General features: G+C 53.0%; 3 protein-coding genes and 1 pseudogene across 6 annotated transcripts; 2 read left to right on the top strand and 2 right to left on the bottom strand.

Moving 5' to 3' along the window:
• Positions 1 to 417: 417 nt before the first annotated feature.
• BCL6B (BCL6B transcription repressor) lies at positions 418 to 9,567 on the bottom strand. 2 transcript variants are annotated; one of them, XM_054995154.1, is made up of 9 exons: positions 9,530 to 9,567; positions 8,246 to 8,424; positions 7,388 to 7,609; positions 6,699 to 7,076; positions 6,262 to 6,374; positions 5,445 to 5,624; positions 5,217 to 5,347; positions 4,086 to 4,223; positions 418 to 2,426 (listed from the first exon to the last, which is right to left on the bottom strand). In XM_054995154.1, the coding sequence occupies exons 2-9, from the start codon at positions 8,410 to 8,412 to the stop codon at positions 2,295 to 2,297; spliced, it is 1,461 nt and encodes a 486-aa protein (XP_054851129.1). In that variant the 5' UTR covers positions 8,413 to 8,424; positions 9,530 to 9,567; the 3' UTR covers positions 418 to 2,294. The 2 variants fall into 2 exon arrangements, with proteins under 2 accessions (XP_054851129.1, XP_054851130.1); XM_054995155.1 differs by having other exon boundaries at positions 5,445 to 5,588.
• A 4,508-nt stretch (positions 9,568 to 14,075) lies between these two features.
• Positions 14,076 to 28,033, top strand: TRIP6 (thyroid hormone receptor interactor 6). 2 transcript variants are annotated; one of them, XM_054995138.1, is made up of 10 exons: positions 14,076 to 14,295; positions 18,650 to 18,821; positions 22,149 to 22,261; positions 22,791 to 22,907; positions 22,993 to 23,688; positions 24,240 to 24,330; positions 25,074 to 25,243; positions 26,077 to 26,255; positions 26,506 to 26,626; positions 27,299 to 28,033. In XM_054995138.1, exons 2-10 carry the CDS (start codon positions 18,776 to 18,778, stop codon positions 27,428 to 27,430), a joined length of 1,665 nt encoding a protein of 554 aa, XP_054851113.1. In that variant the 5' UTR covers positions 14,076 to 14,295; positions 18,650 to 18,775; the 3' UTR covers positions 27,431 to 28,033. The 2 variants fall into 2 exon arrangements, with proteins under 2 accessions (XP_054851113.1, XP_054851112.1); XM_054995137.1 differs by having other exon boundaries at positions 18,606 to 18,821.
• A 6,560-nt stretch (positions 28,034 to 34,593) lies between these two features.
• LOC129340006 (thialysine N-epsilon-acetyltransferase-like) lies at positions 34,594 to 39,089 on the bottom strand (annotated as a pseudogene).
• A 4,364-nt stretch (positions 39,090 to 43,453) lies between these two features.
• Positions 43,454 to 56,574, top strand: TP53 (tumor protein p53). 2 transcript variants are annotated; one of them, XM_054995173.1, is made up of 11 exons: positions 43,495 to 43,510; positions 47,323 to 47,506; positions 48,828 to 48,940; positions 49,840 to 50,082; positions 52,794 to 52,980; positions 53,556 to 53,668; positions 53,918 to 54,027; positions 54,479 to 54,600; positions 55,097 to 55,176; positions 55,767 to 55,858; positions 56,132 to 56,574. In XM_054995173.1, the coding sequence occupies exons 3-11, from the start codon at positions 48,836 to 48,838 to the stop codon at positions 56,220 to 56,222; spliced, it is 1,143 nt and encodes a 380-aa protein (XP_054851148.1). In that variant the 5' UTR covers positions 43,495 to 43,510; positions 47,323 to 47,506; positions 48,828 to 48,835; the 3' UTR covers positions 56,223 to 56,574. The 2 variants fall into 2 exon arrangements, with proteins under 2 accessions (XP_054851149.1, XP_054851148.1); XM_054995174.1 differs by lacking the exon at positions 47,323 to 47,506 and having other exon boundaries at positions 43,454 to 43,510.
• Positions 56,575 to 60,948: the final 4,374 nt, after the last annotated feature.

Below are 60,948 nucleotides of genomic sequence, written 5' to 3'. Positions count from 1 at the left end.
GGGAGAAGCAATGTTAGCCAGGAAGCGCAGTTATAAACGACAGAGCTAGTGGAGATCGCTCCTCAGAGGGTTTGTCAATTTCATCCTCTGGCTTCCCACTAACATTACCTCCCTACGAGTCCCCCTGTAAGATGTCTTGTGTAGAGAGATTCTTAAAGGGAATCTTCATGTTTAGAGGCAGCCACCCTGCTGGACCACCGGTCTGAGACGACAGGGCTATTCTTCACTCCCTCAAATGCACAGTGTGTTTGGCTTTGGTCTAGGTGGAGTGAGGGAGGTCTGGGTCAAACTCTTTGCTTGCTTACCAGCCATCAAATGAGAAGAAGAGACCTTTTGTACAAGAGTGTCAAGAGAACAAAGGAAAGCCAAAATACTGGTGCAAGGATTCTTGGAAATATGAATGAATCCCAAACAATTTTAGCTTTATTGAAACAAGATAGAGCATATATAGCTTGGGGACCTTACAAAGAGACAGTTTTGACATTGGCATCGATGAATAAATTTCCTTAAAACTCCAATTGATTCTAATTTCTTTCCATTTCCCCCTCCCCATCCCTTGATAAGATCAAAAAGGAGCCTGCCTATTTGATCTGTTTTCTTCCAAAGCCACAACTTCCTACCTGACGCCAAGTGCACCAAGATCAGATCGTTTCAGGTGGGTAGCCATGTTGGTCTGTAGCAGAAGAGCAGCATTCAAGTCCAGTAGCACCTTAGAGACCAACTAGATGTCCAAGGTGTGAGCTTTCGGGAGTCAAAGATCCCTTAGCCTGATACTTGCCTATACATTCAGATGCTTTCATACATTTTGCACCTGGGCCCAGATTAGGCCAACTTGGTGATCTCAGAACCTTCTTTCCAGGAGGAGGGGAGGCTTAGCCCTAGAAAAGATCCCTCCATTTCACAGGAATCAATTTCTGATCCAAACAAACTCTGAATGCAAAAGAAGCAGGCCACCGCTGGCCAGACCTCGGTTGGTCCAACCTGGACCGAGAGACCAAGCCTTTGGCAAGAGATTTCCTGCCTCTTCTTCCAACTCTCTGTCCAGTCTGCCCAGAAATCAGCAAGGGTCTCAGGCCTCTTCGACAACACCTATCAACATCCTTCTTGGGCCAGCTTATTTCTGGAGAGACAGCCTGAGGTTCTAGGCTGCAGAATCCAGGAGCTCTTTTGCCACTGCCCATTTCTGGATCCTTTCTAGAAAGGCCTTTGATCACCTTTGAATATAATGAGGGAGCTCTAAATGCATCAGAAAGAAGAGACATTCTTTCAAAGGTTATTATATTAAACAGGCAAGAGGTTCACCCAGGAAATGAACTTTTAAAAAAAGAGTAAAGATGTTAATATGTTGGACATTCTCTTTATACTAATAAATCCCTGTAAGTTAACATGAAAGGTTCAGAGCCCAGCTTCTTCCAGCGTTCTGCAGGGCAGCAAAGCAGGGAACCCTGCTAGGACAGGGGCTCTGAGAGTGCCGGGGCTGGTCCTTGAGCTAAGCTATCCAAGCAAGCATTTGGGGTGGCACAAGGAGGGGGCATTGCTGCTCTGCGGGGGCTTGGTTCAGTCCTGGCCACCAGCAGTGCAGGAGGGGAGAAGCTTTGCCCCCTGAATCCACCCTGCTGCCACCCAGGCCCAAGCTCAGCCGCTGCAGTGTCGCCCCAAGGGCATGGTTCAAACAGGGTGAGTGGCTGCTGGTGAGGAAGCTCCCCGTTTAATCAACGGGCTAAGTAATATGTAAGTCCTGGTGAAAAGCTGGGCCCCCACTTCTCCTTAGCTCTGCCTGCAGAGCTGGGTAGGATAAAGAGACCTCAGCAGTCCTTCTCTACCTCTGAGAGGAGAGCAGGGCCTGGGACTTGGGAGGGGGGAGGCTGAAATGTGGAGTTGTCAGCGGTAGGGAGGTGATCTTTCCTCCCTCTCCACAACTCACTTGCATTCTGAGGAATGATGCTCCCTGTATATATGTGCTCATGTGCATTCATGCACACACACACGTGCACAAGCACACACAAGTTTTGGTGAAGCCTGGAGTATAGCGGCAATAAAATAACAATTTAAACATTCAAAACCTGTTGAACTGTCCAAATTGTGGATTTCAGCTTCAAGATCTGGGAAATTTTGGGGTCTGGGAGGCATAAAACAACCGGTACTATCTTCAGAAACTCTAAATACTGAACCAAGCATGGAATGCACATTTCCAATAGCGGAATCCAAATCTCAGGACGGGAATCCGTTCCACCAACACCTCAGCCTGAATGCAGATTTGCTGGTTTGGGTGGGGGGAGCAGTGCCTTTCCTGCTTAGCAGAGGGTGGCATATGGTCCATCGAGAACTTGGTAGCGGATCTTGGTGTTGGTGATGGCGCCATGTTTTTGTCGCAGGTGAAGCCGCAGCTGGCTCTTGTGGCGGAAGCGCAGGTTGCATTTCTCACACTGCCAAGAACAGACTGGGGTCAAGCAGGCTCCAAAACTGCAGGATTCAGCGTCTGAACAGCTGGTATTTCTCCGAGACCCTCCACTGGCTATGAATTGCTATCGATGAATGGGGCTGTTGCTCTGTCCCTGCATCTCTGCGGTGAGCACTTGGTACAGTGGCAATTAGAAGGTGAACCAATTCACTCGGGTACCAGCAAGGGCTTCCATGGGATTGCATCTCACTGAGTCTACCAACTAGGCATCACTTCCCTTCCCTTATCAGAAGAAGGGAACTCAGGTGGCCTGGCTTCCCGGCCTTTCCTCAAACCGATAATGTGGCCATGCAAACCACCAACCTACCCCATTTCCTTTGCATTATTTGTGTGTTTTCAGTTGTTTTAAAAAACATGGTATGGTGTTTTTTTTTTTTATTACATATAATGAACCATTTTAATCTCCAGTTTTTCTCTCCAAATTTCCAATTGATCAATAGACAGAAAGATTTGGGGGAGAAAATTGCACTTCTTGCTATTTATCTATTTTTTTTCCCATGAGCTCATCAGAAGCTTATTTGTCAGGGGTCTGAGCAATGTGTGCCAGGAAAGATCTCAGGTCTCCCCCAAGTTCCATCCACCCTTGAGAATTATGATGAGATCTTCGGCCAGCACTTTTAACCCTTGATACTTTCCAGCTCTCGCCCACCACCAGCCCACATCCAGCTCACAGCCTCCTTCCTGAGCATCCCAGAACTCTGACTGGGGAGAAGGGAGCAGTCCTAGCAATGTGGCCCTAAATGGCTCCCCACTCCCCAGCCTCTGTAATCCTAGTCCTTGGTAAAAGGTAAAGGTGCAAGCTCCAAGTCATTACTGACCCATAGAGGGATGTCACATCATGACATTTTCTTGGCAGACTTCTTCTTATGGGGTGGTTTGCCATTGCCTTCCCCAGTCATCTACACTTTACCCCCAGGAAACTGGGTACTCATTCCTAGTCCCACAGCATTGTTTATCGGTGGCCTTTGCTGACTGATGGAATTACTTTTGCAAAATAGAAAAGAGTCCAGTAGCACCTTTAAGATTAATCAACTTTATTGTGGAATAAGCTTTTGAGAACCACAGCTCTCTTTGTCAGTCTTAAAGGTGCTACTGGACTCTTTACTATTTAGTAGGGCTTTTTTCTGGGAAAAGAGGTGGTAGAACTCAATGGTGGAACTCAAGAAGCACAATGACGTCACTTTGGGTCAGCTGGAACAAGGGGGGCATTTTTTAAAGTTTAAATTGCCCTAGGTGAAAATGGTCACATGGCCAGTGGCCCCGCCCCCTGATCTCCAGACAGAGGGGAGTTTAGATTGCCCTCCACACTGCCAAGCAGCACGGAGGGCAATCTAAGCTCCCCTCTGTCTGGTGATCAGGGGGCAGGGCCACTGGCCATGTGACCATTAAGAGGTGCCAGAACTCCGTTCCACCACATTCCTGCTGAAAAAAAGCCCTGCTATTTAGCAACTACAGACTAACAAGGCTAACTCCTCTGGAAGTACTTTTGTAATCCACCTTGAGTCATGGTCAGAACAGAGGGCTATAAATGAACTTAATATTCCTCACCATTGGAAATGGACTGATAGGGCTTAATCCCAGGTCTGTGTTTTTAGGACTGCAGTGTAAGCTGCCCCCACCTCACCTGATAGGGCTTCTCGCCTGTGTGAATGCGGATGTGGCTCTTGAGTGTCTGCAGGTGCCTGAAGCGTGTCCCACAGGTGTCGCAGGGGTAGGGCTTCTCCCCTGTGTGGATCAGAACGTGGGCCCGTAGGTGAGCTACCTGGGAGGAGAAGAGGGAGAGGTTTGAGAGGAGCACCCAGCGGGGCTCATCAGTTACTCTCTTTGCCTCAGCAGATCATTAAAAGAAAAGGACTGTAAGTGCAATCGGCCAAGGTTGGTTAAGCATTCAGCCAGGCATTTTGAAGATTCATGGCTGCCTTAGTGGTGTAGGGGGGCATCTGAGTGAGCCCTGGCACCAGTTTAGACCAAGGCACCAGGTTGTGCCAGGCAAGGATGGGGGCAGCCAAAAGCAGGGACTTTTTTGTGGTGGCTCCTAAACCTCCTCTGCAGACAGTTCTGGAGTTCCATGTGTTTCTTGGTTCCAGAAAGGATGCAAATCCTTCCTTTCCCAAAAGGCATTTGAGTGAGTCAGTGTGTGTCAGTCCCAGTGGTTCTCACAAAGGAGGCCAGGACCCAAAGGTGAGTTTGAAGGCTCTTGCGGGGGTGCTGGGAGGTGGCAGAGGAGGCTTGGGGTGGGGGTGGGGGGTGGTTCTAAGTTTGGGTGTGCCTCTGCAAAATGTGAAATGGTCACAAACTGCAGCCTGTTGCACAAATGCTGTCCTTTTCATAAACAGACAACACGAAAAATAGAATATAAATGAATCCAGTGTTAACTAATGTGAGATTCTTGCATTTTATGGAAGCCAAAATTTCCAAATCTGGAAATGTATGTTGCACAAGATACATATGGCTAGGGTATGTGAGCTGTGTATGTCCTCTTCACTAACTTCCCCATCACTTTTTAATACAGTGATGTTTACATGCAGTAAGAATGTTGGTATGTATTAAGAATGCTGCCCTCTCTTTCGAGCCTCCAGAAGGAGCATGTCAATAAACCACAAAAAGGAATAACTTTAAAACTGAAGCATTAGGAGGGGGCTCCCATCACCACCCCACCACCACCCCCAGCCCCTATCCCACACCAGTTGCACCCTTGCTAGCCAGGAGAGCTGTAAGCCGGTGGGCCCGCTTTCTGCCTCAGACTCCTTCTCACCTGCACAAAACGAGAGCCGCACGTCTCACACTTGAAGGGCTTCTCCCCCGAATGGATGCGCAGGTGAGTCTTGAGATTGGCTGGCCGGTTGAACTGGGCCCCACAAACCCTGCAGCAATACGGTTTCTCTCCTGAGGGAGAGAGGCAGCCCATGTACAGGTCCCCAAAGCGGCCAGGAGACAAGTGTCGTCACCGAGGCGCCCTCTGATGAGCATGCGCCACCCTCACCTGTATGCAGAGACCTGTGGCTGGCCAGGTTCCCTTTGTATCGGAAAGCAGAGTTGCAGAAATGACACTTGTAAGGCTTTTCCTCAGCGGGAGGCTGTGCTGGAGCGCCGCGTCCTTCCTCCTCCTCCTCCTCCTCCAGGTACCCTAAACCACAAGCCTGCCGGTCATATTGGGAAGAGCCTAGCGGGAGTGACAAACACAAGGTCAAAATGAAACATCTCCCTCTCCCTCCCTCTGAAATTTGATTTCTAAAATGTTCAGACGTGTTTGGTGTTCTCTTCTCTTGTACCATCTACCTGGCCTAGTTTTTATATCTCTCTCTGATTTGTGCAGCCCTCTACTGTCTCTCAGAAAAGTTTGCTCTCAGGCCTGTCTGAGCACCACAAATACACAGTGCGTGCATGGACTGCCTGTCCCTGAAGATGTGAGCTGTGACGCAGGGAAGCTCCTGCCCTACCACCAATTGTGTTAGTCTTAGAGAGGCTGCTGGACTCTTGCTCTTTTCGACTGATACAGGCAGACTCACAGGGCTACCCATCTTCATCTAGCGCCTTTCCCTGTTATACAGAAATTGACTGCAGTTAATCAGTGAGGAAGGAATGCACTCTTTACATGCTCAAGTCAGGCATTTTCAAGATAAGCCTTCCTTCATTTTAGGGCAGATGCTTGCTAATGGGAAGAGTTAAAGTTAACAAACTCCTTCTCTTAGAGAGGACATGATTAACAGCCCCCCCCCAGTGCTCTTTGTAACCCTTTGACCTCACAGACCATTTCTCCACCTCCTGAAGCCACCAGCTGCTCCCGCCCCCCAACTCACCTGCACCAGAGGGGTTTCCCTGGCCCTTGGGAACTTCCTCTCCAGCATGCAGGCAGAGCCAGGGGGGTGGCTGGTGGCAGATGGGGCAGCCGTGGTTCTGTGCGGGAGGTGTCCTGAGGACAGGAGGCAAGGGGTGAGAACCTGGCTCTGCTTGTTTTAACCCACCCATCCCTGTGCGCCTTAAACAGGCAGGAATTCAACGGATGCATCTCAGCGCTCTTGGCTTTGCAAAAAAGTCAGCGCCATGGGCAGCTCCATCCTGTAAAGCCAGGCGGACCGCCTTGCGCTGGGCGAAGCACCTAGGAAGGGCGGCCTTGCAGTCTTCCGGCCGAAGCCCAGCTCTGGCCCAGTACTCTGCACATGCTCCGCGGCACTGTTCTTTCTTGCCGCTCTCTGCTTCGCGGAGGCGCCCTTCCCTTCCCGCAGGGGCTTCTCACCTGCGCGGCGCGCTTCCTTCCTCGAGGGGCCCGGGGGAGGCTTGGCGGGCGCCGGCCTGGCCGCTCTCCTGGCTCCCCTCTCGCTGCAGGGAGTTGAGGACGATGAAGCGGTACTTCTTCCAGTTGCAGGCCTTGGGGTCGGGGCTGGGCGCGCAGCTGCTGGAGCCGCGGGGAGAGGAGGGCTGCCCGGGAGGAGCCTGGCCGCCCGCGCCCGGGGACATGCCCGCGCCCGGCTCCTTGTCCTTGGGGAAGCAGGGCCCGGCGGGCGGCTCTGGCCCCGGCCTGGGGGAGCCCACGGCGGCGGGCCCCTCCGCGTCGCTCTGCCCGGGAAGGAAGGCGGGCGCCGGCGGGGCCGAGAGGCAGGGTGCGCGCTCGTAGCTGCGGGGCACAAGAAGACGCACGTCGGAAAGCGCACCGGGCTCCACGGGGCGCGCTCCTGACCGCCTCCCGCCCCGACGTGAGACCAGCCATTTCACTGGAGACCTCGGAGAGGGGATCGGGGCCGTTTGGCTCGCTGAAGCAGGGGCGTGCCAGGGAGAGCCCGGGACTGAACATCTCCAAGGGAATGCGCCCGGGGGTCCCACTAGAATGGCTCCAGGAGCACGAGCCGGGCATGGTCTCTCTCCTGCCGGGAGAAGGCACCCATGGGTGGGGGGGGGTCAAGGAAGAAGCCCAGCCCCCCCCACTACCTGGCCCGGATGAAGCGATGGCAGCTCTCCACCACGTGTTCCATCTGCAGGTAAGAGGCGGCGGCCAGGACGGCGGGCGCGGAGCCCGGGCTGAGGAGGAGGCGGGAGGTGTACATGAAGTCCAGCAGGGCCTGGAATCCCGCCGGCTCGATGGAGCTGGGCAGAGTCAGCACGCTCACCTGGTGGCCTCCCTGGCCCAGGAAGATGGAGTAGAAGAAGCCGCTGCAAGGGGCGGGGGGACACCGTTGGAAAAGCCGGCGAGCAGGGGCGTCACTCCAGAAGAAGGGAAGGGGCGCCCGGCAGCGCAAAGTCTCCATGTGGGGAGTCAGCCAGGGCCACGTTCCGTGCTGGGGTGTAGCCCCATTCGTAGGCCCTGAGCCGGGCTTCCTCCGCCCGTGATGGATCGTGGTGCCAGAGGCCGTTTTCCAGGACGCAGCACCGACGCCCGCCCCAAAGATATGCCCGCCCCCCATATGCCCAGGGGCTTCCCTCTTCCCCCCGGCCTCGCCACTGCCGCTCTCTCCAGCAGTCCAGAAGGCAGCGATCCGCTCTTGCTGGCAGAATGCTTGGGACTTCGGTGCCACTAGGCTTGCTGTCCTTCTTCCTCGCAAGATGCCAGCCAAGAGCTTTGTGGGTTCGCTGCTCTGAGGACAGGCGTGCCCCCTTCTGCTCCCTGAAGCCCCTCAGCTGCCCAGCAAAAGAAAGGGCCGGGAGGGGGAGCTTGCCTTCAAGCAAGGCGGACCCACATGCCCCGACCGCCCACACGGTCTTTGCCCAGGTGGGTCCACAGGCACTCCTGGCCTCCTGCCACAGCCTCCCGGGGTCCGGTGGGCTTGCTGCCAGGCGCCCCCCCCTCACCTGCAGGCGGCGAGCACGGCTTTGTGGGCCTGCAGGGGGCGCCCTCTCACGCGCAGGGTGACATCGGTGAGCAGCTGGCGCTGGCGCAGCTCCTCCAGGTTCCGCAGGACATCGCTGGAGTGGCGGGTGAATTCTCGCACGTAGCTTTGGGGGCCTGGTCCGGCCATGCCGCCTGGGGACTGGAGAGGGATGAGTCAGGGGGGAAGGGAGGCCTCTTCCTTAGGAGCGCCTTCTCCGGCATGGGAACAGAGCGCAGCAGCCCCGGCCGCCTGCAGCCCTCCCCTCCAGCTCTCCTCCAGAACAACCAAGACCCCGGGCCTCCCGCCCCGCCGAACACTTCCCCTCTTGGCGCTGGTCAAAGATCCCGGGGGCTCCCGGCGCGCCGCAGCCTCGGCACCCCCTCCCCGAATTCGAAGCCTACATCCCACCTGGATCTGTCAACGCCCTCCAAACATGTTTGGAAAGTGAGGGGCACCCGCAGTGCCCACCGAGGAGTCAAGGGACAGAAGACGCGGGATTCTTGGGAGACTTGCTACGGCGCAAGCCCAGGCGTCCTTTCGTTTTATTCATTAAAACAGTTATACCTTGCCTTTGCCTTTAAAAAAAACCCACACGCACCAGGCACAGTTTAGGACCTCCAAATAAAAATCAGGTTAGAAACAAGCAACGAGCAGCAGCCACAAAAGACTTGGACCCAGAGGAGTGAGCCGTGTTAGTCTGTATTCGCAAAATAGTATCTGACGAAGAGAGCTGTGGTTCTCCAAAGCTTGTGCTACAATAAAGTTGGTTAGTCTTAAAGGCGCTACCGGACTCTTTGCTACAAAAGACATGGAAGCGCTACAGCAAGATTCGAGTCCAGCGGCATCCTGAAGACCTACAAGATAGCCAGGATGTAAGCTTTCCAGAATCACAGCTCCCTTCCTCCGATACTGAAGACACAATTCAATTTAAATTTAAAAATGCATTCGAGAAAGAAAGAAAGAAAGAAAGAAAGAAAGAAAGAAAGAAAGAAAGAAAGAAAGAAAGAAAGAAAGAAAGAAAGAAAGGTTGGCCGTACATTGGTGGGGCATGAACACAGAACGCCCACTGGTGCCCCCTTCCCTAAATCATATGTACGAACTCTCAAGTGCTCTCGGCCTCTAGAAGGCTCCTCCCCCGAGAGCCTCTGCAGCAGCCCCTTCCTCAGCCTGCTCTTTGTCAGCCCCCAAACCCGGCCCAGTTCCTCACCCAAAGGAACCTCCCGCCAGACTCTCCACTCGGAACCGGGTCCCGACCCTTACTCACCCCTGGCCTGCAGGGACCTCCGTGCAGTGAGCGCCGACCTATGCCTGGATCCTGCCAGCAGGTGTAGGCGACGGGCAGGGGGGCAGAGATCCCGCTGGACCCCCCTGGCCCGCCAGGAGTCAGGGCGCTCCGAGAACCAGCCTCGGGAACGTCCCGGCCTGGGAGGTGCCTTTATAACGTCGGTACAAGCTGGAAAGGAAACGGCCTGGTTCACCTCCTTCCTTCCCCTCCGAGCTTGGCTCAGCTGGACTGGGGAAAGGGCGGTGTGTGTGCTGCGGGGGGGGGTATTTATAGACCGCTCAGGAAAAGGGACGGTCCAGCCACTCAGGAAGCCTGCCCCCCCATCCTCTCCAGACCTTCTCCTCTCACCCCCCCCCCAGGTGGCTTTCTCTTGCAGATTCCCTTTCTCTGCCAAGCTGACAGAGACCCCCCCCCGGGATTCCCGCCCCCCGCCATTGCGTCACCCCCCTCAAGAAGACCAGTCTTGGCTTCCATTGTTTTCTCTGCCACTTCCTTACATTGTCGCGCCTTCTGTAGACGCGGCGTGTGGGGTGGCGAGGAAGCACCTGCCTGCATGAGGCCATTTCCTCACCCCCCCCCGCCCCCCACGCGCACCCTTCCTCGTCCCCTGGCAGTGAGATGAGGCACAAGCCGGAGGGAGGCGCAGCTCCTTCCCCCGGAACCTTATTCTGGATGCCAGGACTCGGGCCTGGAAAACATGAAGTCACCGTGCGGACAGAGGGCCTCTGAGCATGTGCCAAAGGCTTGCGCGTCCGGGGCTTGCGAGCAGAGTTTCAGCCCCGGCACCGATTTCATCAGGACTCACACACGCACACACCCCGCCAGGCTCCCTGGGTGCCACCCCCTTCCTACTGCAGCACCGGAGGCTTGAACCCGGAGGTGCGAGGAAGGAAAGAGGGTTGCGGGACACACAATATTGACAGCTGCAGTTGCAGGCGGTGCCCATTCATTTTTGAGAACGGCTTTCCAATAGGAATCGCTTTTGCTCCAGCTGCCGATGGGCGCTCGTGTTCGGCTGCTTCCCTCCAGCGCTCTTACCCTGCAACCCACCCACCCCTTGCAACCGTTTTTTGGCTTCGGCATTGCGAGCTTCTGCCCCGTAGAACACACTTGAACCGATCCCGTTTTCCACGGGGAGCAGAGAGCCAGCAGGCCCGGCCAGGAGGCACTGGCTACCGGGGACGCTCTCGGCGTCTTTTCGTCCCCCCCCCACCTCTCCTGGAGCCTCGTTCTCCAACAGGCAGATATAAAACTGTGCCTGGAGTCCAGGGGAAAGGAAGCCCAGAGAAGAGAATGGTCCCCCGGGGGTGAGGGGGGACCGCTACAGAAAACTGGCAGATCAAGAGAAGGACAGGCGAATTTACTACCTGCCAGAATTACTCTACACGTGTAAAGAGAGAGGGGCGTCCATCACGCGGGGGGCACCAGACCAGGCCGGCCTCTTCGCCAAATCTTTGGAGATTTGCATTCGTGTACTCTGTTGCTTTGTTAGTTGAAAGGACTTTAAAATTGACTATGCTGCCCCACGCCTTGAGTCTCAGAAAGGCGGACTAGAAAGGATCTAAGAAAATAAAAATCATCATCAAATGACCCAGAGGCGCATTCCTTCCGGCTCTCCTTGCTGGACTCGCCCTCCACCGTTACCGCAGCATTGATAGGAGAGGGAGCCGACCCGTCCAAGCCGGATTCACACGAACGCAGGGCGGGGCGGGGGGGGGGAGAGGAAACCCACCGCCAGTAAGACTGCAGGCCACCAGGCCCGAAGCCCGGAATCTGGCGAGCAAGACCCAAACGTTGTTCGGAAGAGGAGAGAAAAGCCCAAGAGGGGGGGGGGGCGCTGCTGTTTACCGACGGCTGGTTCGGATCTCAACTCTGGGACTGGCTCTGAAGGCGCCGGAAGGGTCAGCGATTGGGGCTGCTGCGGCGAAGCACGGCCTGTTGGATGCCAGCCTGCGGTGCAGCCGCCCCAGGACCGCCGCCTCTCCCCGTCTGTGCCGACGTGTCCCCGCTGCGGCGGTCAGGTTGCCTCCCTGCTTGCGCAGCACCTGCCCGAGTCCCTGCTTTTCCCGCTCAGCTCCCGCCCTACGGCAGCGGCTCCCCGGGGTCCAGAAGTTTGGGGGGCGTCGCCAGGCGGTCTTACACACTAGGGCAGGGGGTAGGGGGCCTGGGGGTTTCACGACGGGCGGCGGGGGGGGGGGTCGTATGATTTTAAACTTGGGTTTGTAGCCGCCTTGAGCCGAGAAGGAAATTTAAAAAACGGGTATCAATGCTTTCACATACCAAAGTCCTGCCAAGGGGGAATGCAGGACTGGCGCACCTCGTGGCGATCCCGGAGGTGTTAAATGTGCTGCGTGAAGGGCAGCAAGGAGGGGCTCGGGCCAAGGGAAGCAGCCCGGGCGCACGAGGCGCGCTCAGCTCCCGGGCCGGCCTGGATCCCAGCCGGGGCTCAGCACAGCCTCCCTCCGGAGCCTTCCGAGTTCCTCCCCAAACGGCGCTTCCGCAACGCGGGGCCCTTTCGGTTTCCAGCACCGCCGCTCTCTCCCCCGGAGGAAACGCGCGTGCCAAAGGCCCTTCCGCACGTCCCAGCCGCAGGACTCAGGCGCGAAATCTGCCACCGTCTCCAAAAGCAACGGGGAGAGGGATGGGCCGGGCTTCATTGGCTGCGTCTTCCCTTGTGAAGATGCGAGGGTGAGCAGAGGGAGGGCTGAGTGAGGACTGGGATTTAGCAGCACCACCACCACCACCAACCGCGCTTCTATACCGCCCTTCTGGACAGATGAGTGCCCCACTCAGAGCGGTGATCAAAGTCAGTGTTCTTATTATCCCCACAAAATGTAGCTGGGGACCTGGGCGAGAGGAGGGGCGGACCCGAGGCCACCTGCAGAGGTCATGGCAGAAGTGGGATTCGAACCAGCAGAGTGCTGACTCGCAACCCAACCACTTAACTACCAGCGTAATCCTAAACAGATTTATTCCAATCTAAGCCCATTGATTGCAATGGGGCTTATTGATTGCAAATCTCTTTAGGACTGATTGCACTCTCCTTAGGCTTGCACTGTACGCTACCTGGGGGTGGGGCTGAAAATGCAGCGCCGACATTCCCTTGCCAAATCCGGACGCGCATTATATTTCGATTCCAGCTCTCTCCAGCAGGGCGGGTGAGGTTTTCAAAATAGACGCTCGCTTGGCTTGGCCAGCCCACAGCCTAATGGGGGAGGCCGAGGGGCCTATCCCAAATGGCGTACCTGGCTGGCGGGGGGAGAGGGGTGCGCCTCTTAAGCCTGCTTTTCCTCCAAGGACAGCGCCGGCACGGCTCTCCCGTCCTCCACTATATCCTCACACCAGCCCTTTGAGGTAGGCTAGGCAGAGAGAAGGGAGACTGGCCAGGGCTGGCTGAGTCGCACCTGGACTCCGCCTCCCCACTCCCGCTCCAGCCCTCCCGCCCCACTGCCCTGCCTTCGCCGTGGTGGTCCTCCAGGGGTCCGGGCCGGCGGGGTCTTCCCGGAGGCTTCCAGGGCCAGCGGCTGGCCTGCAACTCTGGCGCCTGGAGGGCGGCTGCCTGCCCCTCGGCGAGCCCCGGGGGCCCCTGCTGCCCGCCTGTGTTCTGCCCCGGCCGCACCAGCCACCCTCCCACCGCCTCTCCCAGGCCGGCGGTCGCCTGTTTGGGTTTTTCAGCGGCGCTTAAACGTTCGGAGGTGTTGCCAAGATTGATAAGAAGTCCCAGCAGGCCGATAAGCTGGGCCGGTGCCAGCGATCCTGGGCACGCGTTCTGTTCTACACTGAGCGGTGCCGCTGCGCTGCGGGGCGGGGCCAGGGAAGGACCGTTCATGCCATCAGCGCGCGCCCCCTCCCGCCGGATCCACTGCCTGCCACAGCCCCCAGGCGCCTAAAGAAGTGGGTGCTCCTGAGCATGTGCAGAGTGACCTTCTGCTCACCATTGCACAACCAAGCGGCGCGGTGGGGAGCAGAAAGGCCCTCTACACATGCTCAGGAGCACCTGGACTCCGCCAATGAAAGATGGGGGGGGGCATTAGTTCCCGGAGGCCAGTCGTGGAAAGAGTCGTGGTCGATCCGCACGTTCGACGGGGCAGGAATGACTCGACGGAGCAGACGAGGCTAGACAGAGCCACGCAGAGCCTTCCAGCCGACCTGCACGGGCACGAAGGCGGCACGCCCTGGGCGCCCTGGGACACGCCGCTCGCCTGCGGAGCCCCGGGCCATGCCCCATGATGCCACGGACCGGGCGAGGGCGAGAAGAGACCCACGAAGGGCGAGGAGCGGCTGGGCAGCCCCGCGGGCTCGAAGCGCTGCGCCCCCCTGCCCTGCCCTTCGTCTCTCGGCCGCCCCGGCTGAGCCCAGAGGAGCGCCGCGAGTCCTGGCTTGCCGGGCGGGCGGGCGTGCCCGCCCTCCGCGCTCCCGGCCAGGCCCGTTGCTCCCGGGGACCCAGGCGTCCCGCCCGCGCGCCCGCGGGGCCCGCTCGGCTCCGGGCTGCGCAGAGTCCCCCCGGCCGGCCGGCCGCCCCCCTCCCACCGGAAGTGGCAGGAATTCCCATGCCCCACGTGACTCTCTGGAATGCGCTGACGTCACCCAGGGGGGGCCCATTAGAAAGTTCCTCGCGGAGGATGGAGCCGAGAAAAGTTTGAAGCGCAGCCCCCGGCCCCGAGGCGGGAGCGAACCCGCGGCGCTGCGGGGAGGCCGAGGCCGAAGCGGGGCTCCCCGGCCAGCCCGGCAGCTCCTGGGATCCGGTGAGCCCGGGGGCAGCGCCCCTGCTCCGGCACCGCGCTGGGCAGGCTCGGGGGAGCGGGCAGAGCCCTGGCAAGCCCGCCTGGCCGCCGGGCAGGGTCCCTCCCGGAGCTGCGCCGCTGGGGAGGGGAGGGGCGGGGCGGGGTTGGAGCCCCCTGCCTCGGGCTCCCGGGGTGGGTGTGTGCGTGGGGGGGGGCAAGCCCCGGGCCCTTTTGGCCAGTCGGGGGGCGGCGCGCCGGGGCCCGCGGGTGGGTCTGTGGTAGGGGGCTGCTCCTCGGACGCCTGGGTTCCTTGCAAGGGGGCGTGGCCGGCTCTGGGCCGTGGCTGGACCCGTCACTCGCTTGGGAGCCCCTTTGTCCCCCTGTCAGACACCCCACAGGCATTCTCGACCGCGGCTTCTCCCCGGGCCCTGAGCCCCGGTGGGTTTGCCTTGGAACTGAGCTCCCGGGCAGGCAGCCGAGGGTGAATGGCGGTGGGCGGGAGCTCAAACGTCCCCTTAGAACCGGTGTGTGTGGGGGGGGGGGGGCTTTGTATCTGCCCTGCCTGGTCAGCCCAGTGGCCCATCAAGTCCAGCAGCCTTAGAGGGCCAAAGAACAGAGCACAGAGGCAGCGGCCTTTCTCTCCCGCTGTTGCCTTGCCTGGGCTGGGAGAGGTTTACTGCCTCTGTGTATGGACATAGATCCAGAGGCGTTAACCGTGTTAGCCTGTAGTTGCAAAATAGTAAAGAGTCCAGTAGCACCTTTAAGACTAACCAACTTTACTGTAGCATAAGCTTTTGAGGACCACAGCTCTCTTCGTCAGATGCATCATCAGCTTCCGAGAACCACGCCTCTCTTAATCAGATGCATCTGACAAAGAGAGCTGTGGTTCTCAAAAGCTTATGCCACAATAAAGTTGGTTAGTCTTAAAGGTGCTGAGTCTTTACTATTCTGTATATGGAAACTCCCTTTACTCACAGTGACTAGTAGCCACCCATAGACTTACCGTTGCCTTATATAGTCCCCTACTCTTGTGGCCCTCACATCTCCACTGGCAGAACTCTGCAATTTATTCGGCAGTATTTCCTTTGTCTGTTGTACTTATTACCCATCAACTTCATTACTCACCTCCCCTAGTACTGGTATTATGGGGCAACGACAATAAGCTCTACTCACTTTATCCCATGCACAATTTTATAAAATTCTGTCCCCACAGCTGTCCTTTTTTCTAGAGTGAAAAGGAGAGCAATTATAAATCCCACAGGGAGAATGGATTAGAAATTTAAAAATAAATAAGTAAAGTCCCTGGACTCTTCTATCTGTTCTCCTAAGAAAGGTGTTCCAACCCCTAATAGTCCCGGTTGTCCTCCTTTGTACTTTTTCTGGCTCTATAATATCCTTTTTGAGATATGACAACCAGAACCCCATGCATTATTCTAAATGAAGTTGCGCTGTAGGTTTATACAAGAGCATTACAACATTATTTTCAACCTCTTGAAGTTTGCTGTTTTCACCAATGCCACTCACTGGTCAAGGTTTCATCACGTTTTCCACTACAACCCCTGAGGTTTTTTCCAGCCATGGTGTAGTACGCAGCACCTTACTCTCACAACATTGTGCTTCATTTGCCGCGTTGTTGCCCACTCACCCAATTTAGAGAGATCCTTCTGGAACTCTTCGCAGCCAGCCTTGGTTTTCTCCATCTGGAATAATTTGATACCATCTGCAAACTTTGCTGCTATGCCGCTCACCCCCACTTCCAAATCATTTACAAACAAAATCAATAGCACCAGGCCCAATACTAATCCTTCTGGGTCCCCATTGAGGTTGCCATCTTTAGATTGGGAAATTCCTGGAGATTTGGGGGTAGACCCACATTTTTAATTCATAAGAGGACCCGTCCCTTTATCTCATTATTGCGAAGCTTACTCTTTGATGAAGTGCCTTGTGGAAGTCCAAGGATACATAATTTCTACCAGATCTCCTTCATCTACCTGCTTGTTAACCTTCTCCAAAAGATGGTAGTGAGGCAGGACTTCCCTTTCCAGAAGCCCTGCTGATTTTCCTTCCTCAGACCTTGTTCTTCAATGTGCTTAATCATTTTGTATTTATTAACATATTCTCCTAATTTACCTAGAACAGGCATTAGGCTAGCTAGCCTGTAATTCCTTGGATCCTACTGGAACTTGTTTCAGATAGGTTGCTGTGTGGGTCTGCAGTAGAAGAGCAGGATTTGAGTCCAGTGGCACCTTAGGGACCAAACCTGAAAACCTTGTTGGTCTCTAGGGTGCCACTGGACTTAAATCCGGCTGCCCTTCTGGAGCATGTCACATCAACCCCGGTTCAAAACTGGATGATAGGAGGAGGAGGAAGAAGCAGCAGGGCCTTTTCAGTGGTGGCTTTCCATCTTGGATTCTCTCTCACACACACACACCTTTTTTTATCCTATCCTTTCTCTAAGGAGCACATGGCAACATACCTGATTCCCCCAACCATCACAATACCTATACATCAACCCTGTGAGGTGGGTTGGCTGAGTGAGAGAGGAATTAGCCCAGGGTTATCCGTCAAGCTTACAGGCAAGGGGGCGCGTTAGGTGGGTCTCTCTGGCCCTACTCTGATGCTCTAACCACATAGCTGCTTGCCTGGTATTGGATCTGCTAAGCTCCTGGAGCCAGGTGTCTTTGCCCTGGTTTTCTACACACTGTTTTGTTCTTTTTGTTCATTTGAGGTTTATTAAATTTTGCGCTGGTTATCAGTTGTTGTGCAGCTTATTTAATTTTTGTGCCTTTAATGTTCAACCTTGTCTAGCTTTTAAAATGTGCTGGATCTTTTATTGCACTTCTGCTTTGTTATCAGTCTGAGTTAATTTTTGCCCCTGATTCTTCTTAGCTTTTAGCTTTGTCTGTGGCTCCTGTTATGGATCTCTTGTTGTTTCTATGCCTTGAGAGGGGTTTGAGTTATTCTGTTATTGTATCTGAAGATTGATTTCTAATGTGAGATGCTCAGAGACCTTTTTGGCTGGTGGGATAGAAGTTTTCCAAATAAGTATGAAATTGTTCTTTTAAAAAACAGCAGCAGCCCCCCAATTAAAAACGTGGCTTTCTTCCTCCTGCCTTCATGGGTGGGGGGACCCTAGGTCCACCTCCTGGTTGGGTGGTCTGCCTCATGTTTCCCTGAGATTTGATTTGGTGTCTAGTTTGGGTTAGGATGGGGAAAGCATCCTTCTCTTCCCTAAATGCCTGCTGTGCGGCCCACCAAGGTCTGCATTGTGCATGTTGCATCTGAAGAGCACGGTGAGGGTCTGCCTTGGGCCAGGTGAAGTCCTTGTGGCACCCTCACTTCTTGTGGTAGGAGATTGTGTGGACATTTGATGAAACTGGGCTTTGGCTCACAACAGACATCTGCCATAGAGATGGTACCATCCTAAGCAGGGTTGACCCTTTAATGGGTTTAGGTAATAACTCCACATAGGATTGCACAGTTGATGTATACGTTTTTAAAGTGTTAAAAGACTCTTTTGATAGCTCCAGTAGACGGATCTTCAACAAAGTTGGTCCAGTTCAAACTAATTGATACAAATGGGCTTGGACTGGAGTAATTCTGCCCTGTAACACATTTTTGTTAATTGTGTGTTTTGCTTCCCGTGGGGCTTCTGAATAAATCTGCTGTCGTATCTTTCAAGATCTTGTAATCTGTTGCTTTCTAACTTGGTCATCAACTGGAATTTTAAAGAGAAAGGCTGACTAATGGTCTTTGCTGGGGTGTGCACCGCCCCCCCCCTTCTTGAAAGTTGCCGGTCTTATTGCAAACTTTTCTGTTTCCTTTAAAATCCTTCTGCCTGAGCAATCCTTTAAATTTGTTTTGGGTCTTTGCTTTGGGGTAATGCTAATCTTAATATAATGCATGCTTTTAAACAAAAGGCCTGGCGTTGCAGTTAAGTGTGGCGCAGTGAACGTACATCTGCTTAGAATACCACATGCCGATTTGAAAGCAGAAATCTTATCATAGTTTATTTAACTATTTGCTTGTGCAATAGAAGGTTACAGCTAGAAAAATTTCACCCCTTAAGTGCTTTTGAGAGGCAGACCTCTCCCCTTGGATTCCCCCAACCTTTTGAATAAAGTAGGGTTTAGAAAACCACGGGCGGCAGCTAACCAATGCAGTGTTTGGGCGGGGTGCGGTTGAGGGCTAAGTGGAGAATCTTCAACTTACAAGATCTTCTCCCTTTCTCTCTTATAAGTACAAACAGGACCCAGGAGTCTTGGCTTCTAGAATTCTTCCCACTTCTAGCTCACTGGACCTGGACCTGCTGTTCTTTTTAATTTTTCTAGCGCCTCTCATGATGTCTGGCCCCACCTGGCTTCCCCCCAAACAGGTGGGTGTTTCGGGGTCTCCTGGCATCTTGGTTTCTGCTCCAGTGGCCTGCAAGCCCCAGAAGAGCTTTGCTGCTGCTCCTACCACTCCCAAGCCCACGTACGGCTCTCAGGAGGCGAACGGGACCATGAGCATGACAGGTCCTGCTCCTCGGTACCAACCCCCTGCTGCAGGTAAGGGGTCTGCTGTGAACTGGAGGAATTCATGGCGTGCAGCAGACTTCGGAGCGGCTCTTTTCAGAACCTCCGTGCTGCTGTGTGCTCTGGGGAGGGAGTTGAACTGGAAGCCCCTCTTTGGAGGGTGCCCAGCTACAGCCTTGCCACTCTCCTGCCTCTTTCTGTACCAGCTTAGCGAAATGGTCCAATCTTTGGAGTTAGCCCTTCAGACAGCCCTATAATGTGCACTGTAGTATTCCCCTGGAGATAGATCCAGATTGGTAGCCGTGTTAGTCTGTCTGTAGCAGTAGAAAAGATCAAGAGTCCAGTAGCACCCGTAAGACTAGCAAAATTTGTGGTAGGGTAGGAGCTTTCATGAGCTGTAGGTCACGAAAGCTCACACCCTACCACAAATTTTGCTAGTCTTATAGGTGCTACTGTCGTATTCCCCTGTTGCAGAGGAGGAAGAGAGACAGAGTGGGGATGACTCGCCCAAGCCCATACGATCTCAGTCCATGTCTGTGTCAGCTGGGCCAGGGTGGCTCTTAGCTGAAGTATTCTGGTGAAAAACGTCTCCAGACACAAGCTCTTGGCCTCAGTCCATGGCAGGCCCTGACAGGCAGCGAGCTTTCACTCAACCAGCAATGAAGCGGATTGCGTAACGGGGGTATCTTTAGCACATGAGCACTGGCTTAGGGAAGAGGATGAAAGGACAGGCAGGGCCCGTGGGGGAGAGGGCACAGAGGCCTTTAGGAAGAATGAGGTGGATGGTGGAAGGGAGATACAATCCAGTTGGTTAGAATCAGGGCTTTTTTTCAGCAGGAACACCGTGGAACAGAGTTCTGGATCCTCTTGAAAATGGTCACATGGCTGGTGGCCATTTTCTCCGAGGGCAACCCACTGAGTTCCACCACCTCTTTTCCCAGAAAAAAAGCCCTGGTTAGAATAAACCAGGAATCTCCTCTTCCCAGCAGGGTGTAGGGTGAAGGCCGGCAGAAGGCAATAGGTTTTGAGGCTCACCTGGAGCTCATTGCCAGTGGATTTTAGTAGAGTCCAGTAGCACCTTTAAGCCTAACCAACTTTATTGTAGCATAAGCTTTTGAGAACCACAGCTCTCTTTGCCAGATGCATCGTCAGAAGAGTGCTGTGGTTCTCGAAAGCTTATGCTACAATAAAGTTGGTTAAAGGTGCTACTGGACTCTTTACTATTTTGCAACTACATACAGACTAACACGGCTAACTCCTCTGGATCTATGTCACTGGATTTTGTGATTGCTATTGGCATGACCCGCGTTCTTGTAAGGATTAAATGAAGATGCAGCCGTCTGTGTCTTCTAGCTGTGGTGGCCAGAAAGGAAACTCTTCTCATTCCCAAAGGTTCTCTGGGTAAGATAACACTGGAGATGGACACAACGGCTCACCCTTCTGTGCCTCTCAGGGGGCCTTCTGGCTGGCTTCGGAGATGTGGTTGCTGCTGCACAGATGCCTCAAGGCATCGAATGACCACAAACCTCAGCATAACCCCCTCTAATGGCTGCCACATGAAACACACCCCGGCCCACTGAGACAGTGCCAGGAAAGGAAAAACTTCAGAGCTGGGAGGAGAGCTAGTTGCACCAGAGCAGTGCTGGAGAGGGCACCTTCCCTGGCCTTGGTGATCCATCATATCAGGATATCAAGAATGCTCCAGGGCATGCAGGGCCAGGTGTGGGCCAAGCTGGGCACCTCGGTGGGCTTAGCAGCCAGTTGTTGTTTCTGTAGCCACTGAAGCTTGGCTTTCTTGCTTCCTGCTCCAAGGAGGGCAACTTCTCGGTTGACCGCTGAAGTCTGTGGGCTTAGAAGGGTGCCACGTTGTTTAGGACGGCTGCTTTGTGAGCCTCCCTTCCCCTCCAGACTGTGCCAGTGAAGCCTCCTTTCCACTGCGACTTTCTCCAAAGGAAATGCTGCCACCCCTGTCGGACTTGGCACTTGCTCAGCGTCTCATTGAAAATGGGCCGCTGCTATTTGTGCAAAGCACTTGCCAATGCCACATGGGGGGTCCAGTCCCAGGAGCATGCTCTCGTCATGGCAGCATTGTGTTGGAACCATTTTTGAAAGATAGTAAAGAGTCCAGTAGCACCTTTTAGGACTAACCAACTTTACTGTGGCATAAGCTTTTGAGAATCACAGCTCTCTTCGTCAGATGCATCTGACAAAGAGAGCTGTGGTTCTCGATGCATCTGACGAAGAGAGCTGTGGTTCTCAAAAGCTTATGCTACAATAAAGTTTGTTAGTCTTAAAGGTGCTACTGGACTGTTTACTATTTTGCATCTATAGACTAACATGGCTACCTCCTCTGGAGTTTTGAAAGAGTTCTCTGCCTCTTTGTGCTTCTGCCAGCTTCATTTATCTCTTTTGATGGCATATACGGTCACATTTCCCCCCCTCTGCTGGTTGCCAGAATTGAATGTATGATTGGCCCGTGATTCTCCTTGTGGATACATTGGGGAAGCAGAGGGCCAGCAGAAGTGGCTGGCTGGGGATGGATGAGGGGAAGGGGAGATACGGGTTAAGTTCTATCCAAGAGGCCAGGGGCTCTGGGACTGGTGACATGGGAGGGTGGAGGCCCCTTGGCCTACCTAAACGGAGACGGCACATTGGATGAGAGAGGCCACTGACTTTCCCACAACCAGCATGACTAGGAGGTGCCCACTTGAAGAACACACCTGTGGCCTGCCTCAAACTCCCTGGGAGTCCAGTCGTTTAGCTGGCTATGGCTATAAGTAGCTTGGAGGATACATGCTGGATCAGACCAATGGTCCTGTCTCTTACACTGGCTAGTCAGGTGGCAGAAGCCTCCTGGCCGTGGTGCCTGCAGGCAGGCGGCTTCCCAGCATGTGGCCATCGGAGGCATTCTGTCTGGAAACCTGGAGGCTCCGCTCTGCTATCATGGCTGATCCAGCAATATCCCTGCCCTCCATAATATTTTCTACCTGCCTTTAAAATCCATCTAAGTCACAGCCCATCACTGCATCTTGGGGCAGGGAGTTCCACTGACCACCCGCTCCCCTCCTTTCCAGCCTCCTGCAAAGGTCCTTCTTGCACAGCTGGGACAGATGCATCCTTGGCTTTCGAGAACCACGGCGATGCATCTGACGAAGAGAGCTGTGGTTCTCGAAAGCTTATGCTACAATACAGTTGGTTAGTCTTAAAGGTGCTAGTGCTGCTGGGCTCTCTACTAATTTCAGGAAGGTTTGCTTAAGGGCTGGAGGCCTGAGCAGCCCCTGTGTGTCACCCTGCATGGAGGCAGTCTGGGATGCTGGGTAATAACTCGGACCTGTTTTTCCTCCCTCTTCCTCATGCTAGGGCCCCCTTCCCTCCCCCAGGATGCCCCAGCTGAGCATCATTTCCCTTCCAAAGAGGAGCGTGGGTCCAGAGGCTCCTGGGGCAGCATTTCTCCTCCGGGCTATCATGGGCAGGTAAGATGGGCCAGGGGTCAGCAGGGCAGAAGAGCGCCCAGAGCAAGGGGGCCCCCTTCAGACTGGGCGCTGCTGCTCCCTAGCTTCTAGTCGTTTGGCTAGCCAGGACTTGGCCTCTCTTCCTCACGAGCTTCAGGCTTTCTGCTGCTGAGCGGAGGGGCTTCTGCCAAGCCAGGAGCTGGCGGCGGCTGCTGCCCGTTGGGCCAGATCTGGCAACTGCCTCTTCTTGTCCCTCCCTCAGCCCCCTTGAGTTTTGCCCTCTGCCTTTTACAACAGCATGCCAGGCAGGTGTTGTAGTGTGGGAAGCCATCCCTGTTGAACTTCTGCCAAGCAGGCTGCTGCCGCAGGGATCAAAGCTGTGTGGGGAAGAGGCAGGGATGTGTGGAGAGGTGGTAGCCTGCTTGAGGGGCTGGGCGTGGTGAGCCCTCTCTGACTTGCTACCTTCCTTCGGCCCACTCCCTTGGGAGTCAAACAGTAGAAAGAAGGCAAGTGCCCCTTTGTATCCCCCCCCCCCATTTTGCATCCTCAGGGCTCCACCCTGGACCAGCGGCCGCCCTGCCCTTCCAGTATCGATGTACAGATAGACTCTCTCACCAATATGTTAGCTGATATGGAGAGCGCCGGGCACCATCGGGGGGAAAGGCAGGTAGGAGAGTGGGAAAGGGCCCTGGGACACCCCCCCCCATCCCTGGGCCGCCTGTTTCTGACTCGAGTTTCATCACCTCCTCCAGATTGTGGATTCCACACCGTACCCTCCCGCCCTGCCACATCCTGGTGCCTCCAAGCCTACAAGTGCCTACAAGCCAGGACCTCCCGGTGCCTTCCCTCCTGCCAAGTCCGCTGCGTTTGCCACTGACTCCTATGCCAAGAGTGTGCCATACGGAGGCCAACCGTCACAAGCCCCAGCCTATCCGTCCGCCTCGGTTCTGCCTGCCCAGTACAGCACTCCTGGATCCGGAGACTCCTATGGAGCTGGTTACCAGCGGGCAATGGCTGCTGCCAAGCCGTACCCTCAGCCAATGCCAGCTTCCTACACCACAGCCTCTACCTCTGCCGGTCCCCATTTCAACGTTCAAGTGAAGGTGGCCCAGCCGGTATTGGGGTACAACCAGCCCAGGCGCAGGGCTGAGCAGGCATACGGTCCTCCATCCCCACGGCCTGGCTATGGGGCAAAGCCACCCCCCCAGTATGCCTCAGAGCCAGGGCTCAGGACCCGGCCTCACGATGCAGAGCCCTGGTACCCCGAGCCACCATCTTACGGCAAGAGGGCGGGTGAGGGGGAGTTCTATGCCAGTCCTGGAGGGCATGCCAAGCTGGGCTCAGCAGGAGGGCAGTACCTGTCTGGCTTGGGAAAACCAGGAAAAGAAGAGTTGGCAGCCGCGTCACAGATGCCAGCAAGCGGCGGAGGGCTGAGATACCAGCACCAGGTAAAGATGACCAGGGGGGAGATGGCACAGAGTGAGTACAGGAGATGTGGGTTCCTGGGCTGCCTTGGAAGGGGTGGCAAATTACAGCCAGAAAAGGTCTGGCAGAGGTTTCTGGGTGCAGGGTCTGAGCTCCCCTTTCCCATCCCCTATAAGAGGGTCCCAGAGGGTCTTCCCTCAAAGGGCAAAAAGGTTTGTGAGGAGTTTGTGACTTTGTTGTGCCCCTTGAGTTTTTTCAGTGGCAAATGGACAGACAGCATTTGCCAAAAGCTGGCATGTAAATGCCATAACTACAGCCAACCCTGTCTAGGAAGCCCAGCTGCCTAAAACCTCTGGGTGCATGTGTGCGAGGCTGTACTTGCTGACTGGTGAGGGCAGTGGCATTCGGCACATGCTCAGTGGCTCTGGCCCTGCCTGGACTGAGCTGCAGCCTTGGAAAAAGGGGTACTGGAACAATCCCCTGCAGATGTGGCAGGAACAAAGGCCAGCTTCGCTCTGGGCCCTCCCTGGACTAAGGTTTCTTTGCTTCCTTTCTCTCCCCATCTCCTCCGCAGGCTCCCCCAAGCCGCCCAGAAGAGGAGCTTGATCGGCTTACGAAGAAACTTGTGTATGACATGAACAACCCTCCGTCCGGCGAGTATTTTGGTGAGGAGCCCTAATGGGGGATCTGGGGGTGGCAAACGCTCTCTGACCTGGAGGCGTGGCTCAGGCTCAGAGGCAGAGCGTCTGCTGGGGGTGTGTGGTTGTGTGGCAGTGAAGTGAAGGAACGTTGTGTTGGCTTGGGAGGTCTTCTGGTGCAACGCTCACCTCTGCCACAAACTCAGACCCTTCCATATGCAACACAAGAATGATAACACTGGCTTTCCTCACAGGGCTTTTGGAAGTGTTGCAACAAGATGGGGCATGAGGCGGAGAGCGCTATAAATGCCGTGTCCTGTGATTGCTACCAATGTTTTTAATTGTTTTATATATTTATGTAGTAATCCACTCTGGGCCCGCTTGCAGGGAGAGGGGACTATAAATTAAATTAAATTAAATTACATTAAATTAATAATATAAATATAAATGTAGGATTGCCAACTGTGGGTTGGGAATGTCCAGGAGATTTGGAGGTGGGCTTTCAGGAGAGTTGGATTTGGGGAGGGGTCTCAGCATGGATCCAACCCTGACCCCCAATCGCAGACATTCTCTCCAGGGGAACTAATCTCTGTTGTCTGGAGAGCAGTTGTAATTCCAGGAGATCTCCAGGCCCTACATGGAGGTTGGCGGCCCTAATGCTGACACGGGATTTGCGGGCTGGGCCTGCATAGGATGGCCTTCTACAGCCACTCTGTCCCTGTCCCCCAATCCTAGATCTCCATGTTACCTTTTGTACCCTTTTTGCTCAGGCCGATGTGCCAGGTGTGGTGAGAACGTGGTTGGGGATGGCACGGGCTGCGTGGCCATGGACCAGGTCTTCCACGTGGAATGCTTCACCTGCTCCACCTGCCACTGTCGTCTTCGGGGGCAGCCATTCTACGCCATTGACCGGCGCTCCTATTGTGAATCCTGCTACATTGTGAGTAGCAATATGCAGTGGGTTGGCCTGTGGGTGCCTGAGGAAGGGAGGGGCAGAGAGGGACACCTGCTGGTCAGGACGCTGATGGGTGTCCCTGCTGCACTTCAGAGGATTGGGGGGGAAGCTGGGATTTGGGGGCTCTCTAACGTTCAGTCTGCAGAACTGTGGGATTGGGAACAGTCATCCGGGTAAACTGACCGGTTGAGAGCATTTTTCTCTGCGACCCCTGGGTTGGAATACTAGAGGGAGGTATGGCCCCTTCCCCTGCCTCGCACGCCCCATTCAGCACTTGCAATCTGTATCTTGTCATGAGTGGACATCAGGGTTGACAATGTTCCTGTAGAGATGTCCTCAGATGACTCAAGCAACTGAGCTGTGTCACAAACTACAGGAAAAGGCTGTAGGGCTAGCCAGACATGGCAACGTAACCCAGAACCATTGTGTGGCCGGGATCCTGGGGTGTGAAATCCCCCCCTCCACTCTCAGGTCCCTTAAACATTACTGAGTGGAGGCTCACTTTAGTGGAAATGTTGGGTGGATCCATTAATGGCGGTACCTCCTTCAAGTGCAAAGAAGAGCTGGGAGAAAATGCTTCTGTTAGTGGGTGGGATCCCGGGCATGTCCTGTTACCTCTGGTTGTGAAAACTGCCGCAAGAGCAAGGGGACTCACCACTGCTGCCTCCAATGTACGCATGCAGGCGTGCTTGCCGTGTCTGTGGGGGGCTGTTTTTGCTGCTCTGCTCTTGGGTCGGCATGAGGGCCAGCTGCTTTCCTCGAGGGTACCGTGATCCCAGAGTCTGGGGGACCAGCCCGCTGCCTTTCACCCTGCTTAGGTGACCCTGGAGAAATGTTCCATGTGCTCCAAGCCAATCATGGACCGGATCCTGCGAGCCATGGGCAAGGCCTACCACCCGCAGTGCTTCACGTGTGTCGTCTGCCACCGGTGCCTGGACGGTGTTCCCTTCACAGTCGATGCCACCAGCCAGATACACTGCATCGAAGATTTCCACCGGTAACTGGCGTTCTGCCACATTGGGCTGCTAGCTACTGGGGCAGCCTCTGGGGCTGGAGGGACAAAAAGGCGCTGAAGCCGCAGGAGGCAACCCGGCTGCACCGACTGGCCCCCTGGCAGCTCCTGCTGTGGCCCCATTTCCAGCTCCCCTCTTCAGCTGAGGTTCCCATCTGGCTCAGCGGAAGACGTCGTTCTGCATCCGAGCTGCTGCTGCTGCTGCTGACTCTCTCTTCACGTTCCCCCCCCACAGGAAATTTGCTCCCCGATGTTCGGTGTGTGGCAATGCTATCATGCCAGAGCCCGGGCAAGAGGAGACGGTGAGGATTGTCGCTTTGGATCGCAGTTTTCACATTGGCTGCTACAAATGCGAGGTGAGGGCAGGAAGGCCAGTGGCGATTTGGCTGCACCTTTGACTCATGAGTAAATGCTCGTTCCCACGTGAGGGGTTGGGCTCAGGAAAAACACCTGCCTTGCACGGCCAAAGGTCCTGAAATCTCTAGAGGGGAAGTGCCAGGAAATTCCACAGTTTGCCCCTGGAGAAGATTCCCCCTTAAGTTTTTTTTTTTTGTTGGGGGGGGGGCTCACTACGAGTAGGAAAGGGGGCCTGTGAGCATGCCCAGCGATGCCACATCTCTGGCTGAGGCCCTGTGTCACTCCCCGCCCCCGCCCCACACTACACACTGCGGTTGGGAGTTCCAAGTATGTTCGCCAGCCGCCAGGTGGGGCCTAGAATTACAACTGATCTCCAAACTACAGAGACCAGGTCCCCTGGGGGGAAAAGTCTGCTTCAGAGGGTGGGCTCTGTGGCATTGTACCTGCTGAGCTCTCACCCATCCCCAAACCCCATCCTTCCCAGGCCCCTCCCCCAAATCTTCAGGTGTTTTCCAATCCAGAGTTGGCAACCTGAGCCCCCCCTCCCCACCCCGGTAAACATAGCCAGGAGGTTGAATATGAGGTTGGGGGAGGAGAGAGGAGCAAGCAGGGGTCCCGATATTTGGGGGGGGCGGCGTTTCACAGTCTCCCTCCTCTCTTCCCTCCCCCAGGAGTGTGGGCTGCTCCTCTCCTCGGAGGGGGAGGGCCGAGGCTGCTACCCGCTGGACGGCCACATTCTGTGCAAGAGCTGCAGTGCGCGGCACATCCAAGAGCTCTCCTCCAAGATCACGACAGACTGCTGATGCGTGGGCAGGGGAGCCCTGGCTGGCAGCTGCCCCCCTCCTTGGGGCCCTTGTGGTCAGCTCCTCCCCTTGCCCCCCCCCCCCATTCTCCCTTTCTGTGTTGGCCCCGGGAGAGCTCCCGGTTTCTCCAGGAGTGGCCCCTCGACCCACCACTTGACAGGGCCGGAGGAGAGGCCCTTCCTGCTCCCCCCTTCCCCAAATCTCCCCTTTGCACCTTCTTAAGAGGAGCTGAAAATAAGCTTGTCGTCCCCTCCTCTTTCCTCCAACCACATCCTGCATAATATGCCTTGACTCCAATGTCTGTCCTGAGGGCCCCAAAACCCATAAGCTGGTCTTAGCTGGGGGTGGGGTGGGGGGGTCACATGCCATTTTCCTTCCCCCTCATTTTCCATTGATAACACCCATCCGCCCTTCTTTCTCTCTCCCCGCAATTGCAACTTGGGAGCCCAGACCCCTGGGGAGTTTTTAAATGTCCTCCAACGTCCAAGTTACGGTGTTGGCTTTCTTGTAAACCTCCCCCTCCTATCTCTGATTTTACTGTGGTGGGGAGGGAAGTATGTGCGTCCCGTGTCAGAAATTTATTAAAGAAGTTCCAGCATTTGATTTTTTGGTTTTGCATTACTGCTACTTGGGGATGAGTGGGGTGGGGGGTGGATGGGTTCCCTGGGGGTACCAGTTGGAGCGGGTTAAATACGGTGGGTCAGCTGTTAATGCCTTCCGATGATGTCACTTCCTCTCCTGCCCCCTCCCCAGTTCACACGTCACTGTGGTTTATGAGCTGGAGGCAGCAGCCGAGTTTCAAGCCGTGAGGCCAAACCACAAGCTTCCGCCTAGCTAAGCTGCCTGCTGGCGCTGCAGAGAAGCGGCTGTGATTGGCTTCTCAGTGGCTTCTGGCGAATAAGAGCAGGCGCTTCCTCCAGCCTGTTGCTGGGTCTTCAAGCGAGAGGGCTCGGAGGGATTCTTGGTGGTTTCCGGCTTGTGTGGTTACTTGCAAGACTGGGCTTGATTTGGAAACAGAAATTCACTCGTGATGTGGCTGTGCAGGGAGAAGAAGGGAAGGTTCAGGGCTGGGGTGAGCCGGAGGCAGAGGGCAGGCCCACTGCTGGACCCTCCGTGTTCCCGCTGAGATCACGCAACTTGTGGTCTTGCTTCAACAGAGCACTGCTCCCTTTTTAAAACAAAATAGTGAAGAGTCCAGTAGCACTTTAAACCAACTTTATTGTAGCATAAGCTTTCGAGAACCACAGCTCTCTTTGTCAGATGCATGGAGGGTATGAAGAAACTGGCCAGTTTCTTCATACCCTCCATGCATCCGATGAAGAGAGCTGCGGTTCTTGAAAGCTTATGCTATTATCATTATCATTATCATTATCATTTCAATTTATAAACCGCCTATCCTCAGGGGCTCTGGGGCTCAATACAGTTGATTAGTCTTCAAGGTGCTGCTGGACTCTTCAGTTTTTAAACAAGAGTGCCTGCTTAACAGCAAAGGCATTAAGTGCTTTTATTTAAAATATTTCTATCCCCTTTTCCCACAAAGCTGAAGGCAGCTAACAAGACAGGTTCACTATATTGTCAAAGGCTTTCACGGCCAGAGAACGATGGTTGTTGTGGATTTTCCGGGCTGTATTGCCGTGGTCTTGGCATTGTAGTTCCTGACGTTTTGCCAGCAGCTGTGACTGGCATCTTCAGAGGTGTAGCACCGAAAGACAGGGATCTCTCAGTGTCAAACAGTGTCACAGTTTGACACTGAGAGATCCCTGTCTTTTGGTGCTACACCTCTGAAGATGCCAGTCACAGCTGCTGGAGCAATGTCAGGAACTACAATGCCAAGACCACGGCAATACAGCCCGGAAAATCCACAACAACCAAGACAGGTTCACGATAGACAGTAAGCCAGAAAACGAGATGATACACCAGCCAGTCCCAATTGCTAAAATCTCAACGCAGCACCGAGCCAGAGGCCAGACTGCATTGATTTGGCTCTGCTGCTTAGTGGTCCGAAGCGTGTGCTCTTAATGTGTAAATTTCAGCACTTCTGTGGAATGTGGCGATAGTTTGGCTGTACTGTACAGTCCATTTGATCCTGGTATGTGTTGGCTTCTGTTTCTCTGAGGATAGGATCTATTTGGTCTGCCCACTTTCCAAGAAGAGCGTGCTCAAGGAACTTCCAGGAGAAGAGATTGTAGCCTTGATGGAAAGGAGCCAGAAATCCTTTTTACAGCCACTGGATTCCAATCCACCAGTGCCCAGATTGGTGTGTGTGGGGGGGTCCTTCCTCTTTTCCCCAGTTTCTGTGTCCCAGTTCTGCTGTATACCTGCATGCTGCGGATGTGCGACAGGTCACATACCTTTCGGCACAGGTCACGAGCAGTTCAGGTACTTATTGCTCCTGCATCCTACTTTTATATAGGGCCTCAAATTTGCAAGGGGACTAACACCCAGGTGGGGGAGATTTTTTACTTACAAAATGACCCTGCAAGGAAGGCCTACAGCAGGTAAGTGAGAGAGACATCCCAACGGCTGCACTGTAAGTCAGTGGTAGAGGCCGTGAATGCAGAGCAAACTTTGCCTGCTACACTGTTCTGTCTTCTGCTATTCCAGATGACTCCCCCCACCCTCCAGTGTTGGGTGAAACCGTGGTCATCTCCTAAGATGCTTTCTGCACAGAAGCCCAACTTGCTTCTCCCACTGGCTGCCACCCCCCCCTCTGCTATTCTATTGGCTGTTTGGCCAGCTTGGTGCCTCGGCTGATGCTGTATAAATCGGGTGCTTTGGGTCCCAGCTCCTGCTCGGCAGCTTGGGTCCCTCTCTGCAAACATGAGGTCTCTCCAGCTCTGCTGTCTGTTCCTGGCTGTTTGTTGGATGTCAGGGACGGCTCTGCCTGCCAGCACCAGAGAGCGCCAAGATCCTGAAAGCCAGGTGAGCATCTCTGGAGCAAGCGGGGGAACCAAAATACTAAAGAGTCTAGTAGCACCTTTAAGAATAACCAACTTTATTGTAGCATAAGCTTTCGAGAACCACAGCTCTCTTTGTCAGATGATGATGCATCTGACAAAGAGACTGGTGGTTCTCAAAAGCTTATGCTACAATAAAGTTGGTTAGTCTTAAAGGTGCTACTGGACTCTTGATTATTTTGCAACTACAGACTAACTCAGCTAACTCCTCGGGGGAACCAAGAAGTGCTGCATTTGGGCATAGCCAAGAATCGGGGGCCAGGAAGGACGGTGGATTTTGTGGTCCTAATAAACTGGACAAGGGAGAATTGTGGAGGTAGTTGGGGGTGGCAGGACTTTTAGGTTAAAATTCCGGTGGGATGGCTGAGTTTCAAGCAGAGTGGGGCCTGCTGTGACATTACCAAGCCCTTTCTTCTAACTTTGGGGATAAAATACTTGCTATTCCTGGCAGGAAAGCTCAGAAGCTTGGGAGGGAGGGACAAGCTTCCCCATACTTCAGGAAAGCAATGGGGGGGGGGTCACAGACTCATAAATGGAGAAAGGAAAATTAGCCTTCTGAATTGGGGGGAGAGGGCAAGCAATCTCGATTGGCTCTGTTGTCCCACCCTTCATTCTGTTTCCCAGTAAACAATGTTTATATTTTCAAGGGGTTGAAATATTCCTCTGTCCAGCATCGGGGAATTACCCTGGGCTCTCAAACCCTAGCTTGTGTTTTGAGGTGTGTGTGTGTTTCCAGCCCCCCCCCAATCTTAATTTGTAAACTCTTACTTTGAACTTCCCTTCCAAAGCAGAAATCCTGGTTCTTACCCAAAGTCTTCTTTCTGGTCTCTCCCCCCACCCCCCAGGAGTTGTCTGGCCCTCTGCTCCTGCAGGAGATGCTTGGCCTGGGCTGCCCCCACCAAGCCACCCCCCATCGCTCCTTCCGCTCGACTGTTCCTTGGCAGCCGCCGCCTCCTCCACGAACCCGCAAAGCCGGCTGCAAGAGCTTCTACTGGAAAACTCTGACATCCTGTTAGCGCTCTTCTCTGCTGCTTGCAGGGGAGAGGGCAGGAGGGGGGAATGTATCGTGGCCCTTTTTTGTCCACTGTGGAGACGGTGCCAGAAATATACACTCACACGCGCCCCACTTTCCAGCAGTGAGAGTCTAACTTGTAGCAAGAATCAAGCGGCGGGAATTTCCAGGCTCAATAATCTTCCAGTTCTTCTGGAATGTACCCCTGCCTTGAAAGCATTTAAAGAGATGTTTTCAGTGTGGGTCCAAAAGGCCCACTTTCAGTTCCTGTTCCTATCTTCTTCTCTCCCCCCCACCCCAACTCTAAAGAGGCACAAGTCTCCATCTAAGGCCCCCTTCAGGGTAACTTCCTCTCTCTCCCTATAGACTTTGTGGGTTCTGTGGGCTGTCTCTTCTATCTGCAGTTGTCTGTAAAACAACCTGAACTTTCTGAATCTTTGTATCTTGCTGGCTGTTGCAATAAAGCATGATCCACGTGCATTTCCTTTTCTGTGCTGTTGGAGTGATTTAACTAACAGGCTGCACGATGGGTTGGGGTGGCGGTTAATACATATACTACGTTTTCAGAAGTATGTGACTCTTCTTCTGCGCTGCATCTAACAGTTTATTCGGCCACAATGTCCCTCTGCCGAAGAACTGTTGAGGTTGCACAAACGTTGCTGCATGTAAAAAGCATTCCAGGAGTAGGTTGGAGTAAGAAATAAGGGCTGAACAGGTGCCAAGAGCAGGGTGTGTGTGGAAATTAATTTCCATCTACGCTGCGTTGTAATCAGAGTCGCCAAACACATATCCAGGTACCATTAACAGGCAGGTGAGTCTTGTGTCACCTTAAAAATGAGAGAGAGAAAACAAGTGACAAAAGTCTGCAAAACTGTTGCTAGAATCAAACCTTGCTGGCCTTTTAATGTGGCATGAAATACCTGTGCCTGTTTCGCTGCCGTAGACTGACAGTTCAGCGTCCCCTAGATTATAAGCCATGGGGAACGTCTGCTTCAGTAGCCTTTTACTAAGAGCAACGGAGCCCCCATAAATTAAAAAATCCAGAGGAGACCTGTAGGTGACTGCAGACTTGTAGAAAAGCCCAGGTTTTCAGAGAAGCACGCCTTTGAAAAATTCCTGAGCGGTTGCTTGCCGAGCAGTTTGTGACTGGCCTAAGGTTACGTAAATAAGCTCCGTGCCCAAGTGAGGATTTGAACCTGCCCCTGCTCCCAGTCAGACCCCCTCTCATCTTTAAGGTATCTGTCACCTGCTGATTGCCATTGCTGGGGGGGCAACAGAGGGGGGGTTTGTGCCCAGCAGTTATGTATTCTGCAGGCATCTGGTTGGCCACCATGTGAACTGGGGTGCTGGACAATGTGCACTGTGGCTCTGAGCCAGTTTGGCTACTCCTTTGGTTCTGGAGCTAAAAGGCCCAGATTCCCCAGCTCTTCCCCCCACCCCCACCCCGGATTCCTTGGACTTCCCTTTTCCAATGCAGAAAATGAACTCAAGGCCACTGGCTCTTTGCCATTTGGACTCTTTTGACGCACTTCCTAGCCCCAGTCCTTCCCACTCGGCTCCCCCCACCCCAAGCTTGTGCCTCCCAAATGACTTTCTCTCTCCTATTGGGTTCTGCACATCAAGGGTTAATGGGTCTCTCACACAAGGGGGTCCCTGTCGCAGGGGGTCCATCACGCATCTTCTGACCTTTCCCTTGATGGAGATTAAACGTGATGAGTTTTTGTTTTAATTACCCCCTCAGTGGAGGGAAAGCGGGGGCTGGGTTGAAATGCCGGCCAAGGCATGGTCTTTGCCAGTGCCCGGCTGCCTGTTAGAAGGTGAATTCAATCTTACCTGCCCTGAGCAGGAGATGGGCCCGAGGTGTCTGGTGCCTCTCTCCTTGCCCCAGAGGCACACCTGGGCCTGGCCCAGAGGCATTCTCTTTGGTGTTTTTGTGCAGCTTGTGCAGGGGGAGAACTGGGGCAGGGGGGGGCACCAGCCAGATCTGTCTGCCCCTGGCTTTGCTTCTTCTCAACAGCTCCCCAAATCTACCACATTACCTTCCCTCAGGGCAGGCCTGCCTGCTCTCTCTCCTGCTCCATGGCCCCTTCCTCTAAGCGACCAGCCTTCTTCAGCCACCTTGCGAGTGGCCCATTCTCCCACCATTATTGTGGGGCAAAGGAGGAAAACCGCTGATCGTTTTTGCTGGTGAAAATGCCGCTTTGGATTTCAGTTGAAGCCAGGAACCCAGAAGGGGTTTGCACATCCACCCTCTTCCTAGCTGCTTTTCACACAAACATGTTTGAGGGGAGGTTATGTAACACCTGCTGATGGATTCCAGTCAGGTACATGGAATAGCCTAACACACAACATAACACGATAAAAGAATATGGGGGGGGGGCAGCACTCCTGGCTTCTCTGGAAGCTGCTGTGGGGTCTCTGCAGGGAGTGTTTCAGGTTCGATGCCCTATGTGGGCTCCTATGAGCAGAATTAATGCTGATTCAATTATTTTTTAGAAATTATTTGTTTAAACCCACCTCAGGATAAAGCCCACGAGAAATAAAGAAAGGTTTTAAAAAATGTAATACATTAAACACAATAAGATCCAATGGATCAACTAAAGCAAAACATTCTAAAAAATATATTTCTGCTGCTATAATCCTGAATGTCGACACAGGACTTCTGCAGTCTTTTGAACGAGGTTTTGCTTCTTGTCAGGACTGGAGCAAGTGGGAACGACTCCTGGATTGAGTCTTTAAGACGCTACTGGACCCGGCGCTTGCTCTTTAACTGCAAACCAACATGGTTACCCACCCGAAATTATGTGTCTGTGCCCTGGAAATCTAGTTGGTCTTTAAGATGCAACTAGACTGGTCTCTCGCTCTCGCTCGGGCTCTCTCTGTGAGAAGGAGCGAGCTTACCACTAGATGGCACTCTAGACTATTCCTATAAAGAACATTATTTAGAAATAGCCCCCGCTGAGATGCAGCAATAATTGGACCCTTGTAGAAGGGCCAAACTTATCATGTTTATAGTTTGCCTACTGACTGTAGTGGGGAAAGTTCAGAACTCAGAGTTTTTTTTTTAAAAAAAATATCTGTTGCAAAGACCACTGTGGAGTGTAAATGCCGCTCCAGTCAAATCTGTCCAATTTTTCCAGCCATTGGGAGCTTCTCAAACTACCTCCTAAGAAGTGAGAGGAAAGTGCAAAAGTTCATTTGTGAAGGTGGTGGTGTGGGATGGGGGCCGCAAGCCCTGTGTTCCAGGCTCCGGGCCGTGGCTGCTGGCCTTGGCCCAAGCTGGGGCTGAGGGCACCACCACAGCTGTGCCCTTCCCCTTTGTGCCAACCTTTGCAAGCCCTCTCTGCCGAGCTCCATGCAATGCAACTGGTCCAATTCGGTGGTGTCATGAGCCCCCAGGCACCAGTAGAAGTCCTTGGCCAAACGGTTCCACTCCATTGTGACGAATTTCATCTTGACGCACCCTGCGGCCAGGGCCATCTGGACTGAGCAGAGAGGGAAGACGGGGTTGCCCCGAAGGAAAAGCATCCAGCAATTCTGAGGCAGAGCAGCTCCCCCCACCCCGCCGCCATGACTCTGTGGGGCAGCATGCAGAGGAGAGTACTGATGTGTGGCTGGGGGGGCAGCTCCCTCCCAGACCGCAGCAGCATGGCAGATGATTGGCACCCTCTCCTGGGCCCACACTGCCCCCCCTCCGCCCCTGGCTGGCTCCAGGAGGTAATTGGTTCTTTCTTTCAGGTGACAAAATACCTTCATCAGGCCCTGAGAGACACAGTTAAGGGGAACCCACCCCTGCAGAAAGGTATAACTGGCAACATAGTGTAAAAATATAAAAGAACCCAGTGGCACCTTTAAGACTAACCAACTTTACCGTAGCATAAGCTTTAGAGAACCACAGCTCTCTTCATCAGATGCAACAGGCAACATGCATCTGATGAAGAGAGCTGTGGTTCTCCAAAGCGTATGCTACAGTAAAGTTGGTTAGTCTTAAAGGTGCTACTGGACTCTTTTCTGTTTTGCTACTACAGACTTACACGGCTAACTCCTCTGGATATCTGAGTGTGACATTTTTAGCAGTTACAAACAGCTTCTTAACTCTAATTGAGTCACATCTTTCTGCCAAGACTCCTGCCTTCAGCATGACAGACAGAAATTCCACCCCCACCCCCACGTTATGACCCCTTCCTCCGAAAGAGGTGGTGATGAGAAAAGCTTTGCCTGTTGAATTTTTCTTTGTTGTTAAAGGCACAGGGGGTCCTGGGGGCAGTATGAAAGACATAAGTCTGTTAATTCCTGGCAAGTGTAGCTGTTCAGGTCTCAGGGCCGTATTACGTGTTTACTAACATGAAAGTAGAACTGCAAGGGCATTCTTGGGGAACATGTCAAGTGTCAGCCAAGACATCTGCCTTCCTGATGGACTATCACAAGACAATTGGGAACTCACCTCTGCCACCTTACCCAGTAATTTCATCCTAATTCCTTTTTCTAACAAAGATAAATGGGAGGTGGGATAAGTAGGGGGGAAGGGAGATAAGTAGAGGTCAGTTTGTTTTTTAAGTGCATAAAATCTTTGTGCAATATATTATTTTAAAAGAAAATAATTATTTCCTTGGGAAATTTCACATTTTTGGTATTCAGCAAACATAATCAACGTTACCTACAGACTTCACAGAACCAGGACTTCCTGCTTTCCCTGCCTGCCTGCCCACCCCCAACAGTGGACTCTCAAGAACAGCATAGAAGGGAATCAGGGGGCACTGCCTCTCTCTCTTCTGAAGATCCAGAGGAGTCTGCAGTAGCAAACCAGTAAAGAGTCCAGGAGCACCTTTAAGACTAACCAACTTTATTGCAGCATAAGCTTTCGAGAACCACAGCTCTCTTCGTCAGATGCATCCCTTTTCCTCAGGCAGTTCAGCCAGAATGCATCTGTAGAAGGGCTCCTTACCAAAGCCATCAGCCTTTAAAACTGGGAGGGAAGAGCACAAGAAAGAAGGGAGCACTTAGGCAGACTGCACCCACATCTTGGCAAAAAGGGCCCAGGCTGGGCTGGCGTGAATTTTGTTATCTCACTACGATTTAGGGGAGGGTGGGGTATGAAAATACACAGGTAGGGGAGATTTGGAGAAGTGGATTTTGAGCAGAAATAGGAGGCAGGGTTCTGGATTGTGTGATGACAACTAGGGCCACACAGAGCCTTGTGTGTGACAGGGAAGTGTGAGCAAGATTGCAGTGGAGAAGTTCCCGTTCACATGAAAAGTGGGAGTCAGTGCAAGTCTGGGACTACAAGGAGCGAAAGGGCAGCGTGTGCTGGGAACGACTTTAGAGCAAGGCAATATGTGCGGGGGGGGGGGCGTGGCCCCAGGCGCCAGTCCATCTAGTAGCAGAAGTGAGGGTCAAGTGCTGATGGCGGGGTGTGGAACAGGACTAAAAACATGTAAGGCTGCAGAGGGCCCCCAAGCATGCAAGAAAATATTACTTTGTACAGTTTTTAAAAAAGGAAGACTCTCTTGCTGCAGCCTATGTTGAGGGACAGAGGCGAATGGTTGCACCAGGTCACCCGCTGTAAGCACGAGCAACTTGGAAGTGATGCTGAGCTCCATGCACCAGGTGCTGAAGCCCTGCTTACTAGCTGGACAGCTGTGAAAAGGTGGCTCGGCAGAGGCACAGCCAGACCTCCCAGCCCTAATGGAGCCCCTGGCACCCCAACCAGTGTAGAACCCAGCTGGTTTGGTGTCTTCGTTGCCTGCCACAGCATGAACTGTGCCCACTTGGGCAGCCTCAGTAGGGTTGCCAGCTCCAGGTTGGGAAATTCCTGGAGGTTTGAGGGGTGGAGTCTGGAGAGGGCAGGGTTTGGGCAGAGGCTGGACCTCAGTGAGTTATAATCCTCCATCCTCCAAAGCAGCCATTTTCTCCAGGGGATCTGATCTCTGTGGCCTGGAGATCAGTTGTAATTCCAGGAGATCTCCAGCCACCACCTGGAGGCTGGCAACCATATAGTCATATGCAACCAGAAGCAGAATTCCCATTGGAGGGGAGCGGAGGCTTTGCTCCGCTCGGTGAGGAGAGAGCTCCCAGGGAAACCGCTCCAAGCCCAGGGGACAAAGCACCCCCCACCCCGTTGCTGGCTACGGACTCTCTTTGGGGACTCTATCCTTCAAAGGGGCCAATGATGAGGGAACTGGGTCAGGAAGGACCGGGTTGACCTCTGTCCCAAGAAGCCTCCCCTGCAAAGTCTCATACTCCTGCCTCAGTTTGGACCAAGGAGTCCTGAGCGTCTCTGCAGGATCAGGCACCTTGGAACAGTCAAGAGTCAGTTAAAGGGGAGGGGCACAAATGGAAATGAAGAAAAGGGCCTGCTCAGACCTTGGGGGGTTCATGTTTTCCTGCAGGGGGGGTCGCATTGGGAGACATTTCTCAATCATTCACACACACCCCAAAGAGGAGGCCCACTTCGTCGATAAGAATCCTTACTTTGAGAGTTTATTGTTCCATCATCCAGCAAGTGATGAAACTCCGCAATTTCCTAGAGAAAGAACAAACAGAATCTAAATGTATTTAAACTGCTGGGCGTTCCCTCCTGCTGCAGCTGGGACCTTGCGGTTTTAACATGTACACGACGAGCAAAAATTCCCCAGGGACAACCTTTCTGAACAGGGAGATCCTGGACTGGGGTGGGGGGTGGGGTCTGCTTATCATGCAGCACGGGAGAGAGAACCAAGGTAAGAGTGCACCTGAGCATGTGCGGAATGCGTTAGCCTGCCCACTGATTAACCACAACCAGCCAAGAGACCACTGAGATTAGGGGACAAGTTTTCCTCTGGGCTTGAGCCCCACAACCTCTCAGGTTGGACATGAAGCCTATTTCCCAGTCCCACCAGCTCACCCAGATCAAGCCCATGAGCTGGTCACAATCTTCGCTCGTGGCTTGGCGGATCACACCTTCCGTGGCTGAGCCCTGCGAACGGTGGCTCCCAAGGGCTCCCTTGGGGCGATAAAGCAGGCGTCTTGTACAGCCTCACCTGCGGCTATAACACCTTCCATCTCTCAGGGAAGGCCGATCTTTGTCCTGGATTTTGTCCCAGTGGTGCAGCACTGGGCACCTGCTGTGAGAAGTTCACCCCCCTCCCTGAGAGAAAGGACAGCGGGCAAGGCCCGTTGATGAATGCCAAGGCACCCGGTTGAGATTCATAAAAAGATTGCTGAGCCCAGGACTTTTTCTCTGGGAAAAGAGGTGGTGGAACTCCGTGGTGGAACCCAAGAGCGCACAATGACGTCACTTTGGGTCGGCTGGAACAAGGGGGGAGTTTTTTAAAGTTTAAATCACCCTCGGCGAAAATGGTCACATGGCTGGTGGCCCCGCCCCCTGATCACCAGACAGAGGGGAGTTTAGATTGCACTCCTAGCTTGGCGGCGTGGAGGGCAATCTAAACTCCCCTCTGTCTGGCGATCAGGGGGCGGGGCCACTGGCCATGTGACCTTTTAAGAGGTACCGGAACTCCGTTCCACCGCGTTCCAGCTGAAAAAAAGCCCTGTGTCAGGTCTGTTGCCCACAGTCCCTCCATACTGTGACACATTCTAGACAGGATGTTGCAATAGCCTCGTGCACCTGCTCCCTGTTGCTTTCCAGATTCCAGTACGGCGGAGACCTTACCTCGGATGGCTCGCCGCAGCGGCCTGGGGGCAGCTCCATCCTGATACTGATGACGCTCCTGCTTGGTGGGCTAAGCGGGTGGGGGACATGCGGAGGGATAGTTATAGTGTATCATGTATTCAATGTGTCATTCTTAACAAGGACTCTGTGTACAGCCAGACGCCTTTAATTGCTTCTGTGTATCCTGTGGACATATGTATGGTGAAGCCAAGATATCTCAATAAAACCCATTTACTCAAGAGCCTGGATTTCTTGCTGCAAGGGTTGGGAGTCAGCTTCAACGTATCCTGTCTTCCATAGTCTGACACCCTGGCTGATCCTGCGAGGAGTGTGGCAATAGCCTCCCCAAACATACCCCGCCGGTGCTAGCAGTTAGCTACATATGCAGACCAAACACAATGTCCTTCCCCGCAGTGTGAGATGTGGTCTTCAGGGAGTCCTCCTGCTCTGCTGCAGATCAGCCTCTTGCTGATGGGAGGGGATGTTAAACGGCCTGTCTGAAAACCTTTTGAAGTAGGAAGCCGTGTTGGTCTGCAATAGAACAGCAGGATTTGAGTCCAGTGACACCTCAGAGACCTACAAGGGAGTAAGCTTTCCAGAGTCAAAGCTCCCTTCTTCAGGCTGGAGAAGGGAGTTCTGACTCTCAAAAGCTTGGAAAATCTTGTTGGTCTCTAAGATGCCACTGGATACAAATCCTACTGTTTGAAAATATGGAGCTTGGGGAAGAACAGATCCTCGTGTAATAGATTCATGGGAGTTCTTGGGTTGGATTTTAATGAAGAAATAATAAAGCACGTAGCACGAGTCTGCGTGAAGAAGACTATGCAGAGACCATTGTTCCTTTTGAAAATGCAGAGATTCATGATCTAGTCACAGAAATGGGGGGGTGGGGGTGGGGGTCCAGATAACTCTGCCTTCGCTGTCTGGAATAGAAGGAACTTATGGGTATATTGCCCTGACCAAGGTAGTCCAGGCAAGCCCGATCTCGTCAGATCTTGGAAGATAAGAAGGTGAGCCTTGGTTAGTAATTGGATGGGAAACCTCCAAGAAAGACCTGGGTTGCAGAGGCAGGCAATGGCAAACCACCTCGGTTAGTCTCTTGCCATGAAAACCCCAATGTGTGTGTGAGAGAGAGAGACCAAAGTCAGCTATGACTTGACAGCACTTCCTACTACCACCGCCATGGGTAGGCTAACCAATAGTCAAGTCCCATATAGTGGGGGACCTCTTATGGTTGACTCTTAATTTCAGGGATAAATAGGATAATGCCAAAACAACTGAGGAAGGAGAAGAACGGGTTCATCCACTGTGCTGTGGTGAAAGGGCCCTTTCCCCACTGCAGGGCTCTGGCCATGCACTTTCAGGTCAGATCAGTTGTGCACGTTTTGAAAAGGAAACCAACCTCTGGCTCGTCTGTTTATTTTTGCCACAACTCACCAGAGGAGTTGCTGACGTAGTTCCTGACCGCAAGGTTACACTCAACCCCAGGCAGAAGACTGCAGAAGCTGCTGGGACTGCTCTGTGCTGCTTAGACTTTACCCTGAGCAAATGGGACTTTTTGCTGTCAATCAAAGATCCAGAGGAGTTAGCCGTGTTAGTCTGTAGTTGCAAACTAGTGAAGAGTCCAGTAGCACCTTTTAAGACTAACCAACTTTATTGTAGCGTAAGCTTTCGAGAACCACAGCTCCCTTCGCCAAATGCATCAGCTTTCAAGAACCACAGCTCTCTTCACCAGATGCATCTAACAAAGAGAGCTGTGGTTCTCGAAAGCTTACGCTACAATAAAGTTGGTTAGTCTTAAAAAGGTGCGACTGGACTCTTTTCTGTTCTGTAAATCAAAGACATCTAAAGGGGGGACGAGAAAGATTTCTGAAATTAGGTATGGGGTGCTAAAATGGAGAGAATGGATTTTTTTCATTTTTCTTTTTATTTAATTTTATAACATGAACAACAACAACAAACAAAAACTAAGTCAATTATAACATTAATAACAAAGCATATGAGAGAGTGGCTTTTTTCATACTCTTCCTCAACCAGAACCTGGGAGCATCCGATGAACTTGATGGGCACTCCATTCAAGACGGGGAACGGGAAGTCCTTCACACAGTGAATAATTAACTTCTGGAACTCATTGCCCCAGCATGATAGTCACGAACTGCGACGGTTTTTCCAAAGGGGATCTAGCCAAGTCCACAGAAGGCAGGACTCATCAATAGCTATGAGCCACAATATCCGAGTGGAACCGCCACGTCCAGAGGCAGCTCCCAGATGCTGGGGAGGGGAAACAATTTGGGGAGGGCTGTAGCAGCCTCAGGGTTCTGCTTGCAAGGACTGGAACAGCTGCCCACTGTCGGAGCAGGACGCTGGGCCAGGTGGACTTTGGTCTGATCCCGCAGGGCTCCTCTTACGTTTGCAAACAGGTGACCGAGGGAAGTACCTGGCAGCAAGGGCATGAGTCACCGGGGAGCTGTTTTGGGAGAGCAATCTTCTGTTTGCCATTCCCCTCCCCAGGCACAGGCCTGTGTGGGCACATCTGGCTGCCCTGCCAGAGGGAAGCTGTTTCTGCCTCTGCATTCCAGAGGCAGGTCAGGACGCCTCTACCCCATTTTTCTTGGCCGACTGCCATTTTCTGCCTGGGACTAGCCCTCTCTCCCCACTTGCCCTCTAAGAAGAAGGCAGCAGGAGTTTGGGGGTGGGGGTGGGGAGCCCTCTGCTAGAGAGACTGTTTGGGACTGACAAAAGAAGGCACTTCTACCCACCGCATGCAAAACCACCCGTGGAACTCACAGCTGTGTGATATGGGGAACAAATCTATTAATAGCAGTATGCCCCCGAAATCCAGTAGCTGGGGGGTGGGGTGGAAGCCTCCCTCTTTATACATAACTTCTGTCCCAGAAACATCTGGTTGGGTGATCCTGGAAGCAAGCTGCAGGATGGAGGGACCTCTGACCTCTTGGGAGTGGTACACTAGCCTTCTGTTGGCAGGGCCAGCCCGAGGCGTTTTGCAAGTTGTCAGAGGGAGGGAGGGAGGGAGGGAGGGAGGGGGGGGTGCTGTGAGGAGCTTGCCTTTGCAGGGAAGAGGCGACTGAGCAGCCTTCTGCATCAGCCCTGGGCCATTAAAGCCTCAGGGGAGCCCTGCTTAGGCCAGACTGGGGGGCGTCTAGCCCAGCCTCTTGCTGTTCCCCACAGCAGCTGAATAAGGGGACGTCTCTTGAGAAGCCTTAGCAGGGCAATGCAAGGAAATTAGGTGCTGGACGGCAGTGCCTTCCTAAACCGGCTGTGCCCTTCATTGCCATTAACAAAGGGCTTGGAAGGGGGTGATTCTGGTGGGGACTGCAATCTCAGCCTCTCTGTCAGCTTCTTTAGGCTGACAGACTAAAACCAAAGGCCAGGGGGGGGGGCTTAAAAACTAACAATATTTATGAGCTTTCGTGAGTCAGGTGCCTATGTGGGGGGCGGGGGTGAGAGAGACCTTCTGATGCTGCCAGGCAGAGAGGGAAGCAGGAGACCTTGCTGGGGGTTGGCCGAAGCAACTCGGGGGCTGCGGGGGCTGGGAGCACATCTGCTCCTGCCTGTGCGCTACTTGTGTGAATTTAACAAATACCACCAAATCAGGGTAAGTCTCCAAAGAGGCCCTGCCTGGGTCAGCTCTAGCCAAACGGGTGAAACAGTCCCCCCCCCCTCCAGCAGCCAATATTCAAAGGTAAACTGCCTCTGAGCACGGAAGCTCCATTTTGCCTACCACCATGGCCAACTGACCTCGAGGGACGTGCCCTGTCCCCTTTGCTAAGCTAATGGTGCTAGCGGCCAACACTGCAGCATTGCCAGGTTAGCAACACTGAGAGCCAGTTTGGTGTAGTGGTTAAGAGCGTGGGACTGTAATCTGGAGAGCCGGGTTTGATTTCCCCCCCTCCTCCACTTGAAGCCAGCTGGGTGACCTTGGGCTAGTCACGTTCTCTCAGAGCTCTCTCAGCCCCATCCACCTCACAGGGTGTTTTGTTGTGGGGATAATAATGGCATACTTTGTAAACCGCTCTGAGTGGGCATTAAGTTGTCCTGAAGGACGGTATATAAATCGAATGTTGTTATTGTTGTTGTTATGCATCATGAGGCTGGGAGTTCCGCAGGATAGCGGTGCAGCTGGGTTCAAGAAGCATCCCTTCTGTCGGCTTCTCCGCATCCACTTCAGCATTGCCTTCCTTCTCCCGCCCACTCCTGGGCGGGGCTGGCTCAACAGGTGGAAGTTCGACAGGTAGGCCCACCTTTTCCTCTGCAGCGCATCCCCGCTCCCCAGTCCAAGTGCCCTCTCCAAAGATGGCCGCGGCGGCATCCCCGGCAGGCCTCGCGAGAACAGGGACGGAGCGGGGAATCCCCGGCGCGTGTTTTGCTTTTGCAGGCTGGCGGCTCTCGGGGCTCATTCGCGGCGGGCGGCGGAGCAGGGAGCAGCGCGAGCAGCGGCGGTAGGGCTGCCCGGGGGTCGGGGGCGGGCTGCGAACGCGTGTCCGGCAGGAGGGGGCAGCGGAGCCGGACTACGTGTGGGTCTCCTCGGGAGGAGCGCGGAAGATCGTGGCCGACAAGCCAGAGAAAGTCTCTCCCCCCTTCCCAAAGGGAGAAAGTCACTGCCTGCGGCGGGGAGGGGGGGGCTCGTCTGGCAGGGACCCAAGGAGGGGGGATCGGGACCCTCCGCCCCCCAAGAGAGAAGTTGCACGGGAGGGGACGCGCCCCCCCCCCTTGAACTCGGCTGCAGGGCCCTTCAGTCATCGGCCCGGCTCCCTTCTGCGCCCCCCCCCAAGTCGGCTTTCAGAATTGCTCTTGCAGTGACATCTCGCGGGGGGGGGAGTTAAGTGCTTGGTTTCCTTCTCCCCCCCCCCCCCAAATCTGGCCTTGCATTGCTCCAAGCAGAACAACTGCGGGGTAATTGCCCCGCAGCACCTGTACGAGCAGCCGTTTCATCCAGGTTTTGGGAGACTCCGTCGCGGTGCCCTGGCCGGCCCTGCAAGAGTTAACAGTGCCCCGGACTCCCCCCTCCTCTCCCCCTCCCGGGTGCTTGATCGGGGTGGTACAGTCCGCCCTGGACCGGGTCTCGGAATGAACCATTGCAAGGAAACGGGGGTGGTGGTGGAGAAGAATTCATTTTGGAAACGGGTGTGCCGCTCCCTTGCGTTCCTTGGGAAGGTTGGGGGTCCCGGAGTGAAGGACAGAGGGACGTTCCCGGTGAGGCGGAGAGGGGAGACTATAGGCGAAGCCCCCGGGGCGGGGAGCCTTTTGAGTGTGTTGCCCCCCCGCCGTGCGGAATGGTACGGCCCGGGCCGTTCGGACTTCCTTTCCTGGAGCTTTCAATGAAACGTTTTGGGAACGTTTTGGGGGCGGAAGGGAAGGCTTGCAGCAGAGGCGCGTTTCTATAGGCCGGTGGCCTTTTGATAGCCCTGCTGGGGGGGGGGAGGAGCGATTAAGTGAAACGTTTTTGGGGTGGGGGAAGTGCTGTTTATCATAAAATATTATAAAAATATTTAAAAGGGGAGGGGGGGTTGGAATGTGCTGAGCTGGCTTCATTTGCAAGGCTAGGCTGCTGGGGAAGGAGTAGGGCTTTCTAGACCTCCCCCTGTACGCAAGACAGTGAAAAAAATGGGATGCCCTTTTCACACTGATTCAGTTATGAAATTAAGGAAGTGGCTTTGTAGTCTTCTTTTGGAGAACTTCAGAGAAGCCCTGCTGGATGGGACCAAAGGGCCGGAGCTGGCCCAGCATCCTCTCTCCCGCGGGGACCAGCAAGAAGCTCGCACTGGGGGCAGGAAGGCCTTTGCTGTTGCCAGCCTCCTGCAGCGGGTGCTCAGAGACGCACTGAGCATGGAGCAGATGCCACTGAGGCAAATTTGCCTTTAAAGCCATCTCAGCTGCTGGCATGGCAGCATCTTGTGGCAGTGAGTCCCGCAAGTTAATTAGATGGTCGTAGAAAAGGCATCGCTCCACTCTTGGCCCAGCTGCTCTGGCTCCCAGTTGGTTTCTGGGACCAATTCAGGGTGCAGGTACAGACCTTTAAAGCGCTATATGGCTTGGGACCCGTCTTGACTCGTACAAACCTCCAGGCACCTTCACAGGCCCTCCTTCAGGTGCCCCCACCCTCTGAGGTTAGATACGTGGTAACCTGAGAGGGCCTTCTCAGCCATGGCACCACAACTGTGGAACCCCCCCCCTCCCCTCCGCCGCCATACTCATCTCTGCCCTCTTCTACCTTTGTCTTCCTCCAGCGGTGGTTTGGTCTGTCATTTGCTCAATGACCTCCCTTCCCCTATCTGTTAATTGCTGGGTTTTGTGTGTGTGTGTTTAAGTATGTGGGAGTTGTATTGATTTTTGGGTAGAAAGGTGGGATGTAAATTTTGTAAATAGAATCAATCATGTGCTATGAAAAGAGAGTATCCCCTTTGTCTAATGGTAAAGAGTCCAGTAGCACCTTTAAGACTAACCCACTTTATTGTAGCATAAGCTTTCACAGCTCTCTTCGTCAGATGCATCGTCAGCTTTCGATGCATCTGACGAAGAGAGCTGTGGTTCTCAAAAGCTTATGCTGCAATAAAGTGGGTTAGTCTTAAAGGTGCTACTGGACTCTTTACTATTTTGCAACTACTGACTAACACGGCTGACTCCTCTGGATCTGTCCCCTTTGACTACAATCTGTTACCTGTCAGTTTCAGAGGATGGCCTAGAGTTTTCACTTTTGTGGGAAAGGGAGATAATATCTTTGTCTCCACCATCCTGAAGTTATCTGTCCTACCAGGCAGAATGAGTTAGATCTGTGCTGGGTGACTCAAGTAAGTAAGCCAAGCTACATAGTGCAGGAACACCGTCAACACACCCAGTTCCAAGGAAATAGTTTCACTTGTCAGTTTCCTGTGAACAGGAGAACCAGACAGCTCCCCCCCATACCCAGCTGTTAAATCACAAGCCACAACAATACAATCCAAACAGAAACGACAAATCCATGTGAACAGCAGGGTCTGTATTAGCAGTACAATATGATGCAAACACACACACACCACATGAAACACGATTTGAGTTTTGACTCTCAGGGCCAAGCTACACATGACGAATGACACTTGAACGGCAAGTGTATTTCTCCCTGTTCACTTGCCCTCCACTCAATCCACTTGCCGTTCAAGTGTCATTCGTCATGTGTAGCTTGGCCCTCAGTGAGAAAGCTGATGAATAAGCCAAATAAATAAAGGATTGTTGCTGTTGGTAAACAGGGCTGTTCTAGTAGCCAAGAACTGGGCTTTTCCACATAACAAATGGTCACCTTTTTAAAAAATTAGCAATCGTGCTACCATACCCTATTGTATCTGCTTCAGTGAATGTTCTAACTGTTGATTTTCTTGTATCTCACTTTCACTGTATAATCCGCCTTGGATCTCAGTGAGAAAAGCAGACAGTACATGAATAAATAATAATAATTTCTGTATGAAGGGAAAGTGAGTGTGGATGGGGAAAAGGAAATCTGATTTTTGAATAGCGAAAAGAAAAGTCTTTGAAAAAGAAGTGTGAGTCTTGAAATGCAACTGCCTGTTTTCTAAAAGTGAGAGATCAGTTGCCTAATTTCCGCTCAGTGGTTACCCGCCAGGCGCCTCCGAGCAGGGCTTCGAGGGTAGCAAAACCCGGTTGACGGTCCTGCGTTTTCTGCCTCTCGACAGGGAGGTTCCATCAAGAGGCTAAATAGATCCACGTACCCATTGTTTCGCAAATGAGTTAGAAACTATCGATTTTACCGTTCGTTGCCTTACATATTATCTGTTGCTTTAAATATGTACTCCTATATCCTACCTGTGCTTTATGTTGTTCAATGTAAGTCCTAAGAATTGATTATGTTCTGTTTCAGCAATTCCTCAACCCCATACTGGGTCCTTGCTAATGCTATGTCTTTGTAAACTTGCATTCTTTTACCCCAATGCATAGTTTATGGAAATGTTCTTGACACTGTATGGAAATGCCTGCCTTTGTCCTTGCCACTAACTGTACTAATCCCACACTATATAATTCACCTTGAGTCTCAGTGAGAAAGGCAGAATACAAGTAACATAAATAAAATTAAATTAATAAACAAATAAAATAAACTGAAAATGCCCCATTTGTGGAGGTAGTGGTAATTGTGAACAGAAAAATTAGTCCGTTGATATTTGGGAGAGGTGGGGTCTGCCTGTTGTTGTGGGGTCTGGGCTGGAAGTTCAGAATGGTTGGGTGGGGTGAGGAGGGTGTGACCCAGAAGACTTTTGCGTTCCAGGCTTCTTCCCATTCAGATATAAAGCCAAGGTGCGAGGACCTGTGGTTAACAGAAATGGAGCATGTGGACGAGGGGAGCCCTTCCCTGCACCCTCCCACCCCCTGGCTGCATTCCAGGGCTTAATGCACTTCCGGCTCTCCTGGCCCCTGGGAGAAAGTGCTTCAAGCATCTGTTCAGCAGCAAGGTGAGAGGCAGAGGAGGGCGTGGAGGGGACAGCTCCTCTCTCCTGTGTGTGGCCCATCTTCTTAAGCCCCTTCCCTCCTCTCGTCACACGTGAATGGGGTCACTACAGAGGAAGGCACCCGCTTGCTTGTGCTGAATAGGACCGTGAGTGCCTGCCACCTGCTGTTAGGGGTTGCGAAAGGCTTCCTGTTCCCTGCTTTGCAAGCTGGGATTTCAGTGGCCCGGCCAGACAGGGCGGCTTTTTCTTGGCTGGTGAAGTGGGACCAGGAGTGTCCTTTGGGTGAGGGCAGCAGTCACGGAGAGTTTTGTCCCGGTTGTTTGGGTGGGGTGTGTATGTGTGTGTTGAAATAAGAAGAGTCTCCTGCTAAAACCAATTGAAATGAATACCAATACAGAAAAGAAAAGAAACCAGTTTAAGGACAAAAATGGTGGGGGGGGCGGGGGGGGATTCCAAAACCGAAAGTGGGCTGGATGCAAAAGTTTTTTTCTATGAACTTGTCACATCTTGAGGCGGTGAGTCTCATGTGGTGGCTGCGCTGGGAGGAAAATCCCTCCTTCTGTTTGTCATAATCGACTATCGGTGGAGTTCTCGTTGAGGGAGATCCCTCCATGTGACATCAGCAGTGGAAATTATGGGTGCTGTTTGTTTAGCCGCCACCCCATTAAATGATTTTGCTTTTAATCTCTCTGGTAGGAATTTATCTGTAGTATCTGCTGCTGTTAGACAGGATGTTTATGAAATGTGGATGAGGTTTTTTTTTTTTACTGTATAGCTCCCTGCGTTCCTTGTGCACTCTGGAAAGGAGAAAGAGTTATGCAAACGCATGCCGGTGGATTTACATAATTTATATGAACTCCAGGGGGGTTCTCGGGATTAGTCTGGCAGCCTAAATGTCAGGCAGTCTTGCGAGACTAGCAGATGGACAGGCAAGGAGGCATGGGGGGGTTTCTCCCCCCCCCCAAGAATTAATGTTAAGATGTCTTTAAAATGTCACGGGGCTCTGTGAAAATGTTGGCATTTGTGAACTCTGATGATAAAACAGATAGGTATCTGCCTGCCCAACAGTCAGGCACTTGCCTGAAGAGGCAGGCTTGGCACTGCAACTGAGGCCCTGGTTCTGGTTTACTGCCAGGCCCAGGATGTGCTTTACCTGTGCAGCACCCGCCCACCATGCCTCCTTGAGGAAGGGGCTGGTATTTGTAACAGGGTGCCTGAGGTAAAATGGGGTTGGCGGGGGGGGGGCTGCTTTGGAAAAAACCAACGCCCTTTGTACATATTTGAGTGGCATATATGGCTCTGAACTCTTTCCCTCTCCTTCCAGGCCACTTGATGGGAGAGATGGAGCAGTCTTTGGATTCAGATGTAGAACCGCCTCTGAATAATGAGACATTTTGTGAGCTGTGGAACATGGTGCAGGACAACGATATCTTGTTTGTAAGTTTTGGCGGAAACAGAGTGGCCAGGGAGGGAGGGTGCAGTTAGGGAGCATCTTTAAGCAACAGCCTCCCCAGTCCCCCTTGATACATTCCACTAGGAGGGGCTTGTGTATTCCATAATAGTAAAGAGTCCAGTAGCACCTTTAAGACTAGCCCACTTTACTGTAGCATAAGTTTTCGAGTACCACAGCTCTCTTCGTCAGATGACAATGTATCTGACAAAGAGAACTGTGGTTCTCGAAAGCTTATGCTACAATAAAGTGGGTTAGTCTTCAGGGTGCTACTGGACTCTACTATTTTGCAACTACAGACTAACACAGCTAACTCCTCTGGATCTGTGTATTCCATTAAATGCATCTTTGAGCACCCTGCCTGTCTCCACCTGCCATTTAAAAATAAAACTAAGTTTCTAGCCCTTATGATGGGCTTTGAAATGTCTGGACAGTGGGTTGGATTCAGCACCAAATTTGCACTTACACTAGAGCTCTTCATCAGGAATGCAAGAAAAAGACCATGGTAGCCAGTGGTGCAAAATCATGTCTCCCCACTTCCATTGGCACAAGTTCTTGCTCAGCCGATTTCAAGGCACTATAACGGACAGGGAGGGGTGTGCTCGGTGATGCACAAGATCTTGCACGTGTGGAACTGTGCCAAGTCGGCTGGCTTTGAGTCCAGTGGCACGGAATATCTTGTGGGCCTCTAAGGTGCCACTGGACTCAAATCCTGCTGTTGTGCTACAGACCAACACGGCTACCCACCTAAAACTGTGCAAAGTTAATGTTTCCACTTGCACATCGCATTGCTGGATCTAAGCCCATGGCTGGGGAAACCGCAGAAGCTAGACAGTGCACCTGTTTTTTTTTTAAATGTGTAATTTCTGTTTTCTGTGCCATTTAGAATCAGACCGCGGCTCCAGGTATGAACTTGGATCTGCAGCCTCCCATAGAACTCTTCAATGTGCCCTTCCCACAGGAAGGGGTTGGCTGTGGGCCAGGGGAAGGTATAGAGAGCGTCCCTGCCATGGATGCAGCGGAGGCTGCCGCCTCCTCCGCTGTCCCCTCAACTGAAGACTATGCTGGAGAACACGGTTTTGAGCTGAAGTTCGAGAAATCGGGAACGGCCAAGTCTGTCACCTGCACCGTACGGTTTGCGGGGTAGTGGTGGAGGGAATTGGGGGTTGGTTTAACAATTAGTTGTGCATCACAAACACCTTTTGTCCCAGGAATGAGTTTTCAGAATAGCTGCATCTTGGAAGGGGCCATCAGACATTTATACAACATGTTTAGACCCCGGGCTGGAGCAGAGTTCTTATAAACAGCAGACGGGGAAGGAAACTTGTGCTGGGGCTGTACCACTTGGGGGAGGCGTGACCGACTGCCCCAGCGTCCTTAAACTGAAATCTGGCTGATCGGGCACGCTCTTTCCCTAACATGTTGATGGGAGTGGTTATGGAGAAATGTTTGGTCACGTGAGCCCCACCTGAATTCTGAAGTGGACCAGCCCAGACCCATGTTCACCTCCTGAACTGCTGTTTGGGGAAATGAAATATTTGGGAGTGTGTCCCACCTCCTCCTTTATCCCTAGTTACGATCTTCTGTGCGGATGAGACCCTCTCTGCTGCCCCACTTCTATAATGCAGGAAGGGTGCGTGTGAAATGTTATTCTTCTGTCCTGACAAGCAAGCCGGCGTGCCTGCCCCGTTCAGTGTTCCAAGGCAGTTTCTAAGCTGCGGGTCGGTGGGGAGCATGGAGGGGGGCCGATGTGGAGGCAATGCTGTTCATTTTGTTTCCTTTTTATCTAGATTTATAGCTTTCCCTATCCAGAGGACTTCGGGTGGGTTAAATAAATTCTTTCAATGTTGACATTGTACCAAATTCCTGAGCTGCTTTTAATTGCTGTAACTTCTTGGCTTGAGTGTTTGGGTGGGTGGGGGTGTGTGTGCGTGTGCGCGCGCGTACGGAGAAATCAGGTGCTGACGTGATTGTGCAACCTCTAGGAGAAGCCAGAGTGGTTTTCAAGAGGGGGGTTTTAGAGTGTTCAGAGGCCTTCACGGTCATCACAGTAGCCCTGTAAGGTAGGCTAGCAGTAATTATTCTCGCATTGCAAGCAGGGTGCACAAGAGAGAAAGCAGCTTTCCCGAATTGCAGTCTACTTTTTCCTCCGCGAAGGTTTAAAGCTAGAGTCTGGAAGCAAGGGGGGGGGCACCTTACAGGAGCCTGCCCTCAGCATATCTGCCTGAGTCACTGTCCTGAAGAATTCCTTGAGTGGAAGGAAGTGAGTTCTCATCATGGTAGTGCCTGCAAAAATGCACCGGGCAGCAGCAGCCCCCCCACAATTGGTGGGCCATTCGGAGTGGGAGTGGAATATTCAGTTTCGGTGATCCAGTCACACTCAATGCAGCAAAAAGGGACCCCTTACAAGGCAGACGGGGCAGTTACTTACTCAGAGAAGTAACAGGGGTGTAGGCTTCAAAGCCCAATGCTCTCAGAGCCAGTAGTTTGACATTTCTGGACCTCTACTGGCCAAGTGGGGTTTGAGCCATGCGGAGCTGGTGATCCTGAGCTTAGCTTCTTAACCGTCATGCGGTAGGAGCTGTGAACAGGGTCCCAGTGAGGCAGCATTCTGGGAGCCCCACCCAGCTGGCCCTCACCCCCAGGAACTAGGGGTGCTTCCAAATTCTGCAACCCCAACTGGAAAAGACTGCTCTCATTTTGTCTCTTGTGCAAAATTGAATCCACGGGCCATTATTTCTTTACAGCATTTTGTCTTTCCTTGGGCTCGGTGTTCCTCTTCAAATCTATGCAACATTTAACATTTTTGCATCAATTACATAAAAGGGAATAAATCAGGAACATAAAAGGGACAAAATTAACAGTATGAAAAGGTTTGCAACAGCATACGGCAATGAAACTGTTCCCCATATTTCTGTGTGCGCATTTTACTACAACTGCCTGTAACAAAACCCCAACAGACATGCAGCATGAATTAGGGGGGTCCCGCTTAACCCATTCCCTTTCACAGGCTTTTCTCCGCAATTTGTCCTTTGCTGCTCCCCCCCCCCCCGAGCCTCCAGATCTCTGCTCATAAGGAAACGAACCCCCCCTACCTCTCTGGTGGCTGGGTCCTCTGGTAGTCACTGGCATTCGGCTGCTCTTCCTCTTTTCAGAGCGTTGGGATGTAGAATAGGATGCCTGCATTTTATATCGTGCATTTCTGGGTCTTGAAAGGCCCCCACTTGGCTTCAGAACCCTCCGTGCGAAATGAAGGTTGCTGCCCTTTGAAGAAGGATGGAGGGGCCTCGGTTGAAACTGAATCCCCCTTTCCCTCCTCTCCTCCCCTCTTCCTCCCTAGGCAAGTCCGAACATGCTCTGTACTTTCCTGTTGTTTCGGCCCCAGTATTGCGGTTCTGATCTCTGCGTTGGAGGGGCCAACCGTGCTGGGGTGGGGATAAAACGTGGGGCGAGCCGCTCAGTTGGTGAATCTCTTCCGAATTAAATCCCTTGTTCTCACAGTGGCTGGAAAGAGAGGTTAGGGCTGGGGAGGGGGTTGAAATTTGGACTGACGCATGAGCTTGTCGAGTATCGGTAGCGCAGTGCTTGCGGGGCTAGGAGCGCTTGCTTTGTCTTTGGAGGTTTTATTTTGGGAGTCGAAGTGAAATACAGGTCATCAAAGACGGTGGAGTACTTGGGGGGGTTCTGACTAGGTACATGGGGGAGATCTACTAGATATTCTCCAGGTTGCGTTGACAGGGAATGTGGGGCAGGATGCCTGGGTTCTTGGCACGGGTCTGTCAGATGCCTCACAGATCAGTTAACCCTCCTTCTCTCCCTCTCCCCCCCCCCATCTTGCAGTACTCACAAGTTCTCAACAAGCTGTTTTGCCAACTGGGAAAGACGTGCCCCGTCCTGGTGAAGGTGTTTTCTTCACCTCCTCCCGGGTCTGTCATCCGGGCCACAGCTGTGTACAAGAAGTCTGAACATGTGGCTGACGTGGTGAAGCGCTGCCCGCACCACGAGCGTGTGCTGCACCAGAGCGATGGTAAGTGGAAGCACCGTATGTTCTCTAGTGGCCAGATAGGGGGCAGCAGATCCCAGAATGCATTGCAAAATTTCGGGGAGGCGGGGAGCTAAAGCCTGAAGCTGAGTTCCCTAACCCCACCCTGGTCCCAAATGTGTTTAGTGGTGAAAGTAAAGTACTCTGCACATGCTTAGGGATATTGGATTTTTTTCTCTGTGTGTGCTGGAAGAGGGCAGAAGGGTATTGATTCATTCATGCCCATCCTCTGCGCATGCCATGATCCTTCACACATCTCTCCAAAAACACACACACCCTGGCACAAACCACATTAGATTCTACCACAGGCAGGGAGTTGCAGCCAGGAGAGTTTTAGATGTGAGCCAGGCTGGCGCTGGGATTTGAGACATCTTCTGATTTCAGGAGTTCTTGGATTTGGTTATGGTTGCTGGCTGCAAAATGAGCACTCCCCACGTGCCCAGAGGACATGCTCTTAGAATGAGTTCCAAGTCTTGACCCAGAAACAGGTGGACAGGTTGAGTTCTGGTGGACTGAAGCCCTTCTCCCCCCTCCCCCCGGTTGTGTCTCTCTTCTGGCAGACGGGGCCCCAGCTCAGCACCTGATCCGTGTGGAGGGGAACCAGCTGGCCCAGTACTACTGTGACAAGAACACCAAGCGCCACAGCGTTATTGTTCCTTACGAGACTCCCCAGGTAGGGGGCTTGGGAGAAGTTCATTTCTCCTTTCACAGCCCTTTTGGGAAACTGCACTGCAGAATCTGGGTGGTGACTGAATGGAACCTCGGTGTTCAGAGGCAGTATATCTCCCTACCAGTTGTTGGGGGTCCCCTGAGCCTTTGGGGACATCTGTGTGGCTGCTGTGAAACGTTGCTTTAATCCAGCGGGCCTCCTTTTGTGCCACCCTTGCTTTGCCCTCAGCTTTGCACCTCCTCTGCCCTGCAGGTCGGGTCGGAGTGCACCACTATACTTCTGAATTACATGTGCAACAGTTCTTGCATGGGGGGCATGAACCGGCGTCCCATCCTGACCATCATCACCCTCGAGACCCATCAGTGAGTCCCCGTCTTCTGACAGCACGCTGAGCCTCTGGAGTGGGGGGCGAGGACTTGGGCAGGGAATCTGCGTGCTCTTTGTGGCAGGCGGTTGGCATCCGTGCCTGGCAGTGACTTGGTTGAACAAACCCTGCACAGGCTCCATGGAGGTGGGAGGGAAGTGTGCCGCTAGCAAGGCCAAAGCACTCTGTGCTCTCCTGGCCTCTCAGAAGCAGCCTGTTTTCAGTGGGGTGCCACGTGGGCAGAGTCCCCCGGGAGAGGCTGTTCTTGTAGGGGCTGCAGGGGGCCGTTGCCCACCCCAGAAGGAGAGCTGAGGAGGCCCCCTGTGGCATGATCTGCCTGCATACTCCTGAATGGGCTTTTGTGGGGGCAGGGTGGAGTGTTCTGCTCTGTAGCATGTTAAGGAATGCATTTTTTTTCCTGCACCCCTTCCTATTGCCCACCCCTATAGAGGGCAGCTTCTCGGCCGCCGCTGCTTTGAAGTTCGGGTTTGCGCCTGCCCTGGCCGGGACCTCAGGTTGGAGGAAGAGCACTTCCACAAAGATCCTATTCCCGGTGGACGGTCCAAAAGGGGTAAACCTGGAGGGGGGGCCCTGTTGGGAGGGAGGCCTGGCGGGCTCCAGAATGTGTAGGCTTGATGACAGCGGTCATGGTGGGTGCTTAGGAAGGTAGGAAAGATGTGGATCTGGGTTCTAGAAAGAAGGCAGAGGCTAGAGACAGGCAGATGATGGTCAGGGGCTTTTCAGAGTTTGGTTGCGGAAAGCACATTGGCAGGAGGGAATGGGTCCCCTGCTTAACTTGACAGCGGAGGCTTATGGGGAAGCAATCCATTTTCTCTCTGTTTTTCCTTGACAATACTTAGCATTTGTCTAGTGCTGCAGATTCAGAGCAGGCAAACGTGGGATTAACTTTTGCACCCGGCTGCGCCAGGAGGTGGCCCCTGGCTGGGAAAGGGTGCTTCCTGCCCAGCCCACCGACTACAGCCCCCCTGCTCGCAGGCTTCCTTGCCTTGGGAGGACCCTGTGTGCGATCCAGTGAGGCTGTGTGTTCCGTGTTCTCTCTCGGGCAGGGGCTGCAACAGAGATCGGACCTGAGAAGAAGCGCATCGCGGGACCGTCCAACAACTCAGGAGATACCTACGTCCTCAAGGTGGGGTTACTTCTTCTGTATCCTCTGTTCTTCTGCGGAGAGGCCATGGGCCGGCTGCTGCCCGGTTTGGCTGGCAATTTAAACATTTTGTCGTGCTCAGAAGAATTGGGGTTACATCCAGGAAGGATGAGGTCAGGCAGGAGCTTGGAATGCTGGGCAGGCTGGGGAGAGGGAAGCCCTTGAGCCGGGTGCCCTGGTTGCCTGCTGGGCCACCAGGATGAGGGAGCAGCAGGGGCTGGTGTCTGGCTTCCTCCCCAGAGCAGTCGGGGGGCTTCCTAACCATCTGGTGTGACGGGGGAAGTTCCCAGCAAGCGTCTGTACCCCCAGAGGGAATGTAAGTGGATGTGGGTGTCTTAATAACAACGTCCCTAACAGTGTGCTTATATACCACTCTTCCAGACAGATTAGTGTCCCGCTCAGAGCAGTGAACAGTCAGTGTTGTTATTGTCCCCATAATACAGCTGGGCTGAGAGGAGTGGCCAGCTGTTGAAAAGGTGGCAGAAGCGGGATTCGAACCTGCAGAGTGATGACTTGCAGCCTAGCCCTTTAACCGCTATGCTGCAGCAGCTCTCTCCCCTCTTCTGTTCTAGATCAAAGGGTGGGAACGGTATCTCATGTTTAAGGAGCTGAATGAGGCCTTGGAGCTAAAAGACGCCCAGGAGAGCCGCAAGCCAAGCAAAGGGTGAGTGAAGAACCTGTCCCCCTTCCGGTGGGGAGGAGCTAAATCCAACACCCCTCACAATAAGAAGTCTTCATGGTTTGGGGCCTAGCAGCTTGGGTGGATGTGCCTGAACAGGTTTGTTCTCCCTTTTGCCCCCATCCAGGGAGGGCTCTGCTCTGGCGGGATGCAGCTGGGCTCCCAGCCTCCAGCCTCGCCTCCGCCTCAGCACCTGCTTGCAGTCCGCAGGGGCCCTTCTTGCCTGACGGCTGTTTCTCGCTCTCTCTCCCTGTCCAGCTCCCAGAAGACTCGGAAGCGCGGCGATGTGCCCTCCCCGTGCAGCGGGAAGAGGCTTCTGTTGAAGGATGAGGCAGGAGATTCCGACTAGCGCTGCTCCCTGGACTGTCCGAGGCCGTTTCTGTCCCCCTCTACGCCCCATATTTGTTAGCTGGGGTTCCCAACTATCTTCCAAAGAAGGGCATTACTGCGCTGGCCTTTCCAGAGTTCCAGGCCTCTTGAGCCCCTACCCCTGCTCATGCGACTGCTTGAAATGCTGGGACTGGCTGGGGTGGGATGCTGTTCTGCCCCCCCCCTCACCCCGCCAGTCCCTGCTTCCTGACGGCTGCTGTGGGACAGACGTCCTGCCAACTAATGGGTCACTGCCCCTAGTCCCATTCCTTACAAAGGTATTGTAGGGTGGGTCTGCCGCCCGAAAGATGCCGAAGAAATCTAGAAATACTTATCCCAAAGGGAAAGGACGAGTGTGCAAAACACCCAATTGAGGTTTCACAGCTAACAGAGGAAAAGAGCAAGAGTCCAGTAGCTCCTGTAAGCCTAACAAAATTTGCGGTAGGGTATGAGCTGTGCCTCACGAAAGCCTATACCGTACCACAAATTTTGTTAGCCTTAGAGGTGCTACTGGACTTCTGCTCTTTTCTACTGCTACAGATAGACTCACACAGCTACCCATCTTAATCGGTACTCAGAGGGCCAGACTTCACCCTCTGCCATGTTTGGACCCTCACTGAAGGAAGCCAAACCTGAAGCCAGGAAAAAACAAGCATTCCCCAACCTCCAGCAAGCAGGCCGCTCGTATGTGCTATGCAGAATTCCAGATCCTGCCTTGGCTCTAGCGCTGCACGAACAGAAATGTGGACAGCTTTAGAAACAGCCTCCTCTTCTTTCTGAAGAAGGGAGCTCTGACTTTTGAAAGCTTACTGTCTGAAAATCTTGTTGGTGTCTCAGGCGCCCCTGTACTGTAGTCCTGCTGTTCTACAGCTGACCAACACGACCACCCACCTGAAGCACAGCACAGTCCAGGTCGCAAAAAAAAAGATCTTGCGCAAGTGGAAAAATGGGGATGCAGTTTCAGGTGGACAGCCAGGCTGGCCTGCAGAAGAGCAGAGTTTGAGCAGAACTTTGCTGAGCCTGCTGGTGCGGTGGAGGGTGGAATACAGATAGAATAGAATAGAATAGAATAGAATAGAATAGAATAGAATAGAATAGAATGAATGAATGAATGAATGAATGAATGAATGAATGAATGAATGAATGAATGAATGAATGAATGAATGAATGGAAAGGAAGAAAGAAAGAAAGAAAGAAAGAAAGAAGCGTCTTAAGAGACCAAGTGGATTTCCAGGGATTTAGATCAAGATGGGAAGCCATATTAGTCTGTCCGTAGCAGTAGCAAAGACTAATAAAATTTGTGGCAGGGCATGAGCTTTCATGAGTCACAAGTTACTCTTTGAAGTGAGCTGTGACACACACAAGCTCATACTGTACCATGAAGTCTTATTGTAAAGAGTCCAGTAGCACCTTTAAGACTAACCAACTTGGACTCTTGGATTACTGGACTTTTAAAAGCTGGTTAGTTTTAAAGGTGCTACTGGACTCTTTACCATTTTGCACCTACAGACTAACATGGCTAACTCCTCTGGATCTGTTAGTCTTATAGGTGCTGGGGGACTCTTGCTGGATTTCTAGGAATCAAAGCTCCCTTCTTCGGATACATTTAGAAGGGCATACAGTAATTTCAGTGCAAGCAGCAATCACCGTCTTTTTCTTGTATTTCTGCTTGCGCAACAGCGAGCTCTAGAGCAAATGGAAGTGTTGCGCTGGATCTTAACCCACTAAGCATTTAAAACTTTCATTTGAAAAAAACAGAGCAGACCCCCCCTCCTCCCCCAGATGGAGCTCTTGCTCTTTTCCTCTGATTCCTGTTAGCTGTGAAACTTCAATCGGGTGTTTTGCACACTCGTCCTGTCCCTTTGGCATAAGTATTTTTAGATTTCTTCTGCATTTTTGGGGTGGCAGACCCACCCATGGGGAGGGGCTTACTTGAATGCTTGGAGAATAGGTGAGGTCCAGGCTGGTCCCTGAAGCCCACCCCTCTCCTTTTTTACAACACCTCCAACACCCCCCCCCCGACGGAGAAAAAGATTTTTAGAGTACCCCCTTCCAAATACGCAATAAAGTAAGAATGTCCTATGGTTCCCCCCAATATATTTCATTTATTGCCTAATTCCTTGTCACATCGCTTTTGTACACACACACCCTTCGGTTCCTGCTTTCTGTTTTTTCTAGTGTCTTTGTAGCATCCCCACTTTTTTGTATTAAATAAAGGTTTTTTTTCCCTAATGTTTCTGAAAAGTTTTTCAGAGGGACCCAGGGGTGTGGGCAGGGGAGGGGATTAGCTTTGTCCCTGCGTTCGTAGACCTGGTGCTTCGGGGAGGGGGGGAGTTTCTCTGTGATAGAACACAAGAAAATCTTTTTCCATGCCGTTGAGAGTGAGTGCTGTCTAGGACAATGACCGTGTGCTGGAGTGACAACGGTCAGGCAAGGGCTTGGTCCAGGCCCCTATGCCAGAAGCTCCTTCGTGGCATTGGGTCAGCCATCCTCTCAGCCCTACCTACCTCACAAGGTTGTTGAAAGGATAAAATGGCAGAGGGGAAGAAGGACAGGATAAAAATGGTTAAGTGGAGCAAACCTGCCTCTCTGGTGCCACCTTGGTTTGGGAAGCATAGAGGATTAGCAAGTCTGGATATAGATGCAGAGGAGTTAGCCGTGTTAGTCTGTGGTAGCAAAATCAAAAAGAGTCCAGTAGCACCTTTAAGACTAACCTTGCCTACAGACAGCCCCCCAACCTTAAACGACTTCTCACAACCATGAATTGGCCAGCAGAGTCACCAGCACAGGTACCAGGCCCTGCAACAGACCCAGATGCCAGCTCTGCCCTTATATCTACCCAGGGAATACAATTACAGAACCCAATGGCATCAACTACACTGTCTCTGGCTCTTACAGCTGCTCAGCCTCCAATCTGATATATGCCCTCATGTGCCAACAATGTCCTCCTGCTCTGTACATTGGACAAACCAGCTAACCTCTACGCAAAAGAATAAATGGACACAAATCTGACATTAGAAATGGAAACGTCCAGAAACCAGTGGGAGAACACTTCAATCTACCAGGACATTCCATCAAAGACTTAAAGGTCACTGTAGTGCAACAGAAACCTTTCAAAAACAAAATCCAACGGGAGGCTGCTGAACTGGAATTCATATGCAAATTTGACTCTGTCAAGCTGGGACTGAATAGGGACTATGAATGGTTATCACATTATCACAGGTAACTGATTTCCTTTACAGAGGCGGGGTCTGGGGGAGCTCAGTGGCACCTGGCGTGGGCTTTTGGGGACCACAGATCTCTTTGTCAGATGCATCTGGCAGGGAGAGCTGTGGTTATCGAAGGCTCATACTGCATTGGAATTGGATGGTCTAGCTGTTTGGCTGCTACAAACTAACAGGGCAAACTCCTTTGAAGCCAACTGATCCACACACCAAAAAGAGATGTTTACATATACTAGCAAAGGAATGTTTTGGTTTCCCCCCCTAATTGCCTCTTCTCTCTCCTCCCCTTCTTTCCCTCCTCTCTGTATTTGACCGGTCTCTGTATCAGGCATCTGACGAAGAGAACTTGATTCTCGAAAGCTTATGCTACAATAAAATTGGTTAGTCTTAAAGGTGCTACTGGACTCTTTTTCATTTTGCTACCACAGACTAACAAGGCTAACTCCTCTGCATCTAAGAACAGTTTTATGTCCTTTGCGAGTTGGTCCTCCTCTAAGAGAGTAATGCAGTTATGTACCAGTAGGGGGCAGTGTTGCACCGGGGAGTTCTGCAAGCTCCATTTTAGCTGCCTCCATTCAAGAGGAAAGAATAAGACTCCATGAATGGGAAATGCAAAGGGGGGGGGGGGTTGAATGGAGGGAGGATCTTGCTAGTGTTTGCTAGCCAAAGCTCTGGATTCTCTTCTCTCCTCCTGCCAAAAACGGGCTGGCAGGGCTTCCTCCCACACACATACCAAGATCAAGGGAATTTCAATGGGGGGGGGCTGAGTTGAAACACTGCCCCCTCCCTTAATATGACTGTGCAAAGCACTGGCCTTCCTCTCCAGTCTGCAGCCTCCTGGCTATGGTGTCATGGCGTGGGGCAGAGCCAGGCATAGCGAGGGGGGTTCTTCTCCCCCACTCCTCTGCTAAAACTGCAGCTTGTCCAGGTTTCTCCAGCAACATGGCAGCCCAGCGCCTGGGGATTTTCCTTCTTGCCCTTGGGATGACCTTGAAGCAGCCCATCCTTGGCTGGTGCCCTGTGGCTTCCAGGCAGCCTATGGTGTACTCCAGCGTGGCCAGGCAGGAGCAAAAGGGACGGAGCCCTTGGGATGCCCTTAATGAGCAAACCTCCCTGCAAGCAGAAAGCCAGTAGGCAAGTGCATCCAGAAGCTTGCTTGCCGTACCAATCTCCCGTTTACGAAGCAAGGCCAGGCATCCTTTCCCTCAATGTAAAGGGACATTCCAATCAGGAATCGACCCCCTGGCCATCTAGGTGAGCCACCTAGATATGCCAACTCCAGGTTGGGAAATTCCTGAAGATTTGGAGGTGGATCCTAGGGAGGGCAAGGTTTGGGGAGGGGAGGGGACATCAGCAGGCTTCGGTGCCCTGAAGCCCCCCACCCCACCCCACCCCACCCCACCCCACGCAGCCATTCTCTCCTGGGAAATTGCTTTCTGTAGTCTGGAGGCAGGGTTGCCAGCCTCCAGGTAGTAGCTGGAG

The sequence above is a fragment of the Eublepharis macularius genome, chromosome 12, assembly GCF_028583425.1.
Source record: "Eublepharis macularius isolate TG4126 chromosome 12, MPM_Emac_v1.0, whole genome shotgun sequence".
NCBI lineage: Eukaryota > Metazoa > Chordata > Lepidosauria > Squamata > Eublepharidae > Eublepharis > Eublepharis macularius.
The sequence above is the reverse complement of the archived record's forward strand: the minus strand, read 5'-3'. Positions and strand labels throughout refer to the sequence as shown.

What these genes read in the sequence shown, in the direction of transcription:
- BCL6B (XM_054995154.1), bottom strand. Translation starts at nt 8,412, where the DNA reads ATGGCCGGACCAGGCCCCCAAAGCTACGTGCGAGAATTCACCCGCCAC. An exon ending in CATCGCTTCATCCGGGCCAG is followed by an intron (nt 7,077 to 7,387) that starts GTAGTGGGGGGG and finishes TGTGCCCCGCAG; the next exon opens with CTACGAGCGCGCACCCTGCC. An exon ending in CAGGCGAGAAGCCCTATCAG is followed by an intron (nt 2,427 to 4,085) that starts GTGAGGTGGGGG and finishes TGTTCTTGGCAG; the next exon opens with TGTGAGAAATGCAACCTGCG.
- TRIP6 (XM_054995137.1), top strand. Translation starts at nt 18,614, where the DNA reads ATGATGTCTGGCCCCACCTGGCTTCCCCCCAAACAGGTGGGTGTTTCG. An exon ending in GTACCAACCCCCTGCTGCAG is followed by an intron (nt 18,822 to 22,148) that starts GTAAGGGGTCTG and finishes TCCTCATGCTAG; the next exon opens with GGCCCCCTTCCCTCCCCCAG. An exon ending in TGCATCGAAGATTTCCACCG is followed by an intron (nt 26,256 to 26,505) that starts GTAACTGGCGTT and finishes CCCCCCCCACAG; the next exon opens with GAAATTTGCTCCCCGATGTT.
- TP53 (XM_054995174.1), top strand. Translation starts at nt 48,836, where the DNA reads ATGGGAGAGATGGAGCAGTCTTTGGATTCAGATGTAGAACCGCCTCTG. An exon ending in CCAAGTCTGTCACCTGCACC is followed by an intron (nt 50,083 to 52,793) that starts GTACGGTTTGCG and finishes CCCATCTTGCAG; the next exon opens with TACTCACAAGTTCTCAACAA. An exon ending in CGGTGGACGGTCCAAAAGGG is followed by an intron (nt 54,601 to 55,096) that starts GTAAACCTGGAG and finishes TCTCTCGGGCAG; the next exon opens with GGGCTGCAACAGAGATCGGA.